This window comes from Musca autumnalis, unplaced genomic scaffold, assembly GCF_047663935.1.
Source record: "Musca autumnalis isolate F117 unplaced genomic scaffold, ASM4766393v1 scaffold_1, whole genome shotgun sequence".
Classification (NCBI taxonomy): Eukaryota; Metazoa; Arthropoda; class Insecta; order Diptera; family Muscidae; genus Musca; species Musca autumnalis.
The window spans coordinates 101,799,171-101,861,264 of NW_027411644.1; the positions used below are offsets into that span (position 1 = coordinate 101,799,171).

A 62,094-nucleotide genomic window follows, 5' to 3' on the forward strand; every position below is an offset into this window, starting at 1 on the left:
GTCACGCTTACTAAAATTATGTATATTAATTGAAATAATTCATTTTTGAAAACTTTGTGATGACCGCGATCATTCAGGGAAAACAATCTGTAAACAATACGTTCAAAAATATCAAAGATTTCAGATTTTCTTAAAAACATTGTGGGGGGGGGGACCACCGGTCACTACTCCTAGCCGTATAAAAACAGCTTACGACAGTTCTAATTAATTGAAATAATACATTTTTCAAAATTTTGGGACGACCGCGATTTTCACTTCCGCGACAACCATTCAGGGTCAAGACTGTAATTACCATAGCATTGCAAACAATTTGTAAACAATATATTAAAACGTATATTGAATTTCGCGGTTTTCTTAAAAAAATTGTGGGGAGGACCACCGGTCACAACACTTAGCGGGATAAAAAAATAGATTCCCAGCAAAATGTTCGATGCCAAAGATGACATTCAATCATGGGTGCAAGTGATCTAGCATGTCATCTTTTTAGCATCTTCATCGATGAATTTTATATGAGCGTGGACCCCAAAAGATGACGTTCTTTTCTGGATCCTAAGCATGTCATTTTAACCAATGCGTTGACATGTCATTTCCACCAATGCTTTGGCATGTCATTTCCACCAATGATTTGACATGTCATTTTCACCAATGCTTTGACACGTCATTTTCACCCATGCTTTGACATGTAATTTTAACCAATGCTTTGGCATGTCATTTTCACCAACCCCTTGGCAAGATATTTTCATGTCTTGTTTGGAAAATGGAAATGCTGTATTGAAATATGGTTTTCATGAAAAACAAAACTCTTTATTAATTCAAACGAATTCATGAAATAGCTACAATTAATTTATCAGTTTAGTTTTTCAAAAGTTTACATCCAAAATTGCAATGTAATCACCACCGCTGCAACGCAAAAGATTACTTCCTCCGTTCTCCGCAACTGATATTCTTTCATCTTACAAAAGGTTTTTTTCAATTATCTTCCCATCACCAGTTCAGATTTCGACATGGACTCCAAATGCACTCCTTTAAGTATTTTTATTTCGTAAATTACTTTTATTTTATAATTTTGTTATTTTATAACAACATTTTGGTAATTTATACTCTTTTGTTTAGTGACGGAAATATGTAGGGATCTACAACCCGGCTTGCTTTAGGGATCTCTAAGAACAAAATGTAACGAACGGGGAGGAGAGACTTTTTATGGAAAATACCATTTATGCTTAATTAATTTATTTTTAATTGTTTCTTTCCATAAGTAGTTTCTTCTTTATTTTCAGATTCTTGTTCCTTTTCGTTTCGGACTTTTTTCAAATTCCAAGAAGTGAGATTTGATTGATTTCATTCTATGTCAGATTTAGAACAGACAAGGGACAAGGGAACTTTTAAAATGGTTGGGACTTCATATAATACCAATTGTTTAGAAGTTTTAGTTGTTTGATATACAGGAAATGTAAGACAACATCACGACGACAGTTCTAACAACTTTTGTCTGTTCCAGAAACTGCAAGAATCTACTTATTTTTACTACGATAATAATTTTTCCTTTATGTTATCGGAAAAAATAGTAAAAATTAGTAGATTTTTGCAGTACTGGAACATACCAAAATGAAAATAAACAGGTGTGTAAATAAAAACACAAACATCATCTCTATTGGATCGATGGAATGGGTACAAATGCTGATGAAAAGATCGGATCTTTCACGACTTCCTTTGCAATGGTTCAAATCCTAATGAAAAGATCGGATCTTTCACGACTTCCTTTGAACCAATGCAAAAGATGACATGAAATCACGTCATCGCAAAGAACCCCTTCCGTCAAATTTTGCTGGGTTACGACGTATTCTCAGACCTAAAAACTCCACATACAAAATTTCATAAGATTTCCCAATCGATTTTTCGGAATTTCTATATAGTGACATCTCAAGTCATCGGGATTTTACTGTATTCCAAAATATGGCGTTGACCGCGTTATCCCACATATTGAAGCCAGTGTTTTAGCGGTTTTGCAGTCACGCTTACTAAAATTAGGTATATTATCTGAAATAATACATTTTTGAATAATTTGGGATGGCCGCGATATTTCACTTCCGCGACGACCATTCAAAAAAATATATAGCCTGTTTTCACCAACGGTGTTCCCAGTACATTATCTGAAATTTTCAAGAAAATCTATTCAGCCGTTTTTGAGTCTATTCGGAACATACAAACATACAAACAAACAAACATACTAACATACACACATTGCCTTTTATATATTAGATTTTAAAGATTTGTGAAAAAGGGAGAAAGAAGACCAATTTTATGACTCGCACAAGGGTTATTTTTTTAAGCAAAATATTCCTCGCATTCTTGTCAGTAAAGTTGCGAAGACACCATATACCTAAAGTGCAAGGATTCTAAGTAATCTTACATCAAATACAGTCTGTCGCAAAAGTTAGTATACACTGTTGAAACCAAAATGTATTAGAGATTAATATCACTTTAACTTATTGAAAACAACAAACAATTAGTTTTATTTGATAGACAAGAAGGTTGTCTTCTGTAATAACAATTAAAAGTGCGCAATATTTGCATACATTATCAAATGTAGGGTTCGAATCCCAAAAAGACCAAAATTTATCTCGCAAAAGTTAGTATACAACTGAGGATCCTCGTGGAATTGTGTAAAAAATGCTTAATATTTTTGAACTAAATGAAACTAAATCTGTACTTAAGATCATAAAAAGTATATTAATTGGTTTTAATGGCAGTTATAGTACTTATAGTGACAAGTCCAACGTACATGGGTCGTAAAATCCACAAAAAATGGTCATCTGCAAATACAACAACTGTAGCGAAAAAATTCCGGGTGTTATGTCCTGTTTATGGATTCTAAAGCCATGAAATGCTCAGAAAAGCTCTAAAGTTCCAATATGGGGTGATCTTGATCGAGTTTCGGCTTGTCCTGTTTGAAAAAACGGGAACTTCTTGAAGGAAACCCATACTTTTGAGGCCGTTGTCCTTTTGAAACGTGTAATAATCCTTAATCCTTACACATAAGGACTTTCCTTTTCAGTTAATTTTCTCACAAGTTATATACCTTTTCACATTCCCACCAAAAACAAATAGTAGGAGAACCTCAAGTTCGGGTGTAAGTTCTACAGTGATACTCCACCACCACAGAAGGATATGATAGCTCATTAAAGATTTTAATACAGAGCTTTCTCTGCTGTTATAACGCATAGATTGTGCAAAAACGTTCTGAAAAGCTGTGTTCGCTTCACTTAGGACCAAAATACAACTAAATGGATCAGTTAGAAGTAGTTCATTAGACATTAGTAGTACATTAGACACTAGGGATATGGGAAGCATGTTCGATACTGCTAAAAGGCCGGTAGGACAGTTTAACTGTAGGGCTTACAACGGACCTTGAGGTTTTCCTACTATTTACTTTTGGTGGCAATATGAAAAGGGACAACATTTGTGAGAAAATTAACTCAAAAAGACAGTCCTTATGTGTAAGGATTAAGGATTATTACATGTTTCAAAAGGACAATGACCTCAAAAGTATGGGTTTCCTTCAAGAAATTCCCGTTTTTTCAAACAGGACAAGCCGAAACTCGATCAAGATCACCCCATATTGAAACTTTAGAGCTTTTCTGAGCACTTCAGGGCTTTAAAATTCATAAACATGACATAACACCCGGAATTTTGTCGCTACAGTTGTTGTATTTGTAGATGACCAATTTTTGTGGATTTTACGACCCAGTGTACGTTGGACTTGTCACTATAAGTACTATAACTATCATTAAAACCAATTAATATACTCTTTATGATATTAAGTACAGATTTAGCTTCATTTTGTTCAAAAATATCAAGAATTTTTTACACAGTTCCACGAGGATTCTCCATTGTATACTAACTTTTGCGACATAAATTTTGGTCTTTTTGGGATTCGAACCGTACATTTGCTAATGTATGCAAATATTGCGCACTTTTAATTGTTATTACGGAAGACAACCTTCTTGTCTATCAAATAAAACTGATTGTTTGTCGTTTTCAATAAGTTATAGTGATATTTATCCCTAATACATTTTGGTTTCAACGGTGTATACTAACTTTTGCGACAGACTGTATTTCCAAAACTGTAGAAATGGTAGAAGCTTGCTTGCAACGTACAGGTCGCATTTTTTGTTCGATTCAGCTGAAAATTGGGGACTACAATTTTTTTAGCCGTAGGAAGAACGCTATTGCTTTTGGTGATAATCGGTTCAGATTTGGATATAGCTCCCATATATATTTTCGGCCGATTTGACGTATTTGCTGTACCAAAAACGCAATATACGTCTGATTTTGATGAAATTTTGAATGTGTGACTGAATTCGGTCTAGAAATAAGTGTGCCAAATTATATCGAAATCGATTCAGATTTGGATATAGCTTCCATATACATTTTCGTCCGATTTCGCGTATTTGCTGCACCAAATACGCTATATAAGGCCGATTTCAATGATATTTGGAATGTGTGACTGAATTCGGTCTAGAAATAAGTGTGCCAAATTATATCGAAATCGGTTTAGATTTTGACATAGCTCCTATATATATTTTCGGATGATTTCACTTATTTTCTGTACCAAACACGCTATATATGTCCGATTTCGATGAAATTTGGAATGTGTGACTGAATTCGGTCTAGAAATAAATGTGCCAAATTATATCGAAATCGTTTAAGATTTGGATGTAGCTCCCATATATATTTTACAGTCGTGTAGAGTATCATATGGTCGGCCCCGCCCGACTTTGATCCTTTCCTTACTGGTTTTTTCTGGCAAAATTGATACCGATAGTTCCTTGGTATGTAATGCTAATAGAGATTTCATTTCTTGGTGACTTATAGTGAAATTTATCAGAGAACATTTTTGTCTTTGACGCCATTCTTCTAAAATGTTGTTGCTTTTAATTTTGCATATTTCTGGAGTTTAGGTAAGATATAGGGTTTTGGTGTATTCTAGAACCTAAAGTAAAAATTGATGACGAACAAATTTGTAGAATATTTTGATCTGATTCGATCAACTTTTATAGGAGAAGGGACCAAAAAGACCCCTTTAATGACCGTCTGAGGGTTAACAAGTAAGAAAAGCGTTAAGTTCGGTCGGGCCGAACTTTTATACCCTCCACCACAAATTTCAGCCATTTCGGTGGATTAATGTGGCCACAACCTTCAAAATACCGAAATTCGGAAGGTACCGTTCTATGGGGGCTATATGACGGCGTGGACCTATACCTACCAATTTCTAGGGGAAAGTTTTATACGCCTAAAGAAGACTAAATACCAAATTTCAGCAATCTCTGTGTGATAATGAGGCTAAAACGTTCAAAATATCGAAAATCGGGAGATATTGTATTATGGGGGCTATATCAACACGTGGGCCTATATAAACATTTTATGGTAGAAATGTTTCTTAGCCTCTGGAAACACAAAATACCAAATTACAACCAATTCTGTGGTCAAATGGGTCTAATACATTCAAAATTTATTAAAATGACGCGTACTTTATATGGGGCCTTATATGGGGGCTATACCAAAACGTGGACCTATATAACCCAACTTTGGTAGGAATATTTTTTGGCCTCTGGAGACACAAAGTACCAAATTACAACCAATTCGGTGGTAAAATGGTCCAAATATCTTAAAAAATTCCTTAAAACGACGACGCCTCACGCGTCATTTGGTATGGGGGCTATACGAAAGCGTGGACCTACATAGCCCGCTTTCAATACCAAAAGTCCTACGTAAATATAACATATTTTCCCAAAATTTCATCAACCTACGTCAATCCGTTCGGACGCTAGAGTGATTTCCACAGACGGACAGACGGACGGACATGGCTATATAGATGGAGAATTGCACGCTGATCAAGAATATATATATTTTGTGGGGTCTACAATGATTATTTCCAGTAGTTACAAACGTAGTGACAAACTTGATATACCCCCATCCTATGGTGGAGGGTATAAAAAATACGACAAATTAAACCAGCGACCCGAAAAATATAAGAACCCCAGGTTATGTATGAATCCATTCATTTTTAGAGTTTTGGCCAGGTTTTTCGTAAAATTGGCCACTGTGCACCGTTGAAAAATTTGATGTTGCCTGGCTTGGGAATCGAACATCAGACCTTCGGAGTGCAAGACGGGTGTGGATACTACTACACCACCATGGTGATGGGATTAGTTCCTGTTATACCTTCTTCTTAACGGATCTTTGCACAAGTTTCCGATTCTTAAACCGCTTTTTATACCCTCCACCACAGTATGGAAGGGAATATTATGTTTGTTTTCCCGTTGGTAACGCATTGAAATAATCATTTGGGACCCTATAAAGTATATATGTATATTCCTTATGAGGGTAAAATTCTGAATCGATATATACATGTCCGTCCATCCGTCTAGAATCTACAAAAATAAAGATAGGACGCTGACATTTTGGCAAGATAGCTCTTTTGTTTGCATGCAGGTCAAGTTCGAAGATGGGTTATCGGTCCATGTTTGGTATAGCCCCATATAACCCATATAAGAACATCGCCCTATTTGAGGTATTTTGTCTTCTTCAGCCACATTTTTAAACAGAATTAGCAATAATTTGGGATTTAGGATTCCTAAAGGTCTCAAAACGTATGTACTAAAAATTGTGGACATAGGTCCATGTTTTTTAATAGCCCCCATATAGCCCCATTTGAGGTACATATTTTGAAGTTTTAGCTACAGTTTGGCATTTAATTTGGCATTTAAGGTTCGAAGTGGTTAACAAATTGTGGACATAGGTCCCACCACCCGAGGTGAAGTACTTCGAAGTTTTCAGGTATTTGGAAATTATTGTCTACATTTACAGCCTAAATTGGCTGTAATTTGGCCTTTACGATTCCAAGTGGTGAACAAACAAAGTTGAGGACAAAGGTCCCATGAAAAAAAATAAATAACGGTACCCCTCGATTTCAAGTATGTACTTTAATTTTCTTAGCATACTGCATTATCTAAAATTAGGTATTTGTGGTTCTCAGGGGAAAAACTCCTCCATCTAAAATTGTGGGCATTTGTAATTTCGTAACAGAAAAACTCATGGTTCCATATTTGTTCAGAATATTTCATGGTGGAGGGTATAACAAGTTTGGCCCGCCGAACTTTTTTACTTGCTTTTGCTTGTTTAAAAAGACATGAATCAAAATTTCCCTTTAGAATCTGTGTAGATCTTCGGAAACAAGCACAGGGAAATGTGCAGAGAATTCTTAAAGGAAATCATGCTAAAAACGTTTTAATGTCTAAGGTAAATTTTGTGATCAAACATCAGGAAACCTCAAACCTCCGATCAGTCGCAAAAATTGTTAGCTGGGTTCTTATAGTTTACTATTGTTGATATGTATGTGGTATGTATGTACTCGTAACACCAAACAGCTTAATATTGCATTAACTTTTTATTCCAAATCAAATGCTCCGCGATGGTATAACCATGGAAATACAATTTCATAATGTTGTTTTATGTTATCATTGAGGTATATAAGCTCTTTAAATTTATCGCTTTCTTCGTTATCTCCAATGAGATTATCGATGTTGGCATCTTTAGTGGGTGGGGCCAGTACAGCGGGCAAAACATTCCACACAGAAAATACACCTGAAACAGAAAAACTACATTGCTCACAAATCACCAATTACAAATCTTTCATTATGCCTCCTTACCCCAAGTACTGCTATGATTTATCAGTGAACGATGGATATCACCCAGTGTTGGTATTGTTTTCGAATATTTTAACAACTTCAAATGTTGTTTTAAATTGTCGTGGTAGTAACGAATTAGTTCGTCAAAACAATTTATTTTACACTCAATTTCGACGAAGTCAATATGAAATAGGTAATATCCTGGGCTACCGAACCATAACGTGGAATTTGAAGATCAACAAAGTAGGAATCCTTGAGATGACCTTCATCATCATATTGGAACATGATGTTATTGCTCCAACAATCACCATGATTTAAAACGTTGAAATCATTGGGATCAACGGAGGTCTTTTTGAAGAAGTTTTCGGTAAATATTTCTCCCAATTTTTCTATTTTCTCACAATATAATTCATGGCCTGGTAGGGTTTTAGCTGACTTTATAACATTCTTGGCACATGTTAACATTACAGTTCGTACAAGTTCAAAGCCGCCTTTATTGGTCACACCTTGCACATATTCTTCGGGATAGGGACCTTTGTTTTCCATTCTCACAGCAGAGGCAGCATGCCATTGAGCCAACCTTTTGAGCACCAGTTTACAGTGTTCCATATCTAGACCATCTTGCCTCTTGGTATTACGAAAGCCTTTCTTTTTTAAATCTTCCAGTAGAACATATTCCTCTTCAACGGGTAGCCGATAGGATTGTGGACTCAATTTTATATTTAACCCCACCTCACTGTACATTTGTTCAAATTCCCGAACAATTTCGTTATAAGTAAATGACTCTATGGTAAACATTTGAAATTTAGACATTTCCTTGCGATACAATTCTGAATCGTGTGGTACCTTCATCATTAGAGTTTCCTCCATGGAAGTGCCATCGTTGAGCGCCACTTCAATTTGGATTTTCAACATAATGGTGGCATAATTTTCACCTGGTGGTAAAGCACCAAATGCCTTGAAATCTTTAATTTCTTTAAAATTTGGTATTGTATCGCGTAAGACACTTTCGAATAGATTCGGTTTGATCCATGAGGGTACGATATTATTGTCAGTCATATTTTTTGTTTGTTGTGTAGTAGCGGCTATTTTGTGTTTGTGAGTTAAATAATAAAATTGTCCACTAGCTGTTCCGACGAGAACTAAACAAATACTGAATCTACATTTATGATAACAAATAAATACGTGAGATAGTTGTGCATTAGGGTAGCCCAAATAGAAAAAATTGTGAAAATTACAAAGCTAGTAGACTTTTGTAGGTTCTGGATGAAAACAATTCAAGATTCGGAATTGTATACTGATGTTGAAAATTGAATTTGAATTGCATGTAAAAATATTAGTTCTTTTCTATTATTAAAATATGTGTTTCGTTATATGTACCACCCTAGTTTACAATCTCGTTGAAAAGCTTTCACATTTTAAAATAGAGATAAATAAGGAAATACGGTGGGTCGATAAGAAAATCATTTAAAACCCTCAAATTATTGTTAAAAATATGTAATATTGACTGATGTGCGGGGTTAAGTACATGTATCAGTGTAGGGAATTTCGATGTAATGACATTTTATGAAATTAAAGTACGTAATAAACGGGGTGTTTTCAATTGATTTATGATTTTTCGATTTAATTTGTCCTACTATGCACTATAGGAAATTTGCCCAGTTTTTGAGGCAAAAAGTCGATTTTGCAACTTTTAATAATAAGAATTTTTTAGTTGGCATTGAAAAAAGAACATGACAAAATTTATGAACCATGAATGGCTTATATTAAAATTGCGCCATCAACGCAATTGAAATTACAAAGTGGGGGTTTGGAGAAAAACTAAAAAAAAAAAAAACAAGTAAAAAGACGTTTAGTTCGGCCGGGCCGAACTTTTTATACCCTCCACCATAAAATAGTTTTAATTATAATGGAAAAATTAGGGTCCTTTCAAAATTTTAGGTGGAAGAAATTTCGACAATGGATAGAATCCTACTGCCTCCCACTATTGCTTAAATTACACTGTGAACACAAATGTTGGGGCAGAGATAATTCCTTTTGGAGATGAAAGCCCTTGGTGTGTTTATATTAAAAACCCCGAAGGACAGATGCGCCGTGAGTCGAACTTCCGCGTTATGGCGTGATGAAGTTTTTGCAAGAGACCCTGTTAGCCATCATGAATTAGCATTATATCTTTGTTTGTTGTTTTTGTAGAGCACTTAAGCAACAATGAACAAAGATATAACGCTAATTCCTAATGGCCCACAGGGTCTCTAATAAAAATTTCATCACGCCATAGCGCGGAAGTTCGACTCACGGCGCATCTGTCCTTCGGGGTTTTTAATATACACACACCAAGGGCTTTCTTCCCCAAGAGGAATTTTCCGTGCCCCAGACTTTTACCTCCATTTTGTTGCACAGTGTTATCTAATCTAATCTAAAAAAATGTTTTCAGCTAGGTGAAAGGTACCACCTACGGAGCTATATCAAAGAGTCAACCTATCTTTAAATTTTTTGGCGGAAAAGATTTATAGCTGCAGGGAACTTCAAGAGTCAAATTGAGGGTAGTTTCATCAAAACAATGTAGACCCTCAAAAATGGACCAATGTTGACGAATTTTAGTGAAGAAATTTCGTGACCATTGAAAATTCCCGAAAATCGAGAGGTACAGTTATATGGGGGGATATACCAAAACATGAACCTATATTGACCATTATTTTTGAATAGACAAAATTGTAGCTAAAATTCTAAAAATACCGATCATTACAGCTAGTTCGGTTAAAAATTGCAGCTAAAATTCTCAAAATACCGAAAATCGGGAGATACCGTTATAAGGGGGCTATACCAAAAAAATTAACCTATGTGGACGATGTTTCGTTGGAGATGTTTTATGACCACTGAGAACTTCAAATGTCAAATTACAGCTATTTCGGTAAAAAAACTGTAGCTAAAATTCTCAAAATACCGAAAATCGGGAGATACCGTTATATGGGGGCTATACCGAAACATGGACCTATGTTGACGATGTTTGGTGGAGATGTTTCATGACTACTGAGAACCTCAAATGTCAAATTGCAGATAGTTCGGTTACAAATTGTTGCTACAATTCTCAAAATACCGAAAATCGGGAGGTAACCTTATATGGGGGCTACACCAAAACATGGACCTATGTTGACGATGTTTGGTGGAGATATTTCATTGCCACTGAGAACCTCAAATGGCAAATTACAGCTAGTTCGGTTAAAATTTGTAGCTAAAATTCTCAAAATACCGAAAATCGGGAGGTACCGATATATGGGGACTATACCAAAACATGGCCCTATGTTGACGATGTTTCGTGGAGATGTTTCATGACCAATGAGAACCTTAAATGTCCAATTGCAGATAGTTCGGTAAAAAATTGTAACTAAAATGCTAAAAATACCGAAAATCGGGAGGTACGGTTATAAGGGGGCCATACCACAACATGGACCTATGTTGACGATGTTTGGTGGAGATGTTTCATGACCACTGAGAACCTCAAATGTCAAATTGCAGATAGTTCGGTTACAAATTGTGGCTATAATTCTCAAAATACCGAAAATCGGGAGGTACCGTTATATGGGGGCCATACCAAAATATGGACCTATGTTGACGATGTTTCGTGGAGATGTTTCATGACCACTGAGAACCTTAAACGTCAAATTGCAGATAGTTCGGTTAAAAATTGTGGCTAAAATTCTCAAAATACCGAAAATCGGGAGGTACCGTTATATGGGAACTATACCAAAACATGGACCTATGCCCATATCCTTTCGGATATAAGTTTGTTGATCACTAGGAACCCTAAGTGCCAAATTATAGCTAATTCGGTCTGCAAATGTGGCGAATAACGTCAAAATACCTCAAATCCGGAGGTACCGTTATATGGGGGCTATACCAAAGAGTGGACCGATGTAGCCCATCTTCGAACTTGACCTGCCTATGGAAAAAAGACCCTCAAGTGCAAAATTTCAGCACTCTATCTCAATTATTGCGGACGCTAGAGTGATTACAACAGACGGACAGACGGACGGACAGACGGACATGGCTAGATCGTCTTAGAATTTTATCCTGATGAAGAATATATATACTTTATAGGGTCGCAAATGATTACTTCGATGTGTTACAAACGGAATGACAAACTTAATATTCCCTCCATACTATGGTGGAGGGTATAAAAATAAAAATTTATGAACATGAATGGCTTATATTAAAATTGCGCCATCAACGCAATTGAAATTACAAAGTGGGGGTTTGGAGAAAAACTAAAAAAAAAATATAAATTAAATCCCCCCCCCCGGGGATTTTTATATTGTATTTCCAAGGGATAACCTTTGGAAATGGATATAAGTTATAAGGGGAAGCACAGCTGAATGCTAAGGGGCGCCTCCACGGGTTGCGGATAGTGGGATAATGGCGGACAATCAGCGGATTCAGAGCCTAGGGTCTCAATAGAATACTTGTGGCAGAGTATCCTACTGAAATATTGAGTGCCGTTTGAAGCTCGAATTGACATGGCGAGTTGTTGGCGCCATTAAATAACCAATTGCCATACCCGTAGCGTCTGTTCCCACATTGGGCGGCTGCAAACAGCGTCTGTTCTCCAAGTGGAGCGGCTAAAATCCAGATGGAAAACTACAAACCCTTCAGGAGGCAACGGCAAACCACTGAAGTAATTTGCCATGAAAATCATACAATATGAACAACACAAACCAAAACACACGGCCCTCAGTCTCCGGCCAAACGAGGGTGCTAAGAATCCTCGGAGGCAAAAACAAACAAAAACTAAACATTGGAACCTGGAACGTCCGAAGTTTATACGAAGTCGGTAAATTAAACAATACAATCAGTGAAATGAATCGACTTGATATTGACATACTATGTGTGAGTGAAACCTGGTGGACAGAATGCGGCAATTTTCAATCCCAAAATGTAGTAGTATACCATTCAGGGAACATGGAAGGGATACACAGGAGAGGTGTAGGAATTATTGTCAAAAAAATCATTGCAGACTGTGTGATTGGATCTATCCCAATGTCAGAAAGGACTATGATGATAAAAATCTCAGCAAAACCCTTGAATTTAAATATTATCCAAGTGTATGCCCCTACATGCGATGGAAACAATGACGAGGTTGAACATTTCTATGAAGAAATAAGTCAATTATTAAACATGACGAAATCACATGAAATAACAATAGTTCAAGGCGATTTCAATGCCAAAGTGGGGAATGATGAAGTAAATGGCATAACTGGAGGATATGGACTTGGCGAAAAGAATGAGCGAGGAGACAGATTAATTCAATTCTGTCAAGAATTTAAGATGACCATAACAAATACAACATTCCGATTACATCCCAGAAGGCTTTATACATGGAGATCACCACTAGATAACCGAAGGAATATCGTTCGAAATCAAATTGACTACATAATGATCAACAACAGGTTTAGATCTTGTGTGACAAAATGTTCAACGTACCCAGGAGCTGATGTGCCATCCGACCACAATCTGTTGATGCTCAAGATTCGAATAAAAATTGCAAGATTTAAGGAGAGGAAGAAAAAATCTCACAAGACAAATACCGAGGTACTCAATAACCCATCAACCAGAAATGAAGTGAAGATGCAAATAAATAACAAACTGGAAAACATCGATTCCAACGATGTAGAAAATATATGGAACAATGTCAAGGATACGATGTGCAAAATAACAAAAAAATACCTTGGAAAATGTACAAGAAAAGCCCAACAAGAATGGATGAACAATGAAATTATGGAACTTCGCGCGGAGCGAAGCAAATATAAAAACGTTAACTACGAACGATACTGGGAAATAAACCACGAAATCCGCACCGCTACCCGAGCTGCAAAAAATGCTCTACTCAATGAAAAGTGTAGAGAAATTGAAAATCTGCAAAATATTCACGATGACTACAATCTACATAAAAAACTAAAAGAATCAGCAGGAGTGTATAAGAAAGCATCACCAGCAGTACTAATGGATGACAACAATCAGCCAATTTTTGAGACATCACACATAAAGAATCGATGGAAACTATATTGGACAATTATTCACTGACGACCAACGATCAAGATATGATAACAACATAAATACTTATACAACTGGAAATCCAATCACTAAATCCGAAATAGAATATGCGATTCAATCACTAAAAGACAAGAAAGCAACCGGACCCGACGAAATTCCTTCTGAAATCTTAAAACTAATAGATGGAGACAACATCTCACTCATTGCAAAACTTTTCAATCATGTGTAAGATACTGGCCAATACCCAAACGATTGGTTGAAATCAACTTTTATTGCGATACCAAAGAAAGCTAATGCAAAAAAGTGCTGTGACTACAGGCTTATTAGCCTTATGTGTCACACATTAAAAATTTTTCTGCGAATAATTCACAAGAGAATATACACCAAATGTGAAAGTGCTATGGGAGAGTCCCAGTTCGGCTTCAAGGAAGGTATGGGTACCAGAGAAGCCCTATTATCCATCCAAGTACTAGTACAGAAATGCCGAGAAGTCCATAAAGATGTTTACATATGCTTCATCGATTATGAAAAGGCATTTGATACCGTTCAACACGACAAATTGATGAATATACTGGGGGAAATAGGAATACAAGAAAAAGAAATTAGATGCATACAAAATTTATATTGGAACCAAACTGCAAGAATTAAAATAAATGGTGATCTAACTGACGAAATTCCTATATCAAAAGGTGTCCAGCAGGGATGCATACTATCGCCGCTCCTCTTTAATATATACTCCCAAAAGATTTTTCAAGAGTCAATTGAAGGAGAAAGAATTGGAATAAGAGTTCAGGGTAAAATTATAAATAACATACGTTATGCTGATGATACCACAATATTTGCTAGCAGTATATCTGGGCTACAGCAACTCCTAGACAAGCTCACGTACGTAAGCGAAATATATGGCCACAAAATAAATATAAAGAAGACAAAATATATGGTTGAATGTCGAAAAGATGTCAGTTGTGAAACGTCATTAAAGATTAAAAACGATAACATCGAACGTGTAAAATCTTTTACATACCTTGGCGTTTTAATCAACGACCAATGGAACATATCAAATGAAATTAAGCGTCGAGTGGAGATGGCCAAAAACGCATTTTTTAAATACAAAAAAACACTCACAAATCACGAAATAAGTCTCAAAACGAAGGCAAGATTTGTAAAATGCTACATTTGGTCTATACTTCTATATGCAGTAGAAACCTGGACCCTTAAAAGTGCAGATGAGAAAAAAATTGAAGCATTTGAGATTTGGGTATATCGAAGAATACTGAAGATACCCTATACATCGCATATTACAAATCAAGAAGTTCTAAGACGAATGAACATAGAATGGCACAGAGCAAGAAGCAGAAGAGAGACATACTTGCTAAGAAACATTCAAGAATGGACAGGATACAGGGATGAAACAAACTTATTACATGCTGCCAAGAATCGAGAGCTGTCAATAATTTCATAATATAAAACATTAAATTGTAACACATATAATATTGTATGATCGCTTATATCCGAATAACGGATCTGCAAATAAAGAAGAAGAAAAGGGTTAGTTAAACGTGTTCTAAACCGTGGTAATATAAACCAAATACAAATGTATGTAAAATGTAATAGATTGGCCATTGCGAGTCGCATTTATTAAATATATAATATACTTTAAACAATTTGTGCAGTGCCCAAATTTGGCATTGATTTCGCCACATACAACATATTACTGAAGGTCTTCCGCATTGATATTACTAGGTTTCAAAACCCGATTTTGCCCGTTTTTTGATATTTATCAGTTTTTATTTGGTTACCTCTTAATAAAACATCGTAAAATTGTGGAAGTTTGGTTTAAGGAAATAAATAATGAATATAAAAATGTTGTTTACAATTTCATTGCAAGTGAAATAATTAATGATAACAAATTGTTTGTTATATCCGAGGTTTGATATAATCAGTTAACAGTTAAATCTCTTTTACATATTAATCATTGATACGGTTTAAAGGGGCACTAAACTCGTTTTTATTAACGTACATTTTAAAAATATAGAAAATTGTAATAACTATTCGTATGGAAATCTAATCGCGGGGTCAACATTTTTGTTAGTTACTACCGTGATCGTTTTCAGCGGTTTGTTGTGTATAAGAAAGCTAATGAAAATGCCAGTGGAACAAAGAGCTTTGTTCGTTATATACTTAGTTGCTTATAACCGTTGTTCGTTATATCCGATTTTAACAGTAGAAATATTTATTTTATCTCAATTTCACATATAAATCATTTAAAATGTTAAAAAATAATTTTAACTCCTCCATTATTAATTATTGCCTGAAAAACAGGGAAAATTACCTATAGTGCTATATGGTAATTTCCATTCGGCCGGCAATTTTTGCGAATCTGTCAATGATTAAGATTTTGTAGCCATTTTTGGACGTATGAACTTGCCGACACAAAATATATTTGAACTGAAGCTCAAAAGGTGGACAGATAAATTTAGGCAAAATATTACGAAGGCCAAAATTTGGACGAAATCCGCTGATCCTTTCGAGATTTATCATGTGCTCCAGGCATGTATATGGTGCCATAGCAGTTTCTACAGCTGTTTTCTCAGGAAGTATGGACCTGCCCCTAAAAAAACGTGTACCGCCGTAATGAGAGCAGCGAACACAAGTTGTTGCAACAAAAATTAAAGGGATTCGAGAACAGCTCTTAAACTGCACTTTCCCGGAATTTTGTGTGGGACGTACCCGAAGGACATATTTCATCCAAATTCTAACCTGATCTTTGTCTCGTAGAAATATTATGATGTTCAAAGTATGAACGAAAATAGTTATTTCTTTCGAGGGTTATCATGCGCACCGTTTAGCGAAAAGTTTTGAAATTTTGTCCATATTTTAACTTTATCTAAGATTTGCAGAAATAATACGATGTGCAAAGTTGGCACCCGAAGGAGTGGACCAATAAAGTACATATTAGAACTTCATCTATGTCTGGTACAAGTTTCACGATGTGCTATGTATGGACAAAATTGGTTACTCTCTTCAAGAGATATCCTGCATGAAGGAGTAGACCGATATGACACATGTTTAAATACCATCTGTCTGCTGGTTGGCTGGAACGCGCGATAACTCTCGAACGGATGAGTCGATTTGGTCCATAATTTGGCCTTCGTAATATTTGCCCAAACCTAGTTGAAGTTCGAAGATGATAAATATCGGTCCACTCCTTCAGGTAAATTTGTGCGCACGATAACTTTTAAAGCGAGCAACCGATTTGGTGCTTACTTTGCACATCGTGAAATATCTACCAGACATAGATGAGGTTTCAATATGGACTCTATCGGTCCACTCCCACACAAAATTTCGGAAAAGTTCAGTTTAGGACCTGCTCTCGAATCGCTTTGATTTTTGTTGTAACAACTTGTATTCGCTGCCCCCATTACTACGGTGGAAGCTTTTTTCAGGGAGAAAATCAGAAAATCGTCCGAAAGCTGTAAAAACCTCTATGGTACCATGTGTAGTGGCTAGAGCGCATTATAACTCTCGAACGGATCTGCCGATTAGGTCCAGAATTTGGCGTTCATAATATATTGTGCAAACTGAGATTAAGTTTAGACAAAAGTTAAAAAATTAAAAATATACTTTCTATCGCCATGTTCATACTTCCAAAAAGGGCGACAAAATCTGCCTAGCCGGTATTAGTTTCGATATTGTTAATAGATGAAAGTTTCAATTCACACATACTGAGGATATATCACCGTCTTCAAAATCGTCTGATACTTGTTTACTTGTTTTAGGTGGAGATATTTTAAGACCGCGGTAACCCAAATACCTAAATTAGGTCAGAACATGTATCTATATACGTCTTCAATCGGTCGGCACCTTGATATGGGGCCTTTATCAAAGTGTGGACCTTTGTATGTTGACAATTTTTTTTTGTGGCCACTGAGGAGCTAATATGTCAAATTATAGACTGTTCGGTCCACAAATGTAGCTAAATTCCTCAATACACCTTAAATAGGGAGGTACGGTTACATGGGGGCTATACTAAAACATAAACATAAAACATATATTGACATTTTTAGTGGAGAAGTGTTGTGACCGCTAGGAACCCTCTACAGAACATTCGCCCTAAAAACCGAAATAAGGAAAAATTTCCATTTCTCTATATTTACTGTTTTGTTTTTTCAATTTGTAATACCGCGTTCTCGATCTGTTCTTCCATTTGTTTACGCCATCGAAGCCTTTTATTTCCAGTTCTTGATGTACCGCCTTGCGGCCCGTATTTATAAGTCTTTATAGCGGGTTCACCTTGGTGCCGAGGTAGACGAAGTCCTTAACTACCTCAAAATTATAGGTATCAACTACCACAGTTGCTCCGAGTTCTATGGACGCATTGCGCGTCGATACCATCAAATTAGTCTTGTCGCCGTTTACCGCCATACTCACTTTAGCAGATTCTCATTCGACCTTCTTAACCCATATCGTACCGAGACAAATTTTTTATTTATTTTTTAAAAACAAAGCACTTTTTTAGGGTAATAAGGACCCACTGAAATCAACTAAAAATGTTTCCGATTTTTCGTTTTCTCGGAAAGTTGTGTTCGAAATTTCGAACACTGGCGCTTAAGCTATATGTATAGAAGCAAAATAAAATTGATTTATTTGCCGTTTTATTGATATATTTCACCATTTTTGTATGAAAAAATGGTTGAAGATTGGTATTGAGACTTCTTTGGACCTACAAAACATTTCCCCGAAATGTTTCAGCACTGGTCCACGTTTTGGATTGCCCCCCATAGAACGGTACCGCTCGATTTTCGGGAGATTTCAAGTATTTAGCTACAGAAATGACTGTAAATTAATACATATTTAGTCTTTTTTGAGGCTACTTAACTTTCCTCCAGAAATTTGTCAGTATAGGTCCACGTTTTGATATACCCATCGATATGTAGGTTAAGTACTTACTTAGCTGGCCCATTACAGAACATTTGTTCTATAGGCCGAACTAAGAAAAGATCTCCAATTCTCTCTATTTGTTGCTTCGCTTTCTGGAATTCCGCGCCTTTTCATCTCATCATCCACTTGTTTGCGCCATCTATTCCTTGGCACTGCCATGTCTGCTTGCGCAAGTACCCAGGCTTCGGAGCCATACATCAGCACGGGTAGTATCAGTGTTTTGTAGAGCGTTATTTTTGTTTGACGAGATGTGGCTTTGTTTTTGAACTGCTTACTTAAACCAAAGTAGCATCTGTTGGCCAATATAATTCTTCTTTTTATTTCACAACTGATGTCGTTTGTTGTGTTTACGGAGGTGCCGAGGTAGACGAAGTCTTTTACTACCTCAATATTATAGGAACCAACTTCCACAGTCGGTCCGAGCTCAATGCACGCATTGCGCGTCGACACCATCAACTTGGTCTTCTCACCGTTTACCGCCAGACCCACTTTAGCAGATTCTCCTTCGACTTTCATAAAGGTATCAGTTACTTCTTTTACTGATCGGCCTATGATGTCTATATCATCAGCATAAGCAAATAACATGTGACTATTGGTGTAGATTGTGCTACTTCTTTTGACGTTTGCCTCTCGTATAACCTTTTCCAGCAGGATGTTAAAGAGATCCCACGAAAGGCTGTCTCCTTGTCTGAAACCTCTTTTGGTACCAAACTCTTCGGAGAGGTTCTTTTCTATTTTAACTGAGGACCTCGTGTCAGTTAAAGTCATTTTGCAAAGACGGATGAGCTTTGCGGGGATACCAAATTCAGACATGGCTTGGAATACCTTTGAACGCAGCGGGCTGTCGAAGGCTGCTTTATAATCGACAAAAAGGTGGTAGGTGTCGATCTGCATCTCTTGGGTCTTCTCCAGGATTTGCCGCAGGGTAAATATCTGGTCAATGGTGGACTTGCCAGGTCTAAAGCCGCATTGGTATGGTCCAATTATCTCGTTGACCATAGGCTTTAGTCGTTCGCACAATATCCCTGACACGATCTTGTAGGCAATAGGGACGGGGCACAGGATACTCAGGTTCCGTTCTTCCTGCCAGATGGTGCTAACTTGCTGATGAATACACCTTATCAGCCTGTCGCCTCCGGTTTTGAACAGCTCGGCTGGTAAGCCATCGGCTCCTGCTGCCTTATTATTCTTCAGCCGATTTATTGCTGTCTTTACCTCATCTTGGCTGGGCGGTATACATTCAATACCATCTTCTGGGATTGGGACTGTGGTATCTTCGTCGTCTTCGCTGCTATTGGATACCAACAGTTTTGAAAAATGTTCTTTCCATATCCTGAGTACACTATCTGTATCTGTTACCAAATTACCTTGCTGGTCTCTACAGGAGGATGTGCCTGTACCAAAGCCATCAGTTTGATGCTTGACTCTTTGGTAGAATTTTCGGACTTCATTCTGGCTCCTGTACATCTCGATTTTTTCACACTCCCGCTTTTCCATCTCTCTCTTTTTTCTGCGGAAAAGACGTTTCTCCTCTCTCCTTTTCTCCCTGTATCTCTCTCGTGCGCTACGCGTTGCTACGGATTGTAAAGTAGCCCTATATGACGCATTTTTCTCTTCGGTGGCGACACTCCTGATCATACTATGGATTCCTTGGTGGAGGCCTCTGGTATCCAAGTATGGATTTTGCGGCTGTTTGCATGGAGTGGGCAATGCTTTGCCATTGCGATGATATGTTATCGGGATGAGGAGTGCTTTGATTAAGCAATTGGGCTAGTTGAGTGGAATATGCTGTGGCTATCTGTTGTGATTGCAGCTTACCGATGTCTAACTTTCGTGTTGTGTCTGTTCGTACTTTGTTTGCTACGTTTAAGCGGGTGCGTACCTTTGCTGCAACAAGGTAGTGGTCCGAATCAATGTTTGCGCCTCGGAACGATCGTACATCCAACACGCTCGATGAATGTCTTCCATCTATCACAACATGATCAATTTGATTTCTTGTTTTCTGATCTGGAGACAGCCAGTTGCCCTTATGAATATCGAGATGATTAAATCTGGTACTGCTAACTACCATGTTAAGTACCAGCGTTCGAAATTTCGAACAGTCAACTAAGCACATCTGTAAAGTCGCGCTTGTGCATGTAAAACATGTTCTCTATATTTTGTGAAACGGCTACATATATTGGCAATAATTCCCCATGATTACTTTCTTAATTTAATTTTTTTAAAATTAATTTGAAAAGTATCCAATAATATAGGTTTCAAAAATCTACCCTTAACATCGAGGGGGAGGGGGGGTTTTCAAGGGAACATTTTTTTTTATTTGCTGACAGATTAGACTTTATGCGTATACCAAAACTTATTTAAAAATTGACCTTTTTTTCGGAATGGGTACTCCTGCCAGATGGTGCTAGATGCATACACCATATCAGCGTGTCGCCTCCGGTTTTAAACAGATCGCTGGTAAGCCATCTGCTGCTGCTGCCTTATTATTCTTCAGACAGTTTATTGCTGTCTGTATCTCATCTTGGCCGGGCGGTATACATTCACAACCAACTTCTGGGATTGGATCTTCCATAGTCAGAGCACAATATCTATATCAGTAAACAAGTTATCTTGCTTGTCTCTACAGCAGGATGTGCCTGTACCGAGCCCATCAATATGATGTTTTACTCTTTGGTAGAATTTTCGGACTTCATTTTGGGTCCTGTATATCTAAATTTTTTTTCACACTTCCGCTTTTCCACTTCTCTCTTTTTGCTGCTGAAAAAAACCACCAGACCAAAATTTTTAAAGTTAATGTTAGCGAAAATTTACTACTTATTGTACTAATGAAATAATTTTCATTACTATTTTGTAATTAAAATGGCGTAAGATTTCTTGGCCAATTTCCCCTTGTTTTAGGCTTCAATTTTCCACCCCAGAGTATGGTCAATTTTTCAATTTCGGAAGTTCAGGTGTCCAATCGTTTTTATTGTCGTAAAGAAACCAACTATCGTTATTTCCCTAAAGATATTTTGGTGTCCAATCGTAGATCTTATCACAAAGAATTTCTTAAGGCCGATAGTGGTTTTCTTGATAAAAAAAAATATTCTGAGCAATAGTGAGTCTATCAATCATGAAATTCTAGCACCTAATCGCGGGTATGTAAATGACGAATTCTATTGCCCAATCGTGCATGTAAATAGACTATTTTGGCGTCTAATCGTCGGACTTCTCTTATAGAAATTCTGGTTTCCGATCGTGGATCTTCTCATAAATTGATCAGGAACTAGGAAAACTCTGGCAACCAGTCTTGAATTCTTTTTAAATGAAATTCTGGCGTCCAATCCAAGATCAGTACATGCACACATTCTTTTAGCAAAAATCCATGAACAAAATGTTTCCCAATCTACATTTTTTATACTCTCTGCCTTTAGTCAAAATAAACCTCATCGAAATAATGGTTTTAGGGCCAAAGTGTGTTTGGAAGAAATCTGTTTCAGAAAACTTGAGGTCGACTTAGCTATGTTCGTCCGTCTTGGTGGAGGACACGATGATTCTCGAACAGATCGGTCCAAAATTTTGCTTTCGTTTTATTTTGTCCAAATTTTGATCAACTTCGAAGATGGACCATATCAATCCATTCTTTCGGTAACCTTCCACAGAGTATTTCAAAAATGTTCAGAGATGTGCAGTTTAAGACCTCTCTCGACAATTAATAAGTGGATAAGTGTAAGCTGAAGACCTAAGTAGTCATGGCTTCACTTCCTTTTTGCTAATAGTTTAGTTATAAGTAAAAATATGATATAAATAAATTAATAAATAAAAAGACCTCTCTGGAAACGCTTTCCTTTTTTGCAACAAGTGTTCTCGGTTCTACAGTACAAGTTTTTCAGGGGCAAGTCCATACTTTCAGAGAAAATGGCCCGAAAGCTGTAAAGAACACCTACGGCCGTCATGTGTAGTGACTGGTGCGCACGACAACTTTCGAACCTTATACTGCGGTACATCCTTCAAAAACCATCAAAATAGTTGTTAAATGCAGTTTAAGGTCTGTTCGAGGATCCTTAGAAATGTTTACTGAAGGTATTCCTTGTGTTTAGAACGGTATTGTGTTTTTCGTGGGCAAGTCCATATTTCCTGAAAAAAAAAACTGAAAAATATTCTGTGACGAACTGAAATGACTGGTGGGAGCAAAATCTTTTAAAAGGAATGACTTCCAAAATAAAATCTACTTCCAAAATGAACTATGTCGGTCCGGTCCATTTCTTTAGGTACCTTATCCGCAACACTTGTGATCAATGATATAATCCACATTTTGTCGCCAAGTTCATACGTCCGAAAATGGCTACACAATTCTGAAAATCTCCTAATACATAGTTTTAGGTTAAAGGATTTTGCTTGTGTGGCCCCTATTCGATCTGTCCAAAGATGAAAATTTCAGTTCACACAGACTCAGGGTATATTCCTGTCCGCAAAGCCGACTGATTCTTGTTGAGATTTTGACGAAGAAGAGAATCTGTTTCCGATCCGTATTTTTTTATTTTTTTGATTTCTTTGTCGTCACAAAGTCCTTTGTCAAATCAGGAAAAAGGAACATTTCTACAAATGTGCATCCATAATTCCCAAAATACAATTCAAAGAGTAACACTATGCAACACTGAAAATGCAAACAACTTCTAGTATGATTTTTTTGAAAATACATGCTTAGACTACAAAAACCCTAGTAGGGTTTTGTCCTGTCAGATCCAGTTCGGATTTTAAGGCGTCATCTAAATCGGGCTAAATCTACACGTTTTTGCATTTATCAGGCCTTTATCTCATAAACGAATAGGAATTTGGCCTTGCAGTCTTTAGTAATATTGTAGCCCTGTACTAGTACAACTTATATTCTGAAAAACCCACATAAGAAAAACTCCTTCTACGGCATCAAAATCTATAAAATATAGAAAATTTTACATAACTGCTAACATTTTGGTCAGTATGGGCTAAACTATTAGGAGTTGAACCAAGTAACCTTTTGCAAAAATCTTCCAAATAAAGCTCTCAACAACTCTTTAGAACATTCTGAAACTCTGAAATGCTTACTTCATGTTGTTTCAGCAGTATTTTGCATCATATCTTTTACAACACGTATATCAAACACAGTTCACACCAACAGTTTATTCTCGCATTTCGGATTTCACTACATTATTGATATTTTTATTAAATCGTCGTTGAACAAGTAAAAAAGTATCAGTCGGCTTTGCCGACAGAGATATACCCTCAGCCTGTGCAAATTGAAACACTTTTTTCACAAAAAACTTATGTATTTAGGAGGTTTCAAAATTCTGGTCGTATGAACCGACAAAAATGTTGATTAGGATTAAAGTTCAAAAATTTTGCGGAAAAGGTACTTAATAGAATGGACCGACATAGACTATGGGGGTACAATAGGGGGTTTTTACACCCTTCAGGCTGTTTTCTCACGAAGTATGGACGTGCCCCTGAAACAGCTTTTATCATCGTAATCGAGGCAGCGAATGTAAATTGCTTCAACAAAAATCAAAGTGATTCAATAGCAGGTCTTAAAGTGAACTTATCCAAAATTTTGTGTGGGAGGTACGGGATGGAGTTGACAAATATAGTCCATATTCGAACCTGATCTATATCTGGTAGATATTATGAGAATGTGTAAAGTATGGACCAAATCGGTAACTTCCATCAAGAGTTATCGTGCGCACAATTTTTCCGAATATTTTTGAACTTTGGGGTAGGTACCTGAAGAAGTGGACCGATATGGCTTATCTACGAACTTAAACTAAGTTTGGAAACAATATTACGAAGGCCAAATTTTGGCCGTAATCGGCATATCCGTTCGAGAATTATCTTGCGCTTCCACCCATAAACATGGTGTCATAGGGTTTGTTTTTCAACTTTCAGGCTATTTTTTCAGGAAGTATGGACTTGCCCCTGAGGAAACTTGTACCTTCGTATAGGGGACAGTGAATACAAGATGTTACATTAAAAACCAAGGCGATTCGAGAGCAGGTCCTAAACTGAACTTTTCCGAAATTTTGTGTGGGAGGTCCTCGAAGGAGTTTACCGATTGAGTCCATATTGGAACCTCATCCAAGTGTGGTAGAAATTTCATAATGTGCAAAGTATGGACCAAATCGGTTACTCCCTTCAAGAGTTATCGTACGCACAATTTTCCGAACATTTTCGAACTTTTGTGGGGGAGGTACCGGAAGGAGTGGACCGATATAATCCATCTTTGAACTTGAACTAAGTTTGGACAAACTATTACGAAAGCCAAATTTTGGACCGAATCGGCAGATCCGTTCGAGAGTTATCTTGCGCTCGAACCATTGCACACGGTGTCATAGGGTTTTGTGTAACTTTCAGGCTATTTTCTCAGGAAGTACGGACTTGCCCCTAATGAAACTTACATCGTTGTATAGAGGACAGCGAATACAACTTGCGTAAACAAAAATCAAAGCGATTCGAGGCCAGGTCCTAAACTGAACTTTTCCGAAATTATGTGTGGGAGGTACCCGAAGGAGTGGACCGATTGAGTCCATATTGGAACCTTATTTAAATTTGGTAGAAATTACACGATGTGCAAAGTATGGACCAAAGCGGGTTTTCCCTACAAGAGTTATTGTGCGCACAAGTTTTGCGAACATTTTTGAATGTTTGTGGGGGAGGTACCTGAAGGAGTGGACCTATATGGTCCATCTTCGAACTTAAATCGAATCTGGACAAAATATTTCGATACCCAAAACTTGAACCGAATCGATTGATCCGTTCGAGAGTTATCGTGCGCACCAGCCAGACAGACGGACAGACAGACAGACAGACAGACAGACAGACGGACGGACATTGCTAGATCTACTCAAAATTGTCTGAAACGGATATCGTCCAAACATACTTGGGGTCTAAAACCATTATTTCGATGAGGCACATTTTTGGTCGTATCAAAGTGTAAATACCCTCTTTAGCCTAAAGGCTGAGGGTATAAAAATGTACTGAAAACAACAGCATAGAGGCATTTTACAACAATGACATGTTCTGAAGAGTTGTGTATTATATTCCAGGGAAAGAAAAGAAAATATTCAGAAAAAATTAACGGTTGTGGAGATACGGTGCGAAATGTATAAAAATTGTGGAATTTTTGCATATATGTATTTTGAAATTTGAGGCAATAAATGCAGTTTTTCGAGTTCATTATTTCTCCAAATATTTTATTCTTGTCCTTATCTACAAATTTGCTTCAGAGGTCAGAAGAAGATTCGCATTGGTTTCAGAGATATAGCGCCGAATTTCTTTAAAAATTCAATATTTAACCGTGTTTAGATGGGGCCATAAAATCCGAGCTGGATCTCGCACAACAAAACCCAACTAAGGTTTCTTGTCGTTTGGGTCTGTACTTTCAAAAGATCACATTAAAAATGTTGCACAGTGTAATCGACAGAAAAAAATCCCTGAAGTTGAAATTCAATGTAATTTCGAAATATTGTAAATAATATGCAATAAATAAAATATAAGTATTGACCTCAAGCTCATTAATCTTGGTTTTATTAACATTTGAAAGGTAGAACAAAACATAAAAGTACGACAGAAAAATCCTTTTTTGTACAATAGACATTTACTAATTTGTAACAAGAGACCAGTTTCTAATAATCTCAACGAACGAGACTGCGGTGGAACAGAAGTTTTATCATAAAAAATGGTTGGAATAGTTCTTTTTTTGCAAATTTGAAACATAATAAAGAATAAGGACCACAAGAATGTTTTTTTCTAGATATTGTTTACAAGCCAGTAAACATCTTGTTCTGAACTCAACGATACTTAGAGTCAGCCTAAAATTACGGGCCAGTTGAATGACTATCCGATATCCAACTTCCGTGTTGCTTCTGTTTGTACTTTATTTTCTACGTTTAGACGGGTACGTACCTTTGCTGCAACAATGTGGTGGTCTGAGTCTATGTTTGCTCCTCGGAACGGTCGTATATCCAACGCGCGCGATGGGTGTCTTCCATCTATTACAACGTGATCAATTTGAATTCTTGTTTCCTGCTCTGGTGTCCTTATCCAGATGCTTAAATACTGGTTTGCTAACTACCGCGTCTTTTGCCGCTACGAAGTCTATCAGCCTCATACCATTGTCAGATGTTTCACTGCGGAGACTGAATTTCCCGACTGTTACCAAAGCTATTCTCCTTTCCAATTTTGGCATTAAAATCGCTTAGAATACTTTTATAGTCTTTGGCTGGGCGACTGTCATATGCTTCTTCTAAGCAGTAATAAAATATATCTTTGGTCTTTTCGTCACTTTATCCTGTGCACACTAGAGAGATTACAACAGACGGACGGGCGGACATGCATAGATCGACTCAGAATTTTACCCTGATCAAGAGTATGTATACCTTTTATACCCCGGTTACACTATTGAAGGTTAACCCACTGGGTTTAATAGATCCAGTGGGTTAATCTTTGCTGGTTACACTTAGCTTTTTGAGGATATAAACTGTCAGCTGATGTTTGTTTACGTATACATACAAAATAACCAATAAAGTCGTGTGTTACACTTTTACAATTTCTGGTATGAGATATCGTCCCTTCTCTGCTCATATTGGTATATATTACACACAGGGATACATTTTTGTATCATGGTATCAAGCGTACTTTTTCTTAAAAAAGTGTCTAATGAAAAAAATAAATAATTTTATGATTTTCAAAAAACTTTAGATTTATTAACTCCATAAAATCGCATGCGACCAATCGTAAACGTGTAAGCCACGACAAACTCAGTTGCAAAAACAGTTGCAACTTTTGGTACTTTTTTGAGTAGAGTTGGATTTTTTTGCACAAATACCGAATACAACACTGTATTTTTAGTGGATTTGTGCCGGATTTAAAATAAACCCAGCCATGAGAAGGTTTAATTTTTGTATGGTAAATCTGGTCAAATTTGACCAGATTAAGCAATAAATCCTCATGAAGTGGGTTAACCCGGCAAAAAGCTGTAGTGTAACCGTGCTATAAGGGTCACAAAGGATTATTTAAATGCGTTACAAACGGGAAAACAAAGTTAATATACCGTCTATACTATACAGTATACAGATAACCGATAAATCTTTAACTTATGGCAATGCAGAACGTAGGTTGCAAGCAAGTCCTATCGAAATGGTACTAAAAAAGATGTTGTAGCACTGAGAATTCTCTACAAGATTTGCTTGTATATTATTTTCAAATTGGGACAATGTACTGACTGTAAAACAATGCCATGACAGCAATTTCCCAACTTAAACTTATATATCTCAAAAACGGTACAACCTAGGAAAAATTACAAAAGAGATAATTTGCACAGCTACAATATTTTCCCTAATCCCTTTTCAATAGGACTTGCGGTTTTTACCGTGATTTTTGTATAAAAAGCATCAGCAAAAACTTCCCAAGTGTAAGCTCCTTTCATTTAAAGTTGGTTCAGGCGCACTGTGTTACATTATTTGGTATATTCATGTAGCTCCCAAATGTTGGAAATACCTTTAGAAGATATTGCTATAATTCTTGAAAATCCTTAAAAACTGAAAAATAAACTATGTTTGGAATAAATATTGAATTGTACAAAGTGTGGACAAAATCACAACCAAACTATAAAGAATCGATTTTTGCTATCAATACTCATAACATTCCAAAATATTCTACTACTGAGATAGTTAATTTTATCAACGTTTTTTAAACAAAGCTTTGAGAATATTTTAAAAATGATTTGTTGTATATTTAACGAAAGCAAATATCACCACACATGTTGTCTGTCGAATTGAACAAAATAGTTGAACACTGTTGCTTTTTTGTTATTTGAGAATTCGCGTCTTCCCGTCAGACAAGTTTCTAGGCTTGGACGATAAACACAGTTTCTGTCGCGTGCCGAATCTTCTAATATCAAAATAAATACAATAAATACAAAGCGCAAAACGTATTCAATTAACTTGTGTGTTATAAGAAATTAATCAATGGGAAGTACAAATAACAACAACAACAACGATTCAGTGTCATCAATTGTTCCGAAATGGATTGAAGCAAAACTATTTGAAACAACTCTGAAGGAGGTGGAGTCGGAATTCAAGGACATAATTGATTTTAAAGTTGACGCAGCTTTGGCGCCGGGTGAAAATTATGCAACTGTTATGCTCAAGGCGGAATTTGTCATCAAATTAAATGGTAAATATCGACGAACTACATAATATGGGTGGTGCTTAGGGTGGATTCCCAGAAAGGTATAAAAAGTGTAAACCAGTAACTACACCATGTAATTCGAATAATTTTAGTTGTAATTCGAAACATTTCACTTGTAATTTTGAGAATTCAAATTGAATTCGAATTATTTCATTTGTAATTTGAGAATTCCTTTTGAAATTTGAATTATTTCATTTATAATTTGAATTTTTTCATTTGTAATTCGAATTATTTCATTTAGAATTCGAATTTGTCAATTTATAGTTTGAATTTTTCCATTTTTAGTTTGAATTTTTTAATTTGAAAGTACAAATCAAAAATTCGATTAACAAATGAAAAAAATCGAATTACAAATGATAATTCGAATTATAAATGAAAAAGTTCGAATTTAAAATGAAAATGATTCGAATTATAAATGATATAATTCGAAATTCAATTGGTATTTTAAAGTTACAACTGAAATGTTTCGAATTTTAAATGAAATAATCAAATTAGAATTCTCAAGTTACAAGTGAAATGTTTCGAATTTCAAATGAAACAATCAACTTATAACTGAAATTCTTCGAACTACATGTGAAAATGGTGTAGTACACACTGGGAGGAATTTAGTTATCTTTAAGGACAATTCTCTATGAATTTTTCAATACTAAATAATTCGTCGATGACCATGTCCGTCGTTTATATCTCCCAATGGGTTTATATGTAATACTGAAAAAATAGTTTGTAAAAAATCCTCGATTATTGAAAAAATATTTTTTAAAAATTCACAATTATTAAAAAAAATATATATTTTAAAAATCCACGATTATTGAAAAAATATTTTTTAAAATATAGTTTAAAAAAAAATCCGCGATTATTGAAAATTTGTTTTTGAAAAATCCACGATTATTGAAAACATATTTTTTAAAAATCAACGATTATTAAAAAAAAAATCTTTGGATTTTTTAAAAAATCCACGGTTATTAAAAAAATAGTTTCTTAAATAATCCACGATCATTGAAAATTAGTTTCTTAAATAATCCACGATCATTGAAAAAACGTTTCTTAAATAATCCACGATCATTGAAAAAACGTTTCTTAAATAATCCACGATCACTGAAAATTAGTTTCTTAAATAATCCACGATCATTGAGAAATATTTTTTCAAAAAATCCACGATTATTGAAAAAATATTTTGTTTTGTCAAAATAGTCTGGCTTAATCTAATTGTTGCTGTTTTAATATTTTAAAACAACTAATTTATTATTATTTATCCCAATAAAAAATCGCCACCAATGTTTCTATTTGAAAATATATATTTTTTTTAAAAATCCTCGATTATTGAAAACAATTTTGTAAAATAATCCACGATTATTGAAAATATCTTTTTCTACAAAAATTGACGATTATTGAATAAATATATTTTTTTAAATCTGCGATTATTGAGGATTCTATAGTTTCTCGTAATATTGTAGTTGTCTTAATTACGCTGTCAAAAATGTTCGGGTTGTATACACGGAGACGAAATCGAACGCAAAAAATCGACTTTTGACTTTTTGATTTTTTCTTTCAACTAAAATTTTTTTCTTTTAATTGATTTCTCATTGGAATCGAGCCTAATGATCGAAGATTTTTTGCAAGTGAAAAAGGAAAGCCGAAAAATTCGAACCCAAACAACCACCATTATGTGACCTGGTTTCGCTGTTAGTAGCAGTTCGTCATACATTTTCTATCTTAAGATTTTGACAAATCAGTTAACATCATTTTTAGTACAACCCGCTTACTAAAACTCGAGTATTGTCGGCCTCGTAAACAAAATTGCCCTAATAAAATATTACCTTACCCATATATCGACTTGCCTACTCATTACTTAGTAAGTAAGTAGTTTTAAATTGTTACATCACTTAGTAATGGACTCCATAATGACTAAGGCATCCCAATTTTGTTGGGAAGAACGAATACGTCCTGCAATCTAACTTCCTATCCTCTTATTCATTTCAGATGACTCAACAAAGCCGATAAGTTTCATGTTAAAAGTTGGCCATGACACCGAATTCTTCCGTGAAATGATGAAAAACCATGACATTTTCGCTGCCGAATCTGGTATGTATCGTGATATAGTGCCCGAAATGGAACAAATATTTGCCGATATCGGTGTCAGTGTGAAATTTGGTGCCAAATCGTACACTTTACCCATCCAACAACCATATATCCTGCTGGAGAATCTTAAGGAAAAGGGTTTTCGTAATGCCAATCGCCTAGATGGTCTAGACATGGATCATGTTAAAAGTGTGTTGCAAAAAATGGCTCAATGGCATGCAGCTTCCGCAGCAAGAGTTGCCACCAAAGGCATGTATCCAGAAGTTTATAATCACGGGTTCCTACATCCAAAATCATTCGACCTGCTGAAAGGAATATTTGATGCTGCCTCGAAAATTTTATTGCAATGTCTAAAAGAATATTCAAATTCCAATATGTATTATGAAAAAGTTCGACATATACAGAATAACCTGGCTGAAGCAATTTTTAAAAGTTCTGAACATCAACACGATGATGACTTTAAGGTACTCAATCATGGCGATGCTTGGGTAAATAATATTATGTTTAGTTATGAAGAAGCTACTGGTAAAATTCTTGATACCTACTTTGTTGACTATCAAATGCCGCGCTATGCATCACCGGCACAAGATTTAATATATTTTATTTTATCATCTGCCCAATATGAGATCAAGTTGAAGGAATTTGATTTTTTCATTGCCTTCTACCATCGGCACTTGGAGGAGAATTTAAAAATGTTGAAATATCCCAAGAAAATTCCATCTCTCAGGGATATTCATTTAATGTTATACAGGGATGGTATATGGGGTAAGCGATATTTCAAGGGGATTCCCAAAGAAAGAAGCTACATAACAATATCATTGGCTATATTGCAGGTTATATGACAGTGACAAATGTAATGGCCGCCGTTTTATGCGATCCCAGTGAAAATGCCAGTCTTGATAATTTTGTCGGCGATTCAGATGCTGGTTTGGCATTCAAGAGGCAGATGTATTCAAATGCCCGCTATCGCAAGCACATGGAAGCTATTTTGCCATGGCTATTGAATCGTGGTTTGCTTGATTATTAATTAACAATGTCATCAATGCTATGTGTAGCAATTTTTTTTAATAGTTTAACAAAGTTGTAAATTTTTTTTATTATTAGAAACAGTTTTAATTGTAATGTGTACGTGTTTTTTTTTACTTCTGAATATTTATTGAAATAAAATGCATGTAATAAATAAATGTGGATAAATATCAATGTATGTCAATTTAATTTACAAAAAAATGATCACATGACCACCATGAATTTTTATCTTTTTTCTCAAAAATGATTTCCTGTTCAGGAATAAATGAGCTTTTGCCTATTAATGACTGAAATAACGTTTTTAAACCCTCCACCATGGTATGGAGGGTATATTACGTCTGTTTTTCTGTTTCTAACACGTGGAACTAATCATTTGGGAGTTTTGATTAAAATCGGACACTGTTTTCAAAATGAGGTTTTTGATTTCCTTTATTTTTTGCTGTGGTGATGCTGCTCATTAGCAAAACGTTTTTGTATATTTTTAGATTATATGCAAATAAATACTCATAACTTCTTTAATAATGGTCCAAATATGAAAATAACTTTTTTAGTATTTTTTAGTTTTTTATCAGCTATCTAATAAAATATAGAAACAAATATTGCACAGTTGGCTTGGATGCAATTTTCGCGATTTAATATTTAAAATCAGTTTTTATCAATGATTGTACTCTTTGATTTTCTTGAAAAATTTTTTTGTTTTTACAGAATTCGACTTTTTCAAGTCGCGATATCTCTGGAACCTGTAGTCAAAAGGATCTGAAAACATAATACCACAGCAAAAATAAGGAAATCAAAAACCTCATTTCGAAAAAGTGTCTGATTTCACTCGGAAATCCCCATGTATATTCTTAATCAGTAGTGCGGTTCTCTAAATCATTTTTTGAGTTACCGACAAAAATCGGTAAAATTAAAAGGCAAAATTATGAATGAAAATCAAATAAAAGTTGACAGTACTCTTGATATCGGTAGAACTTTACGACTACTTTTTAATTGTCGCTAACTTAACGAAAACATCGTTAATTACCGAAATTATAAGCATTTTAATTTTAATTCAAACAAGTAAGAACGGCGTTAAGTTCGGCTGGGCCGAACTTGTTATACCCTCCACCACGAGTTGTATTGAAGTAAAATGGAACAATCAATGTCTTTTCGTTACTGAAGAAGATTAATTACCATATTTCAGCAAATTTCGTCAATCTATACCGACAAATTCCTGCGGAAAGTTTTTAGACTCAAAGAAGACTAATTACCAAATTTCCGATATTTCGGTAAGAAAAAATTCCAAAAATCAAGAGGTATGCTTCTATGATGTATAAAGGAAGACCTGAACCTATACTAATAATTCTTTTCAGGAATACAACCTTCAAAATACCGAAAATCGGGAGGTACCGTTCAAGGCGTGTACCTATGTGAAGGAAAGTTGAATACCCCAACGAACACTAAATACCAAATTTCAGCCACTCGATGGATTATTGTGGTCATAACATTCAAAATATTGAAATTCGGGAGGTACCGTTCTATGGGGCCATAATAAGGCGTGGACCTGTACCGACAAATTTTTCTGGGAAAGTGGGGAAATTTCAGCCATTTCGGAGGAATATTGAGGCCACAACATTCAAAATACCGAAAATCGGGAGGTACGGTTCAATGGGGACTATATGAAGGCGTGGACCTATACCGACAAATTTCATATATAAAGTTTTATACCAAAAATTATGACTAAACACTAAATTTCAGATAATTCGGGTGAATATTGAGGCAACAACCTTCAAAATACCGAAAATAGGAATATACTGTTCAAGGGGGGCTATATTAAGGCGTGGACCTATACCGACAAATTTCATATGGAAAGTTTTATACCCCAAATGAACACTAAATATTAAATTTCCGCCATTTCTGTAGAATTTAGAGGACACAACCTGCAAAATACCGAAAATCGGAAGGTACCGTTCTATGAGGGCTATATGAAGGCGTGGATCTATACCGACAAAATGCTGGGTAACAATTTTATACCCCCAGCGAAAACTTAATACCAAATTTTAGCCATTTCGGAGAAATATTGAGGCCACAACCTTCAAAATAGCGAAAATTGGGAGGTACCGTTCTATGGGGACTATATGAAGGCGTGGACCTATACCGACAAATTTCATATATAAAGTTTTATACCAAAAATTATGACTAAACACTAAATTTCAGATAATTCGGGTGAATATTGAGGCAACAACCTTCAAAATACCGAAAATCGGGATATACTGTTCAAGGGGGGCTATATGAAGGCGTGGACCTATACCGACAAATTTCAAATAGAAAGTTTTATACCCCAAATGAAGACTAAATATCAAATTTCCGCTATTTCTGTAGAATATTGAGGCCACAGCCTTCAAAATACCGAAAATCGGAAGGTACCGTTCTATGTGGACCATATGAAGGCGTGGACTGGACCGACAAAATTCTGGGGGAATGTGTTATAACTCCAGCGAAGAATAAATACCAAACTTTAGCCATTTCGGTGTAATATTGAGGCCACAACCTTCAAAATACCGAATATCGGGAGGTACCGTTCTATGGAGACTATATTAAGGCGTGGACCTACACGAACAAATTTCAGGTGGAAAGTTCTATACACCCAACGATAACTAAATACCAAATTTCAACCATTTTGGTGGGATAATGAAGCTAAAACCTTCAAAATACCGAATATCGGGAGGTACCGTTCTATGGAGACCATATTAAGGCGTGGACCTATATGAACAAATTTCAGGTGGGAAGTTCTTTACCCCCAACGATGACTAAATACCAAATTTCAGCCATTTTGGTTTGACAATGAAGTTAAAACCTCCAAAATACCGAATATCGGGAGGTACCGTTCTATGGGGGCTATATGAATGCGTGGACTTATATCAACAAATTTCAGGTGGAAAGTTCTATACACCCAACGATAACTAAATACCAAATTTCTGCCATTTTGGTAGGATAATGAAGCTAAAACCTTAAAAATACCGAATATCGGGAGGTACCGTTCTATGGGGGCTATATCAAAACGTGGACCGATATATCCCATTTTCAATACCAACCATCCTGCAAGTAATAAAAACTTCTGTACCAAATATTGACTCTCTATCTTAAAAATTGCGAGGTGTATCTTGATTTCAACAGACAGACAGACGGACGGACAGACGGACATGGTTAAATCGACATAGAATTTTATGCTGATCAATAATATATATATATATATATATATATATATATATATATATATATATATAATTATATATATATATATATATATATATATATATATATATATATACACTAGCGGTCATCTGAATAGGTTTGATTTTTTTTCTTTTTATATGTTAAGTTATCTTCTGATGTGTTCGTATTACAGATCCATACTATTTAGTTTTTGAGAGTCCTATCCTATGCCAACATTCCCAAGAAAAAACTTGACGGTGTTGCCATATTTTCGGAAAATATCCCAATTATAATAAAAAATTTACAAAAAAGTGTCCAATTTTGCGATCATCAGAATAGGTTTGAATCAAATAAAATTGAAAAATTGTACTACCCATGCAAATATTGCGCAGTTTTTTGGTTTAGTTTAGTAAAATAGAACATTCCGAAAAATCCTACAACAAATTTGACCCGCTTTATTTGGAACGTGGGTTCAATTCTCAACATGAAAAAGTTAGCAAGAACTTTCAGATAAAATCAAGAAATATTCCAACAAAAACGTTTTATAAACTTGCTTTAAATGACTTTTTGATTTCGTTAGATCTCTTCTGAGCTTCGAAAATTGTCTGAAAGCAAATTCCAAGTGTAGCCATATTATTAGGATCAATAAATTAGAAAGGTCATTGAAAATATTTGGTATTTTAGTTCAAGTTTCATTTTTTAGCTATCCTTGCATTACAAATTTAAGTATTATCATGCTTACAAATCCACCATAGTTGACCACATGTATCATTAATGTTCGAAAATTGGTCTGGAAGAATGTTCCTTCGACGACAATAAAGTAGAAAATTGTAATTCAAATTTAACTCAAAGGGGCATGATATCGCCGACTTTTATAGTGCTGTATAACCTCAGTAGTCCAATCTTTTGTATTTATTCGTGTTTGTTTTATGACTTGTGAACAGAAAAAAACTTTTTGACCTGACTATATAGGTATTACAGCTCTATAAAAGTCGGTGATATCATGCCCCTTTGACATAAATTTGATTTACAATTTTCTACTTTATTGTCGTCGAAGAAACATTCTTCCAGACCAATTTTCGAACATTAATGATACATGTGGTCAACTATGGTGGATTTGTAAGCATGACAATACTTAAATTTGTAATGCAAGGATAGCTAAAAAATGAAACTTGACCTAAAATACCAACTATTTTCAATGACCTTTCTAATTAATTGACCCTAATAATATGGCTACACTTGGTATTTGCTTTCAGACAATTTTCGAAGCTCAGAAGAGATCTAACGAAATCAAAAAGTCATTTAAAGCAAGTTTATAAAACGTTTTTGTTGGAATATTTCTTGATTTTATCTGAAAGTTCTTGCTAACTTTTCCATGTTGAGAATTGAACCCACGTTCCAAATAAAGCGGGTCAAATTTGTTGTAGGATTTTTCGGAATGTTCTATTTTACTAAACTAAACCAAAAAACTGCGCAATATTTGCATGGGTAGTACAATTTTTCAATTTTATTTAATTCAAACTATTCTGATGATCGCAAAATTGGACACTTTTTTGGTCATTTTTTATTATAATTGGGATATTTTCCGAAAATATGGCAACACCGTCAAGTTTTTTCTTGGGAATGTTGGCATAGTATAGGACTCTTAAAAAGTAAATAGTATGGATCTGCAATACGAACACATCAAAAGATACCTTAACATATAAAAAGAAAAAAATTCAAACCTATTCAGATGACCGCTAGTGTATATATATATATATATACATATATAATTTATAGGGTCTCCGACTAATATTTCAATGTGTTATAAACGGAATGACAAATTTAATTATACCCTCCATATGGTGGAGGGTATAAAAATGAGTCAGAGAATCGCACTAGCGTCCGCAATAATTGAGATAGAATGCTAAAATGTTGCACCCGAGTGTCTTTTTTCCATAGGCAGGTCAAGTTTGAAGATGGGCTATATAGGTCCACGTTTTGGTATAGCCCCATATAACGGTACCTGCCGATTTAAGTATTTCGAGGTTTTTAACTAAATTTTTGCTGAATTAGCTGATATTTTGCATTTGAGATTCTTAATGATCAAAAAACTTCTTCACTAAAAAATGTCAAGATAGGTCCACGCTTTGGTATAGCCCCCATATAACGGTACCTCCCCATTTAAGGTATTTTGAGGATTCTAGCTATATTTTCCTTCCAAATTGGCTCCAATTTAGCAATTAGAGTCACAAGAAGTCAAAAAAAATCTGGACCAAAAATGGTGGAGATAGGTTGACGTTTAGGTACAGCCCCATTTACATAACGGTACCCCAGACTTTCGATATTTTGAGGATTTTAGCCAAAATTTTTGACCGAACTAACTAAAATTTGACATTTGATTCTCAGTGGTCCCGAAACTTCTACACCAAAAATCGTCCACGTAGGTTCATCATAATTTGACACTTGAGGTTTTCAGTGGTCACGAAAAATCTTTATAAAAAAATTATTTTTGTTGTAATTTCCCCAACAACATAAAGAAAGTTTTGACATAAGATATTCAAAATTGTATACCTTGGTAATTGTGTTATAAAAAGTTCGGCAAGGCCAAGGCACATTTATATAAGGTAGATGCATGATTTACAACAACTAACAAATTTACAAAAATAACATTGTTATTATCGAAAATTAAATGTCAAGGAAAATATTGAATAATAGATAGGGTCGTTCTAAAAATTTTCTTACGATAAACATAAATACATTTTGAAAATCCTCTAACATAGAACAAATTTGAATCAAAATGTAAATATAAAGCATTCAGAACTGTCGTAGGTCATTTTTATTACATGTTAAAGATGAAAAGAAGTATTTTATGGCAGCAAATTTCGAAGTTCCAAATTTCATGAGTAGACCCTATAACATTTTGAAAACCAATTTTACAAAAAAAAAAAAAAAATGTTAAAATACAGCTGATTTTCACTTCTACCTTTTCTAAATGTACCTTGGGCCCGGTCAAACTTAATGCTTTTACCTGTCGGCATTTTATCAGCTAACTAATAACAAATATTAAAAATTGCACAGTGGGCTTGGTAGCTATTTTCGGGATTTAAGATTTAAAGAAAATAGATATCAATGATTTTTTTGATTTTTTAATTAAACTACGAGTAATTACAAAAAATTTAAGTCCTATATAATAAATACTATTTTTATTTTTTCTTTTCTTCTTAAACAAAACTTTTCTTTTATACCCGTGTGAAACATTTGTCATTTTAGCAAAAAATAAAAAAAATAAATTTTTAATATAACATTTGTATTGTTGTTTTATTTGGGAGTTTATCATAAACATCTTTAAAACTGCTTCATTGTTCGATTTTGGAAATTGATTAGCAAATCATTGCACAGTGGTCCCACTTGTATGGAAAAAAGTTCTAATCGAGCTACCGCCCCCAAATTTTAAACGTAGGTTTATAACAAGCCAGCAAGATAGAAAACCATTTTTAGTGGATGTAGGTCCATATTTGGTTATAGCTCCCATAGAAAGGTACCGCCCGGTTTGTGGTATTTTGACGATTTTGGCCAAATTAACTAACCGATTTGGATGTTATTTTGCATTTTGAGTTCTGAGTGAATAAACTACCTCCTTGCAAAAAATCTTCAATATAGGTCCACGTTTAGGTATAGCCGCCATATAAATGTACCCTCAGATTTTCGGTATTTTGACAATTTTAGCGAAATGTTCCAACTGATTTGATAGTAATTTGGCATTTTGAGTTCTGAGTGAACCAAATACCTCAATGCAAAAAATAGTCAATATTGGTCTACGTTTAGGTATAGTCCCCATATAAACGTACCTCCCGATTTTCGACATTTTGATGATTTTACCCACATTTTCCAACCGATTTGGCTGTAAGTTTGCATTTTGAGTTCTTGCCAAAAATGTTTAGTATAGGTCCAAGTTTTGGTATAGCTCCCATATAAACGTACCTCCCGATTTTCGGTATTTTGACGATTTTACGGGCGTGGTGTAAGAGGAATAACTTAGCGGGTGGCAGATGGGGGAAGCTGGATTTTTTTAATCGTAAAGTAGAGACTTTCCCCTGCATTCTAAAAAAATTTCGAGACTCACAAATGCTCACATAAATTAATAGTAATTATATTAAAAATAGCAAAAAAGTCATATATTAAGAATTTATTTTTAATGAAGTTAGAAAACGAATTATGATTTTTTTTTTCGTAAAAACATTGACAATGCCATCACCAATATATGTATTTCATTTTGAAAATTGTACATTTGTCCCAATTTACATTAGGCGAGTTTACTTGCGGCAATTGTCAGTTTGATGGAGAGAGAGGTGAGGCATATGGTAACCCTTTGCCTCTCAGCCCCCTCTCTCACCTACAAACTGACAATTGCCGCAAGTAAACTCGCCTAATGTAAATTGGGACTATACCTCTCCAATTTTTTATAATTTTGCTCATAACCTACGAATGCTTGCGGATGTATTTTTTGTTTTTAAGGCCTAACATACAAATCACAACTTTTTCGACTTAACATGGCGTATAACCGCTGTAAATTTCAAAAATAAGGCTGGATGTTAAAAATTTAATATGTTTAGAGAATATTTATTTCATTCGCAATAAAATTTGTCGCCATTAATTTTTCGATTTTTGAACACGGGCGGAACCACTGTGCATTGTACTGAAATATTTTGATGAGAAGCACACAGCAACAAATAAAGGAAATCCAAAACCATTTTTATACCCTCCACCATAGTATGGAGGGTATATTAAGTTTGTCATTCCGTTTGTAACACATCGAACTAATCATTTGCGACCCTATAAAGTATATATATTCTTGATCAGGATAAAATTCTAAGACGATCTAGCCATGTCCGTCTGTCCGTCCGTCTGTCCGTCCGTCTGTCCGTCTGTTGTAATCACTCTAGCGTCCGCAATAATTGAGATAGAGTGCTGAAATTTTGCACCCGTGGCTCTTTTTTCCGTAGGCAGGTCAAGTTCGAAGATGGGCTATATCGGTCCACTCTTTGGTATAGCCCCCATATAACGGTACCTCCGGATTTGAGGTATTTTGACGTTCTTCGCCACACTTGCAGACCTAATTAGCTATAATTTGGCACTTAGGGTTCCTAGCGATCAACAAACTTATACCCCAAAGGATATGGGCATAGGTCCATGTTTTGGTGTAGTCCCCATATAACGGTACCTCCCGATTTTCGATATTTTGAGAATTTTAGCTACAATTTTTAACCGAAATAGCTGTAATTTGACATTTGAGGTTCTCAGTGGTCATAAAACATCTCTAACGAAACATCGTCAACATAGGTCTATGTTTTGGTATAGCCCCCATATAAGGGTACCTCCCGATTTTCGGTATTTTGAGAATTTTAGCTACAGTTTTTAACCGAAGTAGATGTAATTAGACATTTGATGTTCTCAGTGGTCATAAAACATCTCCAACGAAACATCGTCAACATATGTCCATATTTTGGTATAGCCCCCATATAACGGTATATCCCGATTTTCGGTATTTTGAGAATTTTAGCTGCAATTTTTAACCGAACTAGCTGTAATGATCGGTATTTTGAGAATTTTAGCTACAATTTTGTCTATTTAAAAATAACCGTCAATATAGAAGTTTTGGTATATCCCCCCATATAACTGTACCTCCCGATTTTCAGGAATTTTCAGTGGTCACGAAATTTCTTCACTAAAATTCGTCAACATGGGTCCATTTTTGAGGGTCTACATTGTTTTGATGAAACTACCCTCAATTTGACTCTTGAAGTTCCCTGCAGCTATAAAACTTTTCCGCCAAAAAAATTTAAAGATAGGTTGACTCTTTGATATAGCCCCGTTGGTGGTACCTTTCACCTAGCTGAACAAATTTTTTAGATTAGATTAGATAACACTGTGCAACAAAATGGAGGTGAAAGTCTGGGGCACGGAAAATTCCTCTTGGGGAAGAAAGGTCTTGGTGAGTATATTATGAACCCCGAAGGACAGATCCGATGTGAGTCGAACTTCAGCGTTATGGCGTGATGAAATTTTTGCTAGAGACCCTGTGGGCCATCAGGAATTAACTTTATATCTTTGTTCACTGTTGCTTAAGTGCTCTACAAAAACAAGAAACAAAGATATAATGCTAATTCATGATGGCTTACAGGGTCTCTTGCAAAAACTTCATCACGCCATAACGCGGAAGTTCGACTCACGGCGCATCTGTCCTTCGGGGTTTTTAATATACACACACCAAGGGCTTTCATCTCCAAAAGGAATTATCTCTGCCCCAACATTTGTGTTCACAGTGTAATTTAAGCAATAGTGGGAGGCAGTAGGTGTCTATCCATTGTCGAAAAGTTGTTCCACCTAAAATTGTGAAAGGACCCTAATTATTCCATTTTATTTAAGACTATTTTATGGTAGAGGGTATAAAAAGTTCGGCCCGGCCGAACTTAACGACTTTTTACTTGTTTTTTTTAAGTTAAATTTGAAGCTCATTTTCGTTATTTTTTCTGGTTTCAATAGACATTTTTGGTAGAGGGTATAAGGGAACTTAACACCGTTTCTAGATTCATTGGTAATCTTTGATTATTAAAAAAGCTTAAATCATTAATCTTCTTAATATGTATTTTTATTTAATAAATATTGTTACGGAATTAGGGTTTAATTTAATCCGCGTAGACGTTGTTTTATTCCCTGATACGATTTGTACCAACTAAAACGAGGGTTAGTTTTGGATTACAATTCTTCAATGCTTTATTGACGTTATTCGCTCCAGTTATTCACACAAGACTTTATTTCTCTACTAGCACACAGCTAACTCTAGTAACTAGTAAGTACACAGCTTTACTCTATTCAGGTTACTCTCTTTAGATTACACTGACGGTTTTAAGTCGCGGTATGATTTATAACACAAACTCCCACCCGCTACGCTCGCGTATTTATATCTGCTTGCGTATGCTTAGACTGTTCTAGCATCCTTCATCTGGGAGGTTCTCCAATGTTCAAAGGAGATCCAGATGCACATATACACATACTCGTATACAAACAGACAAATTAATGTAAACAAATAATAGGGCAGTGTTAATAAATACGCGAGAGTAGAAGGGGTAATAATGGATGACGTCACAATGTAGGTTTGCTACAACTAAATGCTGAAAACAAATGAAGAGAGAAAGAGAACTGAAAGCGTACAACAATGACAATAGCAAGACAAACATAGAAAAGTAGTGATTGGAATTCTATACAGTAATTTTTGTTGTAAATTTGATTTAAATAAACTAAATGCTTGATGAAAGTTTAAGTTATAGTTTAAAGTCTTATATGAACCGAAATTCGTTTAAATTAACTCAAATCTATCAGTTACTTTCGTAACAATATTTAGCTTTCATTTGTTGCAACTGCTTTGTATGAGTTAAAAAAGCTGGTAAATATAATAAAAAATGTTTTATACATAGTATTGATGATATTGTCAGTTAATAATCAAGCAAGCCACGATTCAATAGCCAAGGTAAGATAGCTTCCATGTGTTTGCGATAACGGGCATTGGAATACATCAGCCGTTTGAATGCCAAACCAGCATCTGAATCGCCGACAAAATTATCAAGACTGGCATTTTCACTGGGATCGCATAAAACGGCGGCCATCACATTTGTCACTGTCATATAGCCTGCAATCAAAACAATATAGTTAGTACATACATATTTATGTATGTTGCTTCTCTTTTTGGGGATCCCTTGAAATTTCACTTACCCCATATACCATCCTTGTATAACATTAAATGAAGTTCCTTAAGTGATGGTATTTTCTGGGGATATTTTAACATTTTTAAATTCTCCTCCAAGTGCCGATGGTAGAACGAAATGAAATAATCAAAATCTTTCAACTTTATCTCATATTGGGCAGATGATAAAATAAAATAAAGCAAATCTTGAGCTGGTGATGCGTAGCGTGGCATTTGATAATCAACAAAATAGGTATCAAGAATTTTACCAGTATCTTCTTCATAACGGAACATTATATTGTTTGACCAGGCATCACCATGATTGAGCACTTTGAAGCTATCATCGTGTTTATGTTCAGCAGTTTTGAAAACTGCATCAGCCAAGTTATTCTGTATTTGTATGACTTCATCATAATACGTATCGGAATTTGAATATTCTTTTACACATTCCAATATAATCTTCGATGAAGCATCTAAAAATCCTTTCATTATGTCGAACATTTTTGGTTGTAGCATACCATCAAGGTAAATTTCTGGATACATGCCTTTGGTGGCAACTCTTACGGCGGAAGCTGCATGCCATTGAGCCATTTTTTGCAACACACTTTTAACATGGTCCATGTCTAGACCATCCAGGCGATTGACATTACGAAAACCCCTTTCCTTAAGATTCTCCAGTAGGATATATGGTTGTTGGGTGGGTAAAGTGTAAGATTTGGCACCAAAATTTACACTAACACCGACATCGGCATACATTTGTTCCATTTCGGGTACTATATCACGATACATACCAGATTCGGCACCAAACATGTTATGGTTTTCCATCATTTCCCGGAAGAATTCGCTGTCATGGCCAACTTTTAACATGAAACTTATCGGTTTTGTAGAGTCATCTGAAATAATTAAAAACAAATCAACTCACTGATATGGTGTTGGTGGCAGTACCTGCTTGACGTCATAAAACTAGGGGTAGGTAAGTCCGCCTTCGTTTAATCGATAAGGTGTTAATCAAAAAAGTTACAAAATCGACTACGAAATCAATTTTTGTTAATTTTTAGTTGGCAAGAAATAATGAAGGAATGATTTTAATTTTCAAAATCGAAAATTTTCCTTTTTAGTAAAGAGGAAAAAATTACCTATTAGTCGATTTTTGGTTTCAATAACGCATATCAATAAAACAGAAAACTTTTACAGTTTATACTGGATTTTTGGTGGGTAGCGACGAAAATGAGTTGAAAAAGTCATAGAGAATATTTCCAAAAGATAACTAAATACCTTTCAGAGTACAATACTAATTAATGGTTAATACTTCTGATCTTGAATTGAGGTGGAACGTAAAGTAAAATTTGGAAACAATACTTTCTTTCCGGATCTAAACTTAGCATCACCGGTCGTAGTTCATAGATATTTACCATTTAATTTGATGACAAATTCCGCCTTCAGCATAACAGTGGCATAATTTTCACCCGGCGCCAATGCGGCGTCCACTTTAAAATCAATTATTTCCTTGAATTCCGTTTCCACCTCTTTCAGAGATGTTTCGAATAGTTTTGCTTCAATCCATTTCGGAACAATTGATGCCCCGGAATCGTTGTTGTTATTATTATTAGCACTTCCCATTGATTACTTTATTTTAACACACAAGTGAACTGAATATATTTTGAATTTGCGGCGCGCTTTTATATTAGCAGTTCGGGCACACGACAGTGACTGTGTTTATCATTCGAGTGTAGAAACTTGTCTGAATTTTCAACTAGCAAAAAACAATAGTGATCAACTATTTTGTTGAATACGACGACAACATGACTAGTGGAATTTGTTTTTGTTAACTACACAATGAATAATTTTTAATAATTTCGGAAAGCTTTGGGTAAAAACGTTGATAAACTGAACTTTCTCAGTAGCAGAATATTTCATTCATCGTCCCAGAAGAAAAGTTATTGTTTATAATATAAATGTTATACCCTCCACCACAGTATGGAGAGTATAGTAAGTTTGTTTTTCCGTTTGTAACGCATTGAAATAATTATTTGCGACCCTATCAAGTATATGGAGATTTCTGAGTTAAATCGGACCTTTTTGCAAAAATTGTTTATACCTTCCACCATAATATTTAGGGTATATTTAAATTTGTCATTCCGTTTGTAACACATCGAAATCCATGGTAACCCTATAAGCGAGTATAACACAGAAAAATTTGTTAACCATGTTTTCTACACGCAGAGAAAAAATATTTTTTAACTGGTGGTGGGCAAAATTTTATTTTGGCTGGCACCAAATAATTTTTTTTGGCGCACATATTATTTTAAAGGCGATAATGTATATTGCCAATTTTAATTCTGTTCACCATATAAAACAACAACACATCACAAAACCTCGATATGTGGTAATATTTTCATAATTATAAATCCAACCACAATCTGCTTAATTTTCTCATTTTGACATATGATGTGTCAAAAATTAGGGACCTTGCCCGATGTACGCACAACAGCTGATCACTATAAAAGGCAAATGTTCTCTCATTAGCATAGACTAATAGATTTATAGACGACGGATTACTCAATTTTTCCGCGGTCAAGTAACTCAAACCCGAAAACTTAAAAAAAGTTCGAAGACGATTTTTGGGGAAAATGGCAATATTTTCTTGAATATTTTTATCTGAGAATATAGTTCCCATATAGTTGTCCTTGCGGCTCCCTTTACGACGGTAAATTTTTTTTCTTGTGCAAGCTCATACTTCCTGAGACATTAGTTTAGAAGCTCCATGAAACCCTGGCGGCACCAACCAAAATGGCAAATCCGCAAAATAATTCTCGCAGGGAGTTTCTAATTGGTACAGACTTTGCACATCGTATTATTTCATCCACTCATGCATCAGGTTAGAATATGGACTATATCATAAGTAAGTAAGTTAATTAGCCAATACTTCCTGAGATAATGGCCCAAAAGCTCCAAAACCCTGCCGGCACATACTAAAATGGCCATTGTAATCCTTTAATCCTTTTTCAAAAATTGCATCCAAACTTAGTTTAATGTAATTTAATATTTCGAGTCCTTTATTAAAAAGTTTGGTTACTAAAAATGTTTGGTATATGTCTAAGATTTTAAAGCTTTTTAAATGATACAAAATCAATATTTATACCCTATACCACAATGTGGAAAGGGTATTATAAGTTTGTTTTGGTAAAAATTCATGTTACACCGCGAAATATTCGTCGGAGACCCCCAATGTGGTATACCAATCTTCATATCTCGTATGGAGGTCGGGTTCAGGCCAGTATAGATCCCTATTCTTATTGGTGATGATCGAGAAATATTTAGCGGGTGAAATGGACCAAAAACATAATATTTATCCAATTTTGTTGCGGCTCTGTAGGTCGCAATAATAGAAGCTTGCAATTTGAGATTATGATCAGATAATATTTAGAGGGTTAAATGGACCACAACTTTTGTGTGAAAATTGTGAAAATTTTTAATATACAACTTATATCTTTATTTCTTGGGGATACATTCCGGACAAGTAAGCTACCCTTGGAAATGGAACGCTTGACCTTTCAATTGATGCCAGTTGTGTTGGTGTGCATGATCAGATAACAGAGTTACAGCCTTATATGTCCAATTATTTGTGTGTAGTGTAATAATAAACAGGCTATAGGTCGAAATTATAACTCAATGGTCACTAAATTTTGCACGAGGTAAGACTTAAGGTCGAAGAATATGCCCACAATTTTGAATGATAATCTGATATTATTTAGCGGGTGAAATGGACCATTACTTTTGTATGAAAAATATAAACATTTTATATTTTGTCCATATTTTACTTTCTGGAGGGCATATACCGCAAAAATAGCCTACATATGAAAAAATAACGACTGACCTTTCGACTGATACAAATTGTAATAATGAGTTTGGTAGATAACGGGGCTACTGCAACTGTATTTTCTGTAGAGAACCACATTTTCCTCCTATGCTATAATTGAGTCTATCATGACAGAGAAATTCCCATTTTGTGCATTATTGCGAATTACGTGGAGTCCACGGGTATTAATTGTCCAATTTTATACATATCGCACCTGTTCAACGGAAGGGTAGCAACTAAAAATTTTAACTTTTTATTAGGAAAATGAATTACCCTACCCACTGTAAAAATCTGTCATTTCTTTGGCTATTTTTTCGTCAAAAATACCGGTATTTCACTTTTCATACTACTACTTATGCAGTTTTTGTCTCTACTGAAAAATAGAAAAGTTTGAGTTACTACCTTTTTGTTGAACAGGTGCGATATATTGCAGCATGGGGTCACATCGCCACGATTTTTTCAAAATGTACTTGGTGAAGGCACCCACCGACGTAATCCTGGCGTATAATTTTGGGATTTATGCCTACAACAATTTAACGCCAAGTCCGAACGGCGTGCCCTAAGACATCACTTGTGTAGAAGTTTTTCATGCAGAAATACTCAGGAAATGTTGTCAACATTACTAAGGGGTATTTCGCCACCTTTGATCGATTCCCCGGCCAGGTAACTTCAAACGGTGGGAAAATACCCCTCAGTAATGTTGGCGACATTTTCTCAGTATTTCAGTCATGTAAAACTTCTCTACAAGTAGTGACTTAGGGCACGCCGTTCGGACTCGGCGATAAACTGTAGGTCTCCATATCAGGAAATATGAATCGGGGTGTACTCACTGGTATGAGAGAAGTCTCCTTTGTCCCTTATGGGATGTTTGTTTAACAATTATTATATTATTATTTAAGCTTGATGTGATAAGGTGGCAGAATCCACAAAGTAATTTCTTACAATAAGTTTATTTGTTCCATAAATGAATTTTGATTTGCTGAAAGCTAATTTCCAGGGGTAGTGGTGTAGGGTATCACCGACTATAGTCTTTGATTACTTGTTTTTATATATAGCATAATTATTGTGTTTGGTGTTGTTGTTTTTTGGTCAGTGGCTGAGGGTATATCTCCGTCAGCACAGCTGACTGATACTTTCTTACTTGTTAATTAATAAATACATAACTTTTTACTCTAATCGGGTCTTTTTTTAAAAATGCCGAAAACTTTTAATGGTAATATAGGTGTTTTCTTACATGACAATTCGTTGGTTTTTGGTTAAGAAAATACTTTTACTACATTCCTAACAAAACCCTGATTTTATATACATAATTGTAACATATATAATTAAATTAGCTGAACCCGGTGCGCTTCGCTACCCCGAATAATGTAAAATATATTTTGATACATTTATTTGTAGGCCAATTTTCGTCATACATTCCAACTTTCATTAAAATCGGGTATATATAGCGTGTTTGGTGCATCAAATACATGAAATCGGACGAAAATATATAAGTTACGGAATAAAATTATGACAATGGGAATATGTATCGTGAGCATATTCCCACAGTCGCCGTTCACACAAGTAACATGACACACCAGCCACAACATCAGACCAAACAAAACGCAAGTCTTAACTTCAGTCATGTCAGAACAGCTCAAAAAATAACAACATAACCTACCCCAATAACTGCAACCAAACTGATAACAACAACATTTATAACATAAATTAGAATTAAAGTTAATTTAAAAATTAAATAATTGTAATAATCATTAATTAATATAATTAATAAAACATAGAATTATTTTATAAACGAAATAAAGTGTTCAAATAAACACCATTCTAAAAAGATTAATTTATATGCGAGAAATATCCAAATCTGAACCGATTTCAATATAATTTTTTTCTAGACCATATTCCTTCACACATCCAAATTTTCGAGACATTATCTGTTACCATTCTATAGATATTTGCATAAAAAATCTGAATTTTTTGGAGGTACCTCCGATTCTGATGCTATATCTCCGGATCAACGCGGAATTTCAGAAATTGTTATAGCCTATGTTACTTTCAGGCCATGTAGTAATATACTCTGAAATTTTCAGGAAGATCAGTTAAGCGGTTTTTGAGTTCATGAACTTCAAACAAACAAACAAACGTACAAACATTCATTTTTAGAATTTTTTCAGGAGGAAGAAAAACGTTCCACCGCTTTCTGTATTAAAGATTTTATTGTGGTGGTAAAAGCAAGGGTGACGTAGGGGATGAGAGATACCAAGGAACGGTCCTGACCGGCTTTAACAGGGCAAAGTCCAGGATTTATCTTGGTCCCTTTCTCAACTCAATTGGCCACTGACCTCTTCGTGGTCTCACCAGGGGTAGTTGACTTTAACATCCGTTAAAGGTAGTGAGCTAAAATGTGCCGCGCGTTCACCCATAAGAATGTTAAAAACTTGGGGTTGGGCTCCAGGTTAGTAACCTAGAAAAAAAGCAACCTACTATGAAAAAAAACAAAAGAAAAACAAAATCCCTCTAAAGTTGACGACCCCCGCAGACGTTTTAAGGACCATGATCTGCGAATCTGCGCCTGAAATGTTCGCACTCTTTATAGAGAAGGTGCAGTTTACGCATTGGCAGATGACACAAAGCTTGAGTTTGGTTGCGGATTTGTAGTTGGTCGGAGGTTAAAACACCTGGTCTCCAGCTTCACACCAGTGAATGAAAGACTTGCTACAATTCGAATAAAAGCAAAATTCTTCAACATCAGCTTTATTTGCGCTCATGCTCCCACTGAAGACAAGACCGAACATACCAAAGATATATTTTACGAGCGCGTAGAAGAAACTTATGACTGTTGTCCTGCCCATGACATTAAAATTATTCTAGGCGATTTTAATTCCAAAATTGGAAACGAAAATATCTTTGGCCCAACAGTCGGGAAAGTTCAGTCTCCACAATGAAACATCTGACAATGGTTTGAGGCTGATAGACTTCGCAGCGGCAAAAAACATGGTATTTAGCAGTACCAGATTTAAGTATCTCGATATTCATAAGGGCACCTGGCTGTCTCCAGATCAAAGAACAAATAATCAAATTGATCATGTTGTGATAGATGGAAGACATTCATCGAGCGTGTTGGATGTACGATCGTTCCGAGGAGCAAACATAGACTCGGACCATTAACTTGTTGCAGCGCAGGTACGCACACGGTTAAACGTAGCAAACAAAGTACGAACAGACACAACACGAAAGTTAGACATCGGTAAGCTGCAATCACAACAGATAGCTACAGCATATTCCACTCAACTAGCCCAATTGCTTAATCAAAGCACTCCTAATCCCGGTAACATATCAGCGCAATGGCAAAGCATTACCCACTCCATGCAAAACAGCCGCAAAATCCATACTTGGATACCAGAGACCTCCACCAAGGAATCCATGGTATGATCAGGAGTGTCGTGCTGCTACCGAAGAGAAAAATGAGGCATATAGGGCTACTTTACAACCCGTAGCAACGCGTAGCGCACGAGAGAGGTATCGGGAGAAAAGGAGAGAGGAGAAACGTCTTTTCCGCAGGAAAAGGAGAGAAATGGAAGGACGGGAGTGTGAAAAAATCTAGTTGTACAGGAGCCAGAATGAAGTCCTAAAGTTCTACCAATGAGTGAAACATCAAACTGATGGCTTTGGTACAGGCACATCCTCCTGTAGAGACCAGCAAGGTAATTTGTTAACTGATACATATAGTGTGCTCAGGATATGGAAAGAACATTTCTCCAAACGGTTGGTATCCAATAGTAGCGAAGATGGCGAAGATACCACAGATCCAATTCCAGAAGATGGTATTGAGTGTATACCTCCCAGCCAAGATGGGGTAAAGACAGCAATAAGTCGGCTGAAGAATAATAAGGCAGCAGGAGCCGGAGCCGGAGGCGACACGCTTATAAGGTGTATTCATCAGCTAGTTGGCACCATCTGGCAGGAAGAACGAGTACCCGACGATTGGAACCTGAGCATCCTGTGTCTTGTCCACAAGAAAGGAGATAAGACTGTATGCTATAACTATAGGGGCATAAGTCTTCTCCCTATTGCCTGCAAGATAGTGTCAGGGATAATGTGCGAACGACTAAAGCCTATGGTCAACGAGATAATTGGGCCATACCAATGCGGCTTTAGACCTGGAAAATCCACCATTGGCCAGATATTTACCCTGCGGCAAATCCTGGAGAAGACCCAAGAGATGCAGATCGACACTTACCACCTTTTTGTTGATTGCAAAGCAGCCTGCTACAGGCCCCTACGTTCAAAGGTATTCCAAGCCATGTCTGAATTTGGTATCCCTGCAAAGCTCATTCGGCTTTGTAGAATGACATAAACTGATAATCGGTCCTCAGTTAAAATAGGAAAGAACCTCTCCGAAGAGTTTAGTACCAAAAGAGGTTTCAGACAAGGAGACGGTCTCTCGTGTGACTTATTCAACATTTTGCTGGAAAAGGTTATACGAGATGCGAAGGTGAACAGAAGTGGCACAATATATACAAACAGCCATATGTTACTTGCTTTTGCCGATGACATTAACATCATGGGTCGATCGGTAAAGTAAGTAACTAATGCCTTTGCAAAAGTCGAAAGGGAACCTGCTAAAGTGGGTCTGGCGGCGAGAAGACCAAGTTCATGGTGTCGACGCGCAATGCGTCCATAGAGACCTGGCCAACTGTTGCCGTTTGTTCCTATAAAGGACTTCGTCTACCTCGGCAACGCCGTAAACACAACAAACAACATCAGTTGTGAAATAAAAAAGAAGAATCATATTGGCCAAAATATGCTACTTTGGCTTAAGTAAGCAGTTTAAGAACAAAGGCACATCACGTCAAACAAAAACAACGCTTTACAAAACACTGATACTACCCGTGCTGATGTATGGTTCAGAAGCCTGGGTACATGCGCAAGCAGGCTATGCGTGCTTGGTGTGTTTGAGAGAAACATTCTTCAAAAAATCTATGGACCAATCTGCGTTGACGGTGAATATCGACGTCGTATGAACCAAGAGCTGTATCTGCTATACAACGACATCCGTATAGATAAACGTATCGAGATGCAACGATTGCGTTGGCTAGGCCATATCATAAGAATGAGCGATGATGACCCCGCTAAAGAGGCGTACAAATTCGGGCCGCATGGCGGTGCAAGCAGAATTGGCAGGCCAAAGAATAGATGGCGCAAACAAGTGGTTGAAGAGATGACAATGCGCGGTATTCCAGAAAGCGAAGCACTAAACAGAGAGAGTTGGAGATCTTTTTTTAGTTCGGCTTATGGAACAAATGTTCTGTAATGGGCCAGTTAAGTAAGTAAGTAAGGAGATTTATTTTGAACTCTAGAAACCTCAAATGACGTCTAGATCTAGTTCGGTTAAAAATTGTAGCTAAAATCCTCAAAATACCAAAAATCGGCAGGTATCGTTATATGGAGGATATATGTTGAACATTGTTGGTGTAGATGTTTTGTGACCACTGGGTACCTATTTCTAGGTAGTTCGATAAAAAATGTAGCTAAAATCGTCAATACACCTAAAATCGGGGGTTACCGTTTTATGGGAACTATAACAAAGCTGCAGTTACTCACACTGAAAGTAAACCATCTTCAATACCAAACAAGTTTTGTATTTAAAGTATATTAAAGAGTATTTACTTCGTATGCAGAAAGACATGTAAAAAACAAATACATAATTTTTAATATGGAAATGGCGATTTAAGTACTGTCCGTACCATTTAATTTCGATTTAAAAAAATCAGCCGTATCTCACTCTTACGCATCAACAGCGAGACACATTTTTGAGGCATTTTAATTAAGGGTTTTTTGTGTCATCAGTAGGTAAAACATTATTGTAAACAAATAAACCCAAGACCAATTTTATTACCATTTATCCATGGTATGATCAGGAGTGTCGTGCGGCTACCGAAGAGAAAAATGAGGCATATAGGGCTACTTTACAATCCTTAGCAATGCGTAGCGCACGAGAGAGGTATCGGCAGAAAAGGATATTGGAGAAACGTCTTTTCCGCAGGAAAAGGAGAGAAATGGAAGGACGGGAGTGTGAAAAAATCTAGATGTACAGGAGCCAGAATGAAGTCCTAAAGTTCTACCAATGAGTGAAACATCAAACTGATGGCTTTGGTACAGGCACATCCTCCTGTAGAGACCAGCAAGGTAATTTGTTAACTGATACAGATAGTGTGCTCAGGATATGGAAAGAACATTTCTCCAAACGGTTGGTATCCAATAGTAGCGAAGATGGCGAAGATACCACAGATCCAATTCCAGAAGATGGTATTGAGTGTATACCTCCCAGCCAAGATGGGGTAAAGACAGCAATAAGTCGGCTGAAGAATAATAAGGCAGCAGGAGCCGGAGCCGGAGGCGACACGCTTATAAGGTGTATTCATCAGCTAGTTGGCACCATCTGGCAGGAAGAACGAGTACCCGACGATTGGAACCTGTGGATCTTATTTTGGGAGTCATAACTTTTCGATGGATATCGCTCCCACTAGTCATTTCAGTGGGTCATCGTATATCTTTTGGACCAGTATGCCAGGAAGCATGGACATGTCCACGAAAAACATAATATCGCTGTAAACAGGACCACAACGAACAGCATCGGTATACATTTCCAAAGGATCTTCTAGCAGACCCTAAACTGAACGTAGACACAAATGTTGAACTTTTGTGGGGGCGGTTCCCTAAGGAGAGGACCGATATGGGCTATTTTAAAAGTTTAACTAAATTTAGACAAAATATTAGGAGATCCAAAGTTTGAACCAAATTGCTTGCACCGTTCAAGGGATATCGTGCATACCATTTTAGTGAAATTTTGTAAATATTGGGGGGAAGTACCGGAAGTTGTGGATCGGTATTGCCCACCTTCGAAATGAGACTAAGTTTGGACGAAGGCCAAATTTTAGATCAATTCGGTTAATCAATTCGAGAGGTGTCATGCTCTCCAACCACTACATGATGCCATAGGGTGTTTTTACACCTTTCGGTCTGTTTTCTCAAGAAGTATGGACTTGTCCCTGAAAAAACGTTAACCGTCGTAATTGAGGCAGCGAGTTCAAGTTGCTTCAACAAAAATCAAAGTGATTCGAAAGCAGTTCTTAAAGTGAACTTATCAGAAATTTTGTGTTGGAGGTACCCAAAGGAGGGGACAAATATAGTCCATATTCGACCCTGATCTATATCTGGTGCATGTATTAGGACGTGTAAAGTATGGACCAAATCGGTCTTAAACTAAGTTTGGAAGGCGAAATTTTAGACCAAATCGGCAGATCCGTTCGAGGGTTATCTTGCGCTCCAACCACGACACACAGTGTCATAGGGGTTTTTGCAGCGGGGCAGTGAAAAAAGTTGTTACAACAAAAATAAAAGCGATTTGAGAGCAGGCCCTAAACCGAAGGAGTGGACCGATTGAACAATCTTCGAACTTAAACTAAGTTTGGACAAAATATTACGAAAGCCAAATTTTGGGCCGAAACGGTTGATCCGTTCGAGAGTTATTGTATGGTATACAAAGTAAGAACGGCGATGGTATCGCACACTGTATTGAAGTAAATCGGAACAATTAGTTTCCTTTCGTTTATGAAAGTATCAGAATATCTTAGCTGATAATACTCCCTTTGGGGCGTCATCGTTGCTCTCTCCGAAACATGTAAAATTACAGCAATCTCAGTTCGAAAAGTTGACCAAAAAAATGAAATCGTGGACCTATATTGTCTAATTTTTTCAAAAGATGTTTTGTAGCTACATAAATGTGTTGTACCTTTAGCGAAGACTAAATACCAAATTTCAGTTATTCCAGTTGAATAATGTGGCTAAAACTTAAAAAACACCGAAAACCGGGAGGTACAGTTTTATGGGGGCTATACGAAGACGTAGGCCTATACCGACAAATTTCTGGTGGGAAGCTGGATGCCCCCAACGAAGACCAAATACCATATTTAAACCATTTCGGTGAGATATTGGAGCCAAAATCTTCAAAATACCGAACATTATTAGGGCATTTCTACTTCTAAATACCAAATTTTCAGGGACATTGAGCCCACAATCTTCAAAATACATACCGAAAATCGGAAGGTACCGTTATGTGGGGACTATATGAAGACGAGGACCTTTACCGCCAAATTTCAGTTGAAAAGTTTTATATCCCCAACGAAGACCAAATTCCAAATGTCAGCCATTTCGGTGGAATATTGAGGCTAAAACCTTCAAAATACCGAAAATCGGGAGGTACCGAACTAGGGGGGCTATATGAAGACGTGGATATATAGCGACAAATTTCAGGTAGAAAGTATTATACCCCCAACGAAGACTAAATACCAAATTTCAGTCATTTCGGTGTGATAATGAGGCTAAAACCTTCAAAATACCGAAAATAGGGAGGTACCGTTCTTTGGCGCTATATCAAATCGTGGACCGATATAGCCCATTTTCAATACCAAACATCCTAGGGGTAATATAAACTTCTATACCGAATTCTATCTTGAAAATTGCGAGCTGTATCTTGATTTCAACGGACAGACAGACGGACGGACACACAGACATGGTTATATCGACTTAGAATTTTATGCTGATCAAGAATATACTTTATAGGGTCTCCGATAAATATTTCGATGTATTACAAAAGGAATGAGAAATTCAATTATACTCTCGATATTATGGTGGATGGTGTAATAAATGTACCTTCCATAGTATGGTTGAGGAAACGAAACACGAAATCAGTTTCAGACAATTTGTAGTCTATTTAGCCCTGCCCACCTCTCTTTCTGGCCGGCTGAACCGATTAGGTTCAAAATTAGGTCTTAGTAATATTTTGTCCAAACAGAGATCAAGTTCTAAGATGGGCCATATCGGTGCACTCTTTAGTTATCTCCCCCACTAAAGTACACAGTTTGTCGCCAAAATGGTGCGCACGATAACTCTTAAACGAGTAATATTTCTACCAGACATAGATCATGTTCGAATATGAAATATATCGGTACATTCCTCTGGGTACCTACCACACAAAATTTAAAAATTTGTCGCAACAGTGCAGTTTAGGGACGTGCCACGAATGCTTTTTAATTTCTTTCGCAGTATGTTGCTTTCTGAGATAAACTAAAAAAAATAATGAACACGATAATTTACCAATTTAATATCCGATTTGGTCGAAACTGTGCACATAGTAAATTTTCTTCCAAACGTACATCAAGCTCCGAAAGTGTTTAGATTGGACAAAATTTTTAGCTGAAATTATGATTTCATGTATTGATGAATATTTCAAAACCGAATTTCACATATTCCCGTCACATAGTCTGTAAATAAGTTCCTTTCTCTCTTGGTAAACCACGGTACCATACGATACATGTAACTGAGTTTTCCAAGAATGGGCTCACTAAACCTACTAAGCGATAATTTCTGTGGGTTTAAGAAGACGATGTTTTTTTTTGCATGTTTAAAAAAGAATTTAATAAAACTTTCCCTTTAGAGTATGTGCAGATTATTCGACATATTTTCGGAAACAATTCCCAGAAATATTCAGAGAATTCTCTAAAGAAATTTTACTGAAATCGGTTTCATTTGTAAGGGAAATTTACAGAATTCCGCAAATTTTCTGATTAAACATCAGAAAACCTCGAAAAAATTCTGATATCAGAGCACTCGGCACTCGGTTGTCGTAGTTTATTATTGTTGGTATCCATGTGAGCCAAACAATTTAAAATTACATTCACTTTTATTCAAAATCAAATGCTGCGCGATGGTATAACCATGGAAATAAAATTTCATAATGTTGTTTTATGTTATCATTGAGGTATAGAAGTTCCTTGAATGTTTCGCTTTCTTTGTTATCTCCAAGCAGATTATCGATGTTGGCATCTTTAGTAGGTGGAGCCAGTACAGCGGGCAAAGCATTCCACACCGCAAAGACGCCTTGAACAGAACAAATGCTTACAAATCATCCGTTACATATTTATAATTATGCCTTACCCCAAGTGCTGCTATGATTTATCAGAGCACGATGGATATCACCCAGTGTTGGTATTGTTTTCGAATATTTCAACAATTTCAAATGTTGTTTTAAATTGTTGTGGTAGTATCGAATCAGTTCGTCAAAACAATTTATTTTTACATTCAATTTCGCTGAAGTCATTAAGAAATAGATAATATCCTGGGCAACGGAACTATAACATGGCATTTGAAGATCAACAAAGTAGGAATCCTTGAGATGACCTTCATCACCATATTGGAACATGATGTTATTGCTCCAACAATCACCATGATTTAAAACGTTGAATTCATTGGGATCAACGGAGGCCTTTTTGAAGAAGTTTTCGGTAAATATTTCTCCCAACTTTTCCATTTTCTCGCAATATAATTCATGGCCTGGTAGGGTTTTAGCTGACTTTATAACATACTTGGCACATGTTAACATTAAAGTTCGTATAAGCTCAAAGCCGTCTTTATTGGTTAAACCCTGCACGTATTGTTCAGGATAGGGGCCTCTGTTGTCCATTCTCACGGCAGAGGCGGCATGCCATTGAGCCAGTCTTTTGAGCACCAGTTTACAGTGTTCTATATCTAATCCATCTTGCTCTTGCAATTACGAAAACCTTTCTTTTTTAAATCTTCCAATAAAACATATTCCTCTTCAATGGGTAGCTTGTAGGATTGTGGACTTAATTTTATATTTAAGCCTACCTCTCTGTACATTTGCTCAAATTCCCGAACAATTTCGTTATAAGTAAATGACTCTATGCTAAACATTTTAAATTTAGACATTTCCTTGCGATACAACTCTGAATCGAGTGGTACCTTCATCATTAGACTTTCCTCCATAGATGTGCCATCGTTGAGCGCCACTTCAATTTGGATTTTCAACATTGTGGTGGCATAATTTTCACCCGGTGGCAAAGCACCAAATGCCTTGAAATCTTTAATTTCTTTAAAATTTGGTATTGTATTGCGTAATACTTTTTCGAAAAGACTCGGTTTGATCCAAGACGGTACGATATTATTGTCAGTCATATTTTGTCTGTTGTGTAGTTGCGGCTACTTTGTGTTGTGAGTTAAATAATAAACTTGTCGACTAGTTGTTCCGACGAGAACTAAACAAATACTGAACTTAAATGTATGATAACAATAGTAATAGGTGAGATTGCTGTATATTAGTCTAAACCGAAATTTGGATAGATCTTAATAATATTAAAAATAAATCGTCCACTAGAATTTCCAGCAGCCTAAGTAAATAAATATTTTATGACCATTAAGAGTTCTTATCATAAAATTGTTTTAAATCGGTTAACAAATGGCTAAGTTATAGTGGTTTATGTCTGAAAAACCCCACGAAAACCTATAAAGAAATTTCTCATAATTTTCAAAATAAATATTGAACAAAACAAAAAAAAAACATTATATTTTTGAAAATTATGAGAAATTCCTTTATAGGTTTTTTGTGGGTTTTTTCAGACATAAACCACTATAACTTAGCCATTTGTTAACCGATTTAAAACAACAATAGCTTATTCAAAAGACATTATTCACCCCTTTAAAAGGAAGAAGGATCAAAAGAAATCCGTTGTGGAAAAAATAAGATATGCCCGTTTAAATTTGAAAATGTAAGAAACCCAGATTTTCACTACTTTTACCGTTATAAAAAAATAGAACGAAGTGGCCCAAACGAAATAAAGGCATTGTCGTTGTCCATGGATCCCAACACGATATAATTTTGCATCAGAACACTTGAATATTTTTCGGGTCAAATTTTGTAGCACAATGTCATTTATCGACATTTTCCGAAAAGTTTGCACATTCTTAAAGCCAAAACTGCCTGAAGGAGCGTTCCAATGCTTTTGCGATGTATTAGAGAGTTTTCAGTTACTGTCTTGGCTACAATGTTTGTCTTTGTGTTGGATCGGAAATCCTAATGGTTTGGCTGTTATATGCCAAAATATCCAAAAAACGTCAATAAAAAACTTAAAGTCTAAATCGGGAGGCTCGATTTTCACGGTAGATATATGGTCCAGTGGACTTTTTTCCTCAGTTCAATCCCAGGAATCAGAAACGCGAAGGGCTTATTAAGGTTTTTTTTGCTTCCACACAAATCGCCCCACCCTAGTTTCCATATTTCTTGAACACATCAAATAGAAGATAGTGTTTAAGATCCCTCATGCAGCGGTAGCTGTTATCACCAGGGTTGTGTGTGCATTACGTGTTGCAATTACGAGCGGTCGCACACAAGGTTTTATGACCATTTTTATGACACACACGATATGGGAAAATTCTTCATTGATCAACGGGTTGTTTGGTTTGGTCAATGAAGAGTTTAGAGATAAGAATTATTGATTGTCTAGGTTAAGAAATAATTTGTGAAGTAGCTTTTTAATCTATCTACAGACTAGCTGTGGCAGTCTGTTGGATGCATCGAGCATCGCATACACTTTAATATGTAGAGTTGGTCTATCGAGCATTCGCTTTGGTGAAAGAGAAACCGGCGGCGGGACGGATATGACGAGAAAATACAAAGGAGAAGCGATAAACGAACGATATACGAGGAAGAACGAACGGAGAGGAAGAGCTAGCGGAGAAGAAGTTGAAGAAGACGAAGAATAAAAACAAACATACGACGAAGCAAAATCAGTGGAAGAACGAACGGAAAAAGAACGAAAAGAATACGAACGGGGAGCAAAGAAAATCAAATATTTAAGCAAGAGTGTGCTCAATTACAACAAATCCAAAAACGAATTTATAACGGCGGCGGGAAAAATGCGTTCGCATTATTCTTAAAACGAAGACGAGAGGATTAAAGAGTACGACGAGAGAAGACGAGGAATAAGAAAACAAGTAAAAAGTCGTTAAGTTCGGCCGGGCCGAACTTTTTATACCCTCCACCATAAAATAGTCTTAATTAAAATGGAATAATTAGGGTCGTTTTACAATTTTACGTGGAACAACTTTTCGACAATGTATAGACTCCTACTGCCACCCACTATTGCTTGAATTACACTGTGAACACAAATGTTTTGGAAGAGATAACTCCTTTTGGAGATGAAAGCCCTTGGTGTGTATATATTAAAAACCCCGAAGGACAGATGCGCCGTGAGTCGAACTTCAGCGTTATGGCGTGATGAAGTTTTTGCAAGAGCACTCAAGCAATAGTGAACAAAGATATAACGCTAATTCCTGATGGACCAAAGGGTCTCTAACAAAAATTTCATCACGCCATAACGCGGAAGTTCGACTCACGGCGGATCTGTCCTTCGGGGTTCATAATACACTCACCAAGGCCTTTCTTCCCCAAGAGGAATTTTCCGTGCCCCAGACTTTCACCTCCATTTTGTTGCACAGTGTTATCTAATCTAATCTAAAAAAATGTGTTCAGCGAGGTGAAAAGTACCACATACGGGGCTATATGAAAGAGTCAACCTATCTTTAAATTTTTTGGCGGAAAATTTGTATAGCTGCAGGGAACTTCAAGAGTCAAATTGAGGGTAGTTTCATCAAAACAATGTATACCCTCAAAAATGGACCCATGATGACGAATTTTAGTGAAGAAATTTCGTGACCACTGAAAATTCCCGAAAATCGGGTGGTACAGTTATATGGGGCGATATACCAAAACATGGACCTATATTGAGGATTATTTTTGAATAGACAAAATTTTAGCTAAAATTCTCAAAATACCGATCATTACAGCTAGTTCGGTTAAAAATTGCAGCTAAAATTCTCAAAATACCGAGAATCTGGAGATACCGTTATATGGGGGCTATACCAAAACATGGACCTATGTTGACGATGTTTGGTGGAGATGTTTCATGACCACTGAGAACCTCAAATGTCAAATTGCAGATAGTTCGGTTACAAATTGTAGCTAAAATTCTCAAAATACCGAAAATCGGGAGGTACCGTTTTATGGGGGCTATACAAAACATAAGCCTATGTTGACGATGCTTGGTGGAGATATTTCATGACCACTGAGAACCTCAAATGGCAAATTACAGCTAGTTCGGTTAAAATTTGTAGCTAAAATTCTCAAAATATCGAAAATCGGGAGGTACCGATATATGGGGGTTATACCAAAACATGGACCTATGTTGACGATGTTTCGTGGAGATGTTTTATGACCACTGAGAACCTCAAATGTCAAATTGCAGATAGTTCGGTTAAAAATTGTGGCGAAAATTCTCAAAATACGGAAAATCGGGAGGTACCGTTATATGGGGACTATACCAAAACATGGACCTATGCCCATATCCTTTGGGATATAAGTTTGTTGATCACTAGGAACCCGAAGCGCCAAATTATAGCTAATTCGCTCTGCAAATGTTGCGAAGAACGTCAAAATACCTCAAATCCGGAGTTACCGTTATATGGGGGCCATACCAAAGAGTGGACCGATATAGCCCATCTTCGAACTTAAAAAAAAGACCCTCGGGTGCAAAATTTCAGCACTCTATCTCAATTATTGCGGACGCTAGAGTGATTACAACAGACGGACAGACGGACGGACAGACGGACATGGCTAGATCGTCTTAGAATTTTATCCTGATCAAGAATATATATACTTTATAGGGTCCCAAATTATTAGTTCGATGTGTTACAAACGGAATGACAAACTTAGTATACCCTCCATACTATGGTGGAGTGTATAAAAAACTACGACAGAAAACGTGAGGAAGATCGAGATAGGACGAAATCAAACGATTACAAAACCGAAGAAGCAACATTAATTATTTTTAAAACCATCGACTCTTCAAATGCAAAGCCGTGAAGAGCTGTATAGAGATCACAATATATTCGTTAAAAAGTGAAAGCTATGGCACAGGCAGTAGGATTGAGGTGTCTTAAAAGGTTCAGTTGGCAGAGATAAGAAACACAATAGCGGAAGGAAAATACGTGGAAAGTGAATACCTTTTGAAGGAATTATTTGATAAGTTGGATAACCAGATGTGGAGACTCGAGGACATCTATACCAAGATAGCACTTAAAGGAGGAGCGGATTATTTTTTGAAGGAAGAGTGGGAGCGGCCGGACATGAATATAGTTCTAGAGCAGAGGAAAATTAGGAAGAAGTTGTATGAAATGAAGAATAAAGTATACGATCGTCCTAAATTTAATTTTTTCAATTAAATCGAAGGAAAATTTAACGAAATCGTTTAGTTATGGAAACAGCGGGAAACAAAAATACTCCTTGTCACCAGCAGTTGAAACATCTTCCATTACTGCTACGCCAAAGAAAAAACCTGAAACAAACAATACCAAAGAATATACTGCGGAAAGCGAACTGACGCCGAGATTCACAGTTAGCAAATCATATTCGGTGGAGA

At 36.2% G+C, this 62,094-nt stretch overlaps 3 protein-coding genes, 1 long non-coding RNA gene and 1 pseudogene across 6 annotated transcripts; 1 reads left to right on the top strand and 4 right to left on the bottom strand.

The window, feature by feature from the left end:
- Window positions 1-7,431: 7,431 nt before the first annotated feature.
- Window positions 7,432-8,846, bottom strand: LOC141403758 (uncharacterized; annotated as a pseudogene).
- A 12,133-nt stretch (window positions 8,847-20,979) lies between these two features.
- On the bottom strand, window positions 20,980-28,583 carry LOC141403795 (uncharacterized). Of its 3 annotated transcripts, none has more exons than XR_012412894.1 (3): window positions 28,453-28,583; window positions 26,598-26,937; window positions 20,980-21,437 (listed from the first exon to the last, which is right to left on the bottom strand). It is a non-coding gene; the product is annotated as an uncharacterized lncRNA (long non-coding RNA). The 3 variants fall into 3 exon arrangements; XR_012412893.1 differs by having other exon boundaries at window positions 28,448-28,561; XR_012412896.1 differs by having other exon boundaries at window positions 20,980-21,440; window positions 28,448-28,561.
- On the top strand, window positions 28,455-32,162 carry LOC141403743 (uncharacterized). The gene is made up of 3 exons (XM_073986637.1): window positions 28,455-28,868; window positions 30,864-31,727; window positions 31,796-32,162. The coding sequence occupies exons 1-3, from the start codon at window positions 28,661-28,663 to the stop codon at window positions 31,987-31,989; spliced, it is 1,266 nt and encodes a 421-aa protein (XP_073842738.1). The 5' UTR covers window positions 28,455-28,660; the 3' UTR covers window positions 31,990-32,162.
- Window positions 32,163-41,914: 9,752 nt separating this feature from the next.
- On the bottom strand, window positions 41,915-44,659 carry LOC141403737 (uncharacterized). The gene is made up of 3 exons (XM_073986624.1): window positions 44,319-44,659; window positions 42,936-43,799; window positions 41,915-42,852 (listed from the first exon to the last, which is right to left on the bottom strand). Exons 1-3 carry the CDS (start codon window positions 44,524-44,526, stop codon window positions 42,659-42,661), a joined length of 1,266 nt encoding a protein of 421 aa, XP_073842725.1. The 5' UTR covers window positions 44,527-44,659; the 3' UTR covers window positions 41,915-42,658.
- A 12,690-nt stretch (window positions 44,660-57,349) lies between these two features.
- LOC141397517 (uncharacterized) lies at window positions 57,350-57,796 on the bottom strand. The gene has a single exon (XM_073973938.1). It carries the CDS (start codon window positions 57,794-57,796, stop codon window positions 57,350-57,352), a length of 447 nt encoding a protein of 148 aa, XP_073830039.1.
- Window positions 57,797-62,094: the final 4,298 nt, after the last annotated feature.

Coding starts and splice junctions, on each gene's coding strand:
- LOC141403743 (XM_073986637.1), top strand. CDS start 28,661: ATGGGAAGTACAAATAACAACAACAACAACGATTCAGTGTCATCAATT. Junction 28,869..30,863: donor ATTTGTCATCAAATTAAATG/GTAAATATCGAC, acceptor TATTCATTTCAG/ATGACTCAACAAAGCCGATA. Junction 31,728..31,795: donor ATACAGGGATGGTATATGGG/GTAAGCGATATT, acceptor GCTATATTGCAG/GTTATATGACAGTGACAAAT.
- LOC141403737 (XM_073986624.1), bottom strand. CDS start 44,526: ATGGGAAGTGCTAATAATAATAACAACAACGATTCCGGGGCATCAATT. Junction 43,800..44,318: donor ATTTGTCATCAAATTAAATG/GTAAATATCTAT, acceptor TAATTATTTCAG/ATGACTCTACAAAACCGATA. Junction 42,853..42,935: donor ATACAAGGATGGTATATGGG/GTAAGTGAAATT, acceptor TTTTGATTGCAG/GCTATATGACAGTGACAAAT.
- LOC141397517 (XM_073973938.1), bottom strand. CDS start 57,796: ATGACTGACAATAATATCGTACCGTCTTGGATCAAACCGAGTCTTTTC.